A 72,089-nucleotide genomic window follows, 5' to 3' on the forward strand; every position below is an offset into this window, starting at 1 on the left:
TTCTGTTTTCTATATTCTATTCAATTCTTATCCCTCAATATTCAGACTGCTGTGGTGTCTAGCATCTCCATATTATGTTGCATGGTTTGAAAGAAGTGAACTCCATTCTAACTTTTACAAGAACTATACTTTGGGTAAATTCTACATGTTTCTAACTACTTTTTATGCCTAATTCTGCAAACTACTACTTTCCTTCCCTATTTCAACCCAAGAGGACCTTAGAACAGATAACATCATTTGAGAGAGGATTCCTAGTTCAAAAATTTTTGTCATTGGGGCAGCTAGGTGGCACAGTGAGTAAAGCGCCAGCCCCAGAATCAGGAGGACCTGAGTTTGGTTCTGGCTTCAGACACTTAACTTTCCCCCCCACTCCCCCACACAAAACTAGCCATGTAACCTTGGGCAAGTTACTTAACCCCAATTGCCCTCCAAATAGCAAAAATTAAAAAAAAAATGTGATTGCAAGCATTTATTTGACAAAAAAGGTTCTTGTCTTTTCTTACTGTTAAGAATAAATAATTGGAAATTAAGAGGGTGCCCATTAATTGGGGAATGGCTTAACAAGTTGTGGCATATGCATGTTATGGAATACTATTGTGCTATAAGAAATGACTAGCAGATGGACTTCATATTTACCTGGACAGGCTTATACGAACTGATGCTGAGTGAGAAGAGTAGAGCCAGGAGAAATTTGTACACAATTACAGACACAATATATTTGTGATGACCAACTTCGATAGACTGGACTCTTCTCAGCAATGCAGGGTTATAAGTCAACCCCAAAAGACTCATGATGGAGAGAGTTGTCTACATCCAGAGAAAGAACAGAGTTTGAACCCAGCCTGAAGCAAACTACCTGCTCTCTTTCTTCTTCTTGCTTGGTTTTGTTTCCTCTTTCCCATTATTCATTCCATCTCATACAATCCTTCTTTATAACCTAGCTAATGCCTAATGTGAAAGTACTAACAGATACTATACTTGATTGTATGCCACCATGGGGGAAGGGAAGAGGGGAGGGAGAGAAAATTTGAAACTCAAGGAATTGTGGAAATGAATCTTGTAAACTAAAAGTAAACAAATTAATAAAGATCAAAAAAAAAAAAGAATTCATGAACCAATGAGCTAAGAAGATAGCTTCTTTATAGCATTTTCACAACCCACATCATGTTTAACTCTACCAGACAATCAGTGTGTGCACAAAATCATTAAATCCCCAGTTTTATTTTTAATGTAAAAATTATTTCAATCACTATTTAGATGGCTAAACAAAGACTCTCAGACCACCATTCTAAACTTAACTTCGTATTCAATTGAGTTAAATTGTGGTAAGCCAATAAAAACATTGCCAAGTAAAGACAAACAGTATAGCCAGATTGAAGGAGGGCTGAATAATTCTGTAAAAAAGTACATTAGCTATGCAAATGTAGATAAAAGAAAATGAATTACCCCATAGGACAACTGATTGTTTTCAGGGACTTGGCAGATAACTTCCAAATTTCTTAGAAATATTGTTTGAGGGGCGGCCAGGTAGCACAGCGAGTAAGAGCACCGGCTCCAGTGTTGAGAAGACCTGGAGATCGAATCCCGGGTTCAGACACTTAGCACCCACCCAGAAACACCTGGCCATGCAACCTTGAGCAAGTTACTTAACCCCAATTGCTTAGGGGTGGCCAGGTGGCTCAGTGAGTAAGAGCACTTGCTCCAGTGTCGGGATAACCTGGATCGAATCCTGGGCTCAGATACTCAGCACCACACCCAGAAATAACTGGCCATGTAACCTTGAGCAAGTTACTTAACCCTGATTGCTTAAAAAAAAAAAAGAAATATTGTTTGAAGTGTAATTTAATTATCTAGAGATATCCTGTTGCAGTGTATAGAAAGCTAATCTCTGAATCAGAAGACCAAGACTCAAGCACTACCTTTGACACATACTAGTTTTGTAACTCTAGGCAAGTCACAATTTCTACTAGTCCAAATTAATTCTCTCAAACTAAGTTTAGAGACCAAGAGCCAATATGCAGCTAGGTGCCACAATGGGCAGAGTGCCAGGCCAGGAATCAGGAAGACTCATATTTATTAGTTCAAATCCAGCCTCACACTCTGACTAGCTATGACCATTGGAAAGTCACTTAACCTGTTTGCCTCCATTTCTTCATCTATAAAATAAGCCAGTAAAGGAAATGGCAAGCCACTCCAGCATCTTTGCTGAGAAAACCCCAAAATGAGTACAAAGAGTTAGACATAACTAAAAATTGACTAAACAACAATCCACATGCACTTGTAAAATTACTCATTGTGAGTTCCTTGTAGCAAAAACTCATAGTTCTTACATCCAAAAAGAAAAAAATTAGAGGAGAGGATACAGTTATGATTAACTGGAGCTTACTGTAGAACATGGGCGGGGAACCTGTGCTAGAAAACTCAAACTGAGACAATTTTCCCATAGCTTAACTGTTGTTAACTAATCAGTGTGTCAGGTGGGGAAAAAGTTCTGATAACCAGATACAAATAATAAGTCTTCAGCTCTTATGGATACATTTAGTTCATAAAATCCCTAGTATTTAGTTTGTATGACCAAGCTAAAAATGTGATAGTCTCCAGTCTCCAAGAACCTTATATTACCAATTAGATAAGGGGATTTAAAAATGAAATGTTTTTGATGCCATCTGCTTTAAATATGACCATCATTTCTTGTTACTGTCCCTACCCCCATCCCCAAAAGGTTTCTCCACTACAGTTAAGAAAAATTTAAGCAAAAGTATCTGACAAATGGATGCTATATTTGTCAACATTCTGTTTCCAAAGTTTTCCATCATGATGGCTCTCAAAAATATGTACTAGAGATACAAACATAGGCACCTAAAATAGTCTAAGTGACTCTCATTTCTTAATTAATTTCAGTCACAAAATCAGGATTTCCTATTTCTAATGAAGGGGTAAAATCTTCAGTTTATTCATGTAGATTGATTTCAACTACTCAAATAGAGGGATAAGTAGGACCATTATGTAGAGAATAAATCCTGCCCTTTCTTTTCCTCCCCACTACCTACCCCCCAATTAGTTATTCCATATTAATTATCTAAAGTGTGGAGGGGAGAACGATTGATATGTGTGTATATGTACCTACATGCACATATATGTATATGTATATGTGTGTATGCTAGCTATAATCAAGATAATCAAGGCTCTACCAAACACTAATCAATTTTATTAGGTCCTTAGGTACTTAGGGGCATAGCTATTTGTGGACATATAAGAATAATAGAATTAAAGGGGGAAAGGAGAATTTGGAGGACATGTAGTCCTTACCTAATTTTATCAATAAGAAAACTGGGACCTAGAGAGAAATGATTTGTCCAAGGTCAGACAGGTAGTAAGTGGCAAAGCCAGAATTTGAACCCGGGGCACCTGACTGTGAAATTATCACTCTTTCCACTGAGCTGGTACTGTTCTGAAAACTACTTTAAATGTCACAAATCTTGGTCTCTTATTCTTCTCAGATTTTAAATTCCATGGGCTACAGATGCTCCAATATGTTCTATTCTAATGAATAGTACTTTGGTAGAGGTTACCTGGGGTTTTGAAAGCTTTTTAAGGGGAATATGATCTTTAAAAGATCCTTTTTAGTTGGAATGGTTTCAAATATGAGCTTAGTGATGGATTGTGAGATAGTCATTTTAGCACTTAACCTAACTGAATTTAAGAAACTAATCAGTTTAGCTGCAGGGTGATGAAATCTTTGGCCACAGCAACTCTACTACTTATCTACTAAAGTGAAACAAGGAGATGGGTGTATTCTGTTTTTGTTGGGTATTTGAGGGAAACAAGTAAAAGCATTGGGGTAGATGAAAGCACAGAATTTAAGAAATATTAAATCCTTACCACAATTAAAAATTAACTTCCCTTGAGGAGTTTGCTACTGTAGGAAAACAAGGTTATGCTGATAAGTAAATACAAAATAAACCTTTTTTTTTTCTTGGTGGGGGGAAAAAATAAAGTGGAATGATGGAACATGGAATGCTATGTATAAAAAATGTTTGGATCTTTTTCTAGCCAATTCCTACTGGCCAATATTTTACTTAAAAAAAACCCCACCCCACACTCCTTGTACATGAAATACTAAATACAAGAGCCTAAGTAGATTGGTTAGTCTGTTCATTGTACCATATATAACAAGTTTTAGAGATTGTCCTGGTCTATGCTTAATAAATGATGACTAAATGGGGTTGTGTTAGGGATTGACTGAATATAGGAAGTGAGGGAATAGGGAAAATCAAAAAGAAGATGAATGAGTGTGTGGGAGGGAAGAATTGTAGTCTGAAAAGATATCAACTTGTTAAAAGCATGTAGTCCTAGGAACTGTGTGAGAATCCTGTCTTTGCTATTTAGTGACCGACCAAATCACTTTATCTTTGGGAGCCAGTTTCCTCACTTATAAAGGGGTCTGGACTGGATAATCCCCAGAGTCTTTTCTGTCTCTAAACTTTCAAAGAATCTTGGAATCAAAAAATTTTGGAAAGTTTCATTACGGAAGAAGGATTGATTGTTAGTGTCACTGACTAAAATATTGAAGACAGAAGGAAGAGTAGCTTTAAGGGGAAAGACACAAATACAAATTAGGTCAATCATGTTGGTGAAGATGCTGGTGAGAAATCCTGGGGTGAATATGTCCTGTAGGTAGTTGGATATTCTGTTGGGTAGTGAATATAGAAATGTGTGAGTCTTTGGAAGCCATGGGAGTGAATAAGATCATTAAGAGAAAGAATAAAGAAAAAAAAATGAAGAGGATGAGGGATTAGTATTAGGGACATACACCCCTAAAGGGTTTGAGAAGAGGACAAAAACAGATTGAGACAAGAGAGGGGTGCTTAGAGAGGTCAAAGGGGAACTAGTAAAGTGCCTTTAAAGACAAGGGAAAACATACTGTACTGTACAGAGTGACCTGGTCAATAGCAAAGGAATGGAAAGTAAAAAAGAAAAAAAATACTACTGGATCTGATGAGTGGAAGGTCATCATTGACCCCTGAGAGACTAATTTTGGTAGTGTGAAAGCCAGATTGTAAAGGACTAAGGATAGAATGTGGGTGGTGAGGGAGTGGCAACATCAAGTGCAAACAACTTTTTCCCAAAAACTTTGGCAGAAAAGAAAGATGAAGGCAGTAGTTAGATGGGTCAAGAGAGCCAAAGGAATACTTTTTTATATTCATAAATGCTGAAATTCTTTGGGAAGAAGTTAGTGAAGGGTGAGATATTTTCAATAAGTTTCAAATAAGTGAAAGTGGACTAACTTTCATGCACTGTTTCTGGTTCTGCCTTCTAGGCACCAAGGAAGACAAATTGAATTTCACTTCTGTATGACCCAGTTCAATAAACTTTTTGAATATCTCAAGGCAAAGGTCATCCTTCCCTAGGATGAGAAAGAACGAAAGAAACAAGTATTTATTAAGTACCTACTTTGTGCCAGGGGAAGTCCTAAGCACTTTAAAAATAGTGCTTCATTTGATTCTCACAACTCTGGGATGTAGTTGCTATTATTATCCTCATTTTATAGTTGAACAAATAAGCAGACAGTGGTGAAGTGACTTGCCCAGTGTCAAACAGCTTGTTTTCTATATTAAATTGTAAGCACTTAATTAAATTTGAAGTGCACTAATACTGCCAGATTTTATTCATATCATCTGTTGCTTAGCTAAATCTCTCCAATCTTTGACTTGTATATTTCTTTTTATTGCAGTTAGGTGGCGTGATGGGTTTGGAATCAGAAAGACTCATCTTCATGATTTCAAATCTGTCCTCACACACTTACTAGCTGTGTGACCTTGGGCAAGTCACTTAATCCTTTTTGCCCCAATTCCTGATCTATAAAATGAGCTGGAAAAGGAAATGGCAAACCACTCCAATATCTTTGCCATGAAAACCCCAAATGGGTTCAGGAAGAATCAGACATTACTGAAATGGTTCAACAAGAGTAGAAATTTACTCTTATTCCCATAAAATTCCATCTTCCTCGATTAGATCCTTGTTGTATATTGTGAAGATCTTTAGTGACCTCAATTCTGCCATCTCACACCATTTCTTGACTTTGTGCAACATGGAAATTTGATGCCATCTGAAAGAAAACATTAAAGGAAGGGGTAATGAGGAGGATTTTAGAGAAAATGCACAATATAATTCACTCCAGGCTTCATGTCCATTAAGAAAGGACTCATCTACTATTCTTATGTAGAAATATCCTACCTTATTCTTTTCCAGAAGCTGAATGATGGATTGAGGTTCATGCACATTATATACTAAATTCTACAGTTTGTTGAAGTCATAAATCTCTTGTTTTCATCATCAATGAGTCCAATAGAAGAGTTTTAAAAGTACAAGATGTGATTTAACTGATCTATTGCATTCTGGCACTTAGTGAATTTTCCTGTTCTTTAAAATCATAGAATTGCAGAGCTGGAAGGGACCTTAGAGGTCAGACCCCCTGCTCAACCCACCCACCCACCCCAACACACCAGGTGCAGAAATCCCTGCAACAATAGTCCTGTCAGAAGCTCATCTGGCCTCTGCTTGAGAATAACCAATACAAGGAAATTTCTTTTAGAATAAGAAAAAATATAGAAAAGAAGAAAAACTCTCTTCTCTTAGATCTTTCAGCACAGTACAAAATTTCAGGAGTACATCATGGCACAGTGGAAAGATTATTGAATATGGAATCATAGAACCCAAGTTTGAATCTCATTTCTTCCATTTACTATATGCCACTTGACCTCCTGGGTCTCTGTTTTCTGCTCTGTAAATGGATTGGCTGAACTAAATTACTTCCAACGTCTCTACTAACTTTTATGATTTTATGACCTACAAAGTGAAGTAGTTGGATGAGATGCCCTATAAGGTCTCTTACCTCTCTAAATCTATATAGCTAACAGAATTACACAATCTAATATTAGTAAGGAGGTAATTAGTAAGCCCATAACTGTCCTTTATATGTTCAAGTCACCTACCCAGATGAACTACATCCTCAGGTTGCTGAAAGAATTATTTGTCAGATATAATTATTGAGACTCTGTCAGTGTTCTTTAAAAGTTCATGGATCATGAACTTTTGGCTGATAAAGGACCAACAATGACTGAAACTGTGATCTGGTGAACTCAGGTTTAATTCCTAGGACAATGAGGAAAAGTATCATTAAAGTGATGGTTTGTGAATGCTAAAAAGGAAGTAGTTAATGTCAGGAAGTAATATGTCTTCATTAAGAAAAAAATCTAATTCATTCACACGGTAACTAGACTGGCAATCTAGGAAATGCTGTGGACCTCATTTGACTTCAACAAACCACTCAATAAACTTTCAAATGCAATCCTTGTGGGTGAACCACACCTAGGTGGATTTGAAACTGATTAAATGGGCCAGAAGAACTGTCACTAATCATTCAGCATCAGTTTGGAAGGAAGTTTCTTGTGAAGTACCACAAGGATCTGTTTGTGATATTATAAAATTCAACACAGGTTGGAGGGACAGCTTATAATGAAATATAAATTTAGAATAAAGAATAGCTTCAAAGATCTGAATGATGAACTGAATCTAATAAGATTGGATTTAAGGGCAGCTACGTGGTGCAGTGAATAAAGCACCGGCCCTGGAGTCAGGAGGACCTGAGTTCAAATCCAGCCTCAGACACTTAACACAAAACTAGCCATGTGACCTTGGGCAAGTCACTTAATTCCAATTGCCCTACCTTCCCCCCTCCAAAAAAATCTAAACAAAAACAGAGATAATACTTAAGGGTGGCCAGGTAGCACAGCAAGTAAGAGCACCGGCTCCAGTGTTGGGATTACCTGGAGATCGAATCCTGGGCTCAGACACTTGGCACCCACCCAGAAACACCTGGCTGTGTAACCTTGAGCAAGTTACTTAACCCCAATTGCTTAGGGGCGGCCAGGTGGCTCAGCGAGTAAGAGCACCGGCTCCAGTGTCGGGATGACCTGGATCAAATCCAGGCTCAGATACTCAGCACCACACCCAGAAATAACTGGCCGTGTACCCTTGAGCTTTAAAAAAAAAAAAAGATTGTATTTAATAGAAATAAATATAAAACACTACACTTAGACTAAAACAATCTATTTCACATAGATGAGATGGTAGAAGTATAATGAGGCAATATTTCATGTAAAAAAAGACTGAGATTTCAATGGGCTACAAGCTTATTAATATACAACAACCCATAAACTCAATGTAATCTTAAATTGTATTAGAAAAGTTGTCATGAACAGGAAAGCTGATCATCCTGCTGGTCTCCTCTTTGCTCCAACTATTTATTGCACAGTATGTTCAGTTCTAGATAACACATTTCAAAAACATTCCAATGCAAACTGGAAAGCAACCAGAGGAGAGGAACCAAGAAAGCCAAAGGACCACTTGAGACTCCAATTTGGCCTGAATGGAAGTTGATAGTTTTCTTGTTCTTTCGTGTCCCAGAGAAGAGAACTAGACCACAAAGCAGGTTGTTGTTTTTGTTGTTGTTGTTATGACACTGGGATGTTTTGTCTAGTTCAGCATTCTGATTAAGTACAATATTCTCTAGGAATCCACTGTGGAGGCTGCCCATATTCCATAACTTTCCTAATAGTGGAACCACTTCATTAAAGAAATCCATAAGGATGGCTAGGTGGCACAGTGAATAGATCACTGGCCCTGGAATCAGGAGGACCTGAGTTCAAATCCAGCCTCAGACACTTAACACTTACTAGCCGTGTGACTTTTGGGCAATTTCCAATTGCCCTGCCTTCCCCCTCCAAAAAAAAGAAAAGAAGAAATCCAGAGAAATAGGGACACAACATTTCTGAGTTGAAGAGTTGTCAGAGACCTTCAAGACCAGAAGTGTCAAACTCATTGCTTACAACACTCCCAAGTGGATCTGATTATTAAAATATATTTGTGAAATATTTAACAAAAATAAGTTAAATAATACAATATTAATAGGTGACTTTCTAAAAGTGAAATTAGGGACTTCATTTCACCCCTACAAAGTTCTAGCTCTGCGGAGAAAATCTATTTCTCTCTTCATAAAAATCATCTGTTAATGATGAAATGTTGCGTGAGAGGACCATGGAGTTTGTACTGGAAGAGACATCAGATACCATCTAGCTTAGCTCAACTATCATTTTTTTTATGTAAGTATCCTGAGACCCAGAGAGGTTATATGACTTGCCCAAAACCACACAGTTCTTGAGTAAAAGAGTTTGAATTTGAACCCACATCTTCTAACTGAGTATTCAATCCTATTTCCACTGAACTTTCCTAACCTAATCAAGAAACCAAAAGTAAAAAAAAAAAATGAAGCTTCACAAGGTAAAACGAATGCCATATTTTGCTGTATTATTGTTATTTTAAAGGATACTAAAAAGTACTGAAACCCCTAGTGAGAAATAGCACATTCCTGAGTAATTCTCATGGTTGAGGGGTGTCTTAAGTAGACAGACTTATCAATCAAACTACAAAGACATATGTTTCACAAGGGCAAAGAAGTAAGGTAATTGAGACAAAAGGCATATTTTCCAATTCATGAATCACTCTGTGCATTTTATTTCCATGATCCAATAAGAAGAATTTCCAACTTGCTTAAATGGAACTTTCATTAGCCAACAAGAAGTCAACAAGCACAGTGAGAGTCCTTTCAGACACGTCAATCTATTCTTGTTTCTATAGAAAAAAAGCACTGCAGAGTCACTGATGATGTCTAAAGAAGAAGGCCCACTGAGAGGATGTCAAGGAGCCAAACCCTTGTAACTAAGTGCCTTTGAAATCTCCTGTTAGCATTGAACTATCAAGGATGGGGTATCTCAGTATGACTGGGCAGTCTGTTCTACTAGCTCTGAGTGTCCATATGACACTCAGCTGGAGATCAAGAACAGGAGAATATTTTTGCTTGCTCCTGAATTGGTTTTGACAACTACTTGGATCAGAGTGAAGGTAAGGAGTTACAGTGAGATTGCCCAAAGTTCCAAATCTCGTGGACATACATCATGCAAAGAGGAAATAATTCTGTGGATGATGTCTTAAGAAGGGAGGAGGGGCACTTATGAGGAAAAGTTGACTTTTTCCCCCAGCATTTTTGCTTCTTGATGAAAATATGATTATTTCCTGTTGAAAGGTAATGTCCCCTTTTAACTTCAGCATCTGAGGTACATTGTATATTGGACAAGTGGGAGAAAAATAATACCCTAATTTCATTTTAAGCTTTTGAATATGTTTATATAGTAAGATTTTAATATAACTTCTAACCCAATTTCTTTTTTGTTGTTTTTTTTTGGAGGGCATTTGGGGTTAAGTGACTTGCCCAAGGTCACATGGCTAGTTTCCATGTTAAGTGTCTGAGGCTGGATTTGAATTCGGGTCCTCCTGACTCCAGGGCCAGTGCTCTATTCACTGTGCCACCTAGCTGTTCCTTCAAACCCAATTTCAATGCCAATGGCACCCATTTGTTACTTGTCTTCCACTAAAGGCAATAATTAGAATCACAAAGTAGAGCCTGGAGATACTATAATTAAAACCTTCATAGGAAAACAGCAAAGTATAAGTGAGGATAAGGAACTAGCCTTGGAGTCAGGTAGACCTCAATTCAAAAACCTCTCTCTGAGACATGTTAATTCTATCACAATGAGCAAATCATTTAATTGGACTTTTGTAATAGTAATGGGGATTTGAAGATCTTCCTTGACCCTGGTAATGGCAAGCAAACAAGTACTTAGCCCCTTGTTTCAGTTGAGACTTGACCTTGATTATATGAAGTCTTGGTCAAGAAACAGAACTTGTGCATCCCACAGTGGGAGGAACTTGCTGATGCAACAGGAAGGGACATAACAGGGAGGAGCTAATGACCAGAATAAAAAGCTGAACACAAGCTGAGAGAGAGCCAGAACTGCTGGGAAAATCAACCTGGAGCCTGAACAGCTAGCATGATTGAGAGAAGGGTATTCTTGCTTAAGGGAGCCTGTTTTGTTTTGAAGGCCTGACAGAAGGAAGGCTGGGAATGTTGGTGTTCACTGCATAGGTTATGTGTACCAACTTTGTGGTTACTATGATGAATTTGGCTTTCTGGTTTGGGGATTTGGTTTTCTGGTATTTGGATAAATGCTTTGGTTCTGTTCTCCATGTGGAGAGTCTGTTACATTTTGTGATTCACAGCTACACCAGAATATTCACAGCTGCCATGGGCACTGTGAATATCACATTGGTGTTATAACATTTCATCAGAATAATACATATGGTGTCTACCTCATAAGATTGTTTTGAGGTTCAAATGATACATTGTAAATTGTAAAGCCCTATGGAAATGTCAGTTGTTATTTAAAGAACAAACTGATGGGGCAGCTAGGTGGCACAGTGGATAGAGCACCAGCTCTGGAGTCAGGAGGACCTGAGTTCAAATCTGGCCTCAGACACTTAACACTTACTAGCTGTGTGACCTTGGGCAAGTCACTTAACCCCAATTACCCTACCTTCCCCCCTCCAAAAACAAGAAAGAAAAAGAAAAGAATAAACAGAGGCTCACATAGCTTATGTGACTTGCTCAAAATTATTCAACTAGGTAGGTTTTCAGTTATTACCCACATCTTTCCAGATTGTTGATCACAAATTGTCCCCAAAGAGCACCTTAACTACCCATGTGTTAGGCAGAATTCTATCCATGCCAAATTATGACCAAAGTGTTAATTTTTCAAGATGACTGGGATGGGCCAGGACACTGGTAAACCTAGGACAGTTTGAATCATACTCACAACACTCATACCACCAACCAAGCTATAATGAGCCAGTATGCTATGGAGTAGACTCATGGCAATGAATGATCTTTTCACCCTAATTTGAATTGATCCAATTCCTAGCGTTGGTCCCTTTGAGCAAGGAGTATATAAGGATCACTGTATAGTTCCATCACAGAGCTTCTGAGACTTCCATGGAACTTCTTTGCAAGCTGCTTTGACCTTCTCATTGATTGCTTTTATCTGAGGGTCATGTGTGTATTTCTAAAAGTAATTTTCTCTGAATCCTCAAGCTACAAGCAGTCCATTGCATCAGATACAAGAACCACTCTTAGGGCAATGCAACAGGATTCTTACTTCCTAATGGTGAAGAAAAGGGAGATTGTAACTGTTTAAGGCAACCTCAGCTTTCAAACAAGATCAACAGTATTACAGTTTCAAATGGAAAACATTAGATAGAAAAAGAAATGTAAGTAGTTCTGGATGTGGAGTTAATCTGAGCAAAGAAAGGTGTATATGTGCATGGTATGTTCTGGAAATGCTGGAATTAGTCTGACTGGCTTAAAAACCTATGTGGGGGAATAGTAGAAAATATCCTTGGAAAAAATAGGTTATGCTTAGATCATGGAGAACTTTGAATCAGTCACCTGTTAAATATAAATATTAGGTTGAACTGTCTGACCATCCATCTCAGAAATACAGCTAGGTCTGTCCAATCAAAATATTCAAAGTTGTCTCATTCCCAAGCTGTCTTTGTAAATCATCAGCATATTCTGCACTCATCCACAATACACATTCCCTTTGCTTTAAACAATTTTATAGGTGTTAAATATCTAATTCATTCTTAACATGTGTTGAATTTGGCTCCCTTTTCCCCAGCACATCACTTCACAAGTCACATGTTGATTGTGGTTGATTACTTAATTATATCTAACAATTTGGCATACAACAGATCTGTCTTGAGTGCTGTCCAAGGTGTTTTAGATAGCCAAGTATCAGAAATAGTGTATAATAACACTTTCTTAGTATGAACTCCTGGGTTCCAATACATACTAGTTCTTTAAAGATTTTGATTCTACCTATATAAATACATTAAAAGAAATAATTAAAACAATTATCTGTATTATTCAAGGTCTAGAAATATTATAACATCAGTTAACCAGACATTTCAGGCCATCATGACAAATCATCCAAATAATTCTTTCTGTTCTCCACTTTATTTTTGCTTTTACATACATAATCAAAACATTCTTTTCAAACACTTTGCATCATCCTAAAACACAATCTCCCAGGCAACACTGTTGTTAGTACCACTTGTCACAATAAATGAGGCAAAGAAGTTGATCTGTGAGGCAAAAAGAAAATAGCTGTTGTCATTAACTCTATAATGTCTTGTCTGTAAAATGAGGTTGCCAACATCTTTACCCCTTTGAGGAAGTCTGTAAACAAGATACAAAATTACGGGAAATTTGAACATCTGACATAGCCTACTATGATTTGAAGGCGCTTTGGAACAAGAGAATTTGGGGGATGTAGGTACCTGACTGGTTTTCTGTGTGTGCTTTTTTAAATGCAATACTTATTTGTGTGCATGTGCGTGCACACGTGTGTGTGTGATGAAAGCCATCTGCATTAGTTTGTTCTTTAAATTGCTTGAGTTTTTAGGCACATATCATACCAAAAGACTGGGCACATAGGGTGTATGTGCATATGTGTCAGTGTCTGTGTGTATTAAAGGTCATTAACAAGTGGATCCTCAACCACTCATTCTGAGTCCTTATTTTCTTTGGTGTGTTTCATTCAGAATGCAGGGGTCCAACATAGTACTTAGAATTTCCTTTTCATCTCATGACCATACCACACACTATCATAATATTTTCTAAATAGTATTATTTAATTCCATTATAAGAGATCTCATCTTTGGACACAATAATACTAGTTTACATAGACATTATACATTTTGTTCATGTAAGTCAAATTAAGATATTAGACCACTGTTGGAGCTCATCTTTCCAGTCACACATCTTTTTTCCCCTTCCTTCTTTATCTACCCTATATTTCCAAAGCAAATTTAACTCAAAATATATTTATTCATTCAGTTTCAAATGTTTTTCCCCCCAAGGTACACTGTGGACCTGGAATTCCTTCCAATTTCTCATTTTGTCAAGATCAAGTACTGAATTTGGAGTCAAGATGATGTGAGTTCAGATCTTGCCTCAGACACTCACTAGCTGTATGACTCTAATCAAGTCACTTATCTCCTCTCAGCCGCAGTTTTCTCATCCATAAAATGTTCATATTAATAGTACCTATTTCTCAGAGGTGTAAGGTTTAAATGACAAAAGAGAACATATGGCACAGAGCAGACTTTTTTTTTTTTGCTTTTTGGAAAGGGAAGGCAAGGCAATTGGGGTTAAGTGACTTGCCCAAGGTCACATGGCTAGTTTTGTGTTAAGTGTCTGAGACTGGATTTGAACTCAATTCCTCCTGCCTCTAGGGCCACTGCTCTATTCACTGCACCACCTAGCCACCCCAACAGTACAGACTTTTTAAAAGTTTGCTAAATATTTAAGAGAAACATTCACACACTAAGGTACTTCAAAAGCTCTGTAAAGCTAAAAAAATCATACAAATAAAAAATGGGATGAATTGTGACCAAATGACAGTTCATCTGAAAAATATCTAAAAGCTTCAGCAAAATTTAAGTTTATCACAAGTCATCAGGATGTTATGGCAACCATCAAAAACTAATTAAATTGCAAGCTGTATTAAGAGATAAATGGTTTTCAAAAATTAAGAGGTAATAGTCATTTTTTATTCTAGCTTAGGATGATAACACCTGGAATATTGAGTTCATTTCTAGGTACCATATTTAGGAAGGATATCAAAAAGCTGGAGAACCTTCAAATAAGCTGAGAAGACAACATTTGCCCAACAATCAGACTAGTGTATGGTCTCAGGTTCATAGAACATGGGAGGAGATAGTATTTCTTTACTAACTAGGAGTCTTCAAGTAAACTTGAAGCAAACTTGACAGCTGTATTTAGAGGTAATTCATGTTCTGCTATAGATTGAACAAAAAGCCATAAACTCCCTTTTCAAGTATACAACAGTGATTCTTGTAGGTAATGATGCTGAGGGGTCTGTCATAAACAAAACTGTTGAAGAAACTGGTAGAGGGTTAGCATGATAGAAAAAATGAGAAACATGATACTATCTTCAAGATTAGTAATAAGAAAAATAAGATTATTCATAATTGCACTTAATGTAATTTTTTTGGAGGGGGGAAGGCAGGGCAATTGGGGTTAAGTGACTTGCCCAAGGTTACATGACTAGTAAATATTAAGTGTCTGAGGCTGGATTTGAACTCAGGTCCTCCTGACTCCAAGGCTGGTGCTGTATTTACTGAACCACCTAGCTGCCCCTATAATTTTTTTTTAAGATTTGCAAAACTCTTTATGTACATTAACTCATTTCATTCATATAAGAAACCTGTGAGATCAGTACTATAGGTATTTTTAAAATTAGTTATTATTTTTAACATTCTTTTCTTTTTAAATTTTGAGTTCCAAATTCTTTCCTTTCCTCCCACTGCCTTCCCCATTTACTGAGAAGGCAAAATATGATATCAATTATACAAGTGAAACCATGCCAAACATATTTTTATATCAGCCATATTTTTTAAAAAGCAATAAAATAAAGTGAGAAAATTATACTTCAATTTTCACTCATAGTTTATCTGTTCTGTCTCTGGAGGTGGATAGCATTTTTTAATCATGAGTCCTTTGGAATTGTCTTAGATTGTTCTATTGATCAGAATAGCCAAGTCTTTCACAGTTAATTACCATTACAACATTGCTATTATTGTGGGCAATGGTCTCCCAGTTCTCACTTCACTTTGCATCATTTCATATAGGCCTTGTCATGTTTTTATGAACCCCCCCCATCATTTCTTATAGAACAATAGTACTCCATCACAATCATATGCCACAACTTGTTCAGTCGTTCCTCTTTTAATGAGTATTTCCTCAATTTCCAATTCTTTGACACCCCAAAAAGAGATACTATAAATATTATAGTACATATAGATCCTTTTCCTTTTCCTTTGATCTCTTTGGGATATAGACCTAGTGGTCATATTGCTGGTTCAAAGGGTAAACAGAGTTTGATAGCCCTCGAAACATAGTTCCAAATTGATTTCCAGAATGGTTGGACAAGTTTAGAACTCCATCAACAGTGTATTAATATCCCTGTTTTCCCCTCATTCACTTCAGCATTTGTAATTTCTGATAGGTGTGAGGATGTGGCTCAGGGTTGTTTTAATTTACATTTCCCTAATCATAGGGATTCAGAGCATTTTTTCATATTACTATAATAGCTTTGATTTTTTCTGGAAACTTCCTGTTCATATGCTTTGACCATTTATCAATTAGAGAAATGCCTCTAATATTTGTAAAGTTGTCTCCGTTCTATATTCAGTTTATATGTGAGAAATAAGGTCTTTATCAGAGAAATTCCCCATAATTTTTTTTGTATTACTTCATTGTCTATAGTAATTTCTAGTACCTGATCATCTCCTTTAATTAGATCTATTTTTGCTTTGTCTGAGATCATGATTGTTATCCCTGTTGTTTTTTTTTTTTAACTTCAGTCATTCAGACTCTGTTACAATCCTTAATTTTAACATTGGGTATGTGTGTGTGTCTTTCTGTTTCAAGTGTTTTTCATACAAATAACATAATGATAAATTCTGGTATCCAATCCATTCAGTTACTTCTGTTTTATGGGTAAGCTCATCCCATTCACGTTCAGATTTATGATTACTGTGTGTTTCCCTCCATCCCATTCTTTTGTTTCTTCCCTCTTTTTTTTATCCTGTCCCTCATCAAAAGTCTATTTTACTACTAAACACTTCCTTTCTTCATTTACCCTCCCTCCCCTTTATTATATTTACTTTCTCTTATCCCTCTCCCCTCCTATTTTTATTGGGTAAGTTACATTTCCATGCACAACCAAGTGTGTATATATTTTCTTCCTTCTTTGAACCAATTCCAGTGAGAGTGAGGCTCAAGCATTACTTGCCACTTACTTCCATTTTCCACTCAATTGTAAAAGCTCTTCATTGCACATTTCTTTTATGTGAGGATAATTTCCCATTATGCCTCTCCTTTCCCTTCTCTCCCAGTGCATCCCACTTTCTCACTTCTTTTTTTAAAAAATCATTCCAACATAATTGACTCACACTGATGCCCTCTGTCTATGTAAAATCCTTATAACTATCCTAGTAAGGATAAAGATTTTGGGAGGGACAGGTGTCATCTTCCCATATAGGAATACAAACTGTTTAAATGTATTGAATATCTTATGATTATTTTTCATATTTTACTTTTTTATGCATCTCTTAAGTCTTGTATTTGAATGTCAAATTTTCCATTCAACTCTGGTCTATTTATTAGAAATGCAAGAAAGTCCTCTGTTCCATTAAATATCCAATTTTCTCCTGAATTATTAACTAAGTTTTACTGGGTAAGTGATTCTTGGTTGCAATTTTAGCTCCTTTGCCTTTTAGAGAATATCATATTTCAAGCCCTCTTCTCTTTAAATGTTGAAGCTGCTAAATTTTGTGTGGTCTTTGGTATGGCTCCAATGATATTTGATTTTTTTTCTTTCTGTTTGTTTGAAGTATTCTCTCTTTGACCTGGGAGCTCTGGAATTTAGCTATAATATTCTTGGGAGTTTTAATCTTAGGATCCCTTTCAGGAGGTAATTGGTAGCTTCTGTCAATTTTTATTTGATTCTCTGGATCTTTGAACTCAGGGAAGTTTTTCTTTTTTTTTTTTTTTGAAAGTAACATGTGGAATTTATTATCTACTTTCAAAATAAAAAAGTAAGTGGTATGAAATAAAGATTCATGGTTTTGTATGCAGTCTTTTTTAAAATTAATTTGTTTGTTTACTTTTAGTTTACAAGATTCAATTCCACAATTCCTTGAGTTTCACATTCTGTCCCCCTCCCTTTCCTTCCCCCCACCCCATGGCAGCATAAGTCAAGTATAGGATCTGTAAATATTTTCACATTAGACATTAGTCAGGTTATAAAGATGGATTGTATCAGATGGAATGAAAAAGGATAAAAAGGAAATAAAACCAATAAACAGATTATCTGATAATAAGCACATTTTTTCATATACTTATAAATATCTTTAATTTCTTCCTCTGTAAACTGATTTTTCATATCCTTTGACCATTTATCAATTGAGGAATGACTTGTATTCTTATAGATTTGACTCAATTCTCTGCATATTTTAGAAATGAGTCCTTTATCAGAGACATAGGTTGTAAAAATTCTTTCCCAATTTCCCACCTCCCCCTTAATCTTGGTTACATTGGCTTTGTTTCTACAGCTTTTTAATTTAATGTAATCAAAATTACCCATTTTGCATTTTATAATGATCTCTAATTCTTGTATAGTCATAAAGTCTTTCCCTCTCCACAAATCTGACAGGTAAACTATTTCTTGTTTTCTGAGATTGCTTACAGTATCAACCTTTACACCTAGATCATGCACCCATTTAGACTTGATTTTGCTATATGGTGTTAGAAAATGATCTATGCCCAATTTCTACCATACTAAATTCCAGTTTTCCCAACAGTTTTTGTCAAATAGTGAGTTCTTATCCCCAAAACTGGGGTCTTTGGGTTTATCAAACAATAGATTACTATAGTCATTGACTGCTGAATCTTGTGTGCCTAAACTATTCCATTGATCCACTTCTCTATTCCTTATCCAGTACCAAGTAGTTTTGATGACTGTTGCTTTATAATACAGATTGAAATCTGGTATAGCTAGGCCACCTTCCCTAGCATTTCTTTCCATTATTTCCCTTGATATTTTGGACCATTTATTCTTCCAAATGAATTTTGTTACTATTTTTTCTAGCTCTATAAAGTAGTTTTTTGGTAAATTGATTGAATAAGAGGGGTGATAGTGGACACCCTTGTTTCACCCCTGATATTATTGGAAATGCTTCTAGCTTATCCCCTTTAACATAATATTTGCTGGTGGTTTTAAATAGATGCTACCTATTACTTTAAGGAAGGCTCCATTTATTCCTATACTTTCTAATGCTTTTAATAGGAATGGATGTTGTATTTTGTCAAAAGCCTTTTCTGTATCTATTGAGATGATCATGTGGTTTCTGCCAGTTTTATTGTTGATGTGATCAATTATACTGATGGTTTTCCTAATATTAAACCATCTTTGCATTCCTGGAATAAATCCTACCTGATCAAAGTGTATTATTCTTGTGACAAGATGCTGTAGTCTTTTTGCTAATGTTTTATTTAGAATTTTTGCATCTATATTCATGAGGGAGATTGGTCTATAATTTTCTTTCTGTGTTTTATCTTTTCCTGATTTAGGTATCAGTACCATATTTGTATCATAAAAAGAATTTGGTAGGACTCCTTCTTCACTAATTTTCCCTAATAGTTTGTAGAGTACTGGAATCAATTGTTCTTTAAATGTTTGATAGAAATCACTAGTAAATCCATCTCACCCTGGAGATTTTTTCCTAGGGAGTTGACTGATGGCTTGTTCAATTTCTTTTTCTGAGATGGGGTTATTTAAGTAATTTACTTCCTCTTCAGTTAATCTGGGCAACTTGTATTTTTGTAAATATTCATCCATTTCCCTAAGATTGTCAAATTTATGTACATACAATTGGGAAAAATAATTCCTAATTATTGTTTTGATTTCTTCTTCATCAGAGGTAGATTCACCCTTTTAATTTTTGATATTGATAATTTGGTTTTCTTCTTTTTTTATCATATTGACTATCTATCATTTTTTTTCATAAAACCAGCTCTTATAGTGTTATTTATTAATTCAATAGTTTTCTTAATTTCAATTTTATTAATTTCTCCTTTTGTTTTCAATATTTCTAATTTAGTATTTAATTGGGGATTTTGAATTTGTTCTTTTTCTAGATTTTTCAATTGCATGCCCAATTCATTGGCCTCCCTTTTTGCTAATTTAATCATGTATGCACTCAGGGATATAAAAATTCCCCTAGAACTGCCTTTAATGCATCCCACAAATTTTGATATGTTGTTTCTTTATTATCATTCTCTTGAATGAAATTATTGTTTCTATAATTTCTTGTTTGACCCACTCATTCTTTAGGATTAAATTGCTTAATTTCCAATTAGTTTTTAGTCTGTCTTTCCATGGCCCTTTATTGCATATAATTTTTACTGCATCATGATCTGAGAAGGATACATTTAATATTTCTGCCTTTCTGCACTGAATTGTGAGGGTTTTATGCCCTAGTACATGGTCAATTTTTGAATATGTGCCATGAGCCGCTGCAAAGAAAGTATTTTCCTTTTTATCCCCATTCAGTTTTCTCCAGAAATCTATCATATCTAACCTCTCTAAAATTCTATTTGACTCCTTAACTTCTTTCTTGTTTATTTTGAGGTTAGATTTACCAAGTTCAGAGAGGGGGAGATTAAGGTCCCCCACTAGTATAGTTTTGCTATCTATTTCTTCTTCTAATTCCCTTAACTTCTCCTCTAGGAATTTGGATGCTATGCCACTTGGTGCATATATGTCAAGTAATGATATTGCTTCATTCTTGATGGTGCCTTTTAGCAAGATATAGTTTCCTTCCTTATCTCTTTTAATTAGATCTATTTTTGCTTTTGCTTTATCTGAGAAAAGGATTGCTACCTCTGCTTTTTTTACTTTAGCTGAGGCATAATATATTCTACTGCAGCCTTTGTTTCAAATGTGTTTCTTGTAGACAGCATATTGTAAGATTATGGTTTTAATCCATTCTGCTATCTGCCTCTGTTTTATGGGAGAGTTCATCCCATTCACATTCACAATAATGATGACTATCTGTCCCTTCCCCTCCATCCTATTCCCTCCCCTACTTATGGTTTTGTTTCTTCCTTCTCCCTTCCTCTCCTTGAGTGTTTTCCTTTTGACCACCACCTCCCTCAGTATTCTCTCCAGGTAAACCCCCCCCCTTTACCTACCTTTTCCCTTTACTACTATTTTCCTCCCTTCTAGTCCCCCCCCCTTTTATCCCTCCTTTGCCCTCCTACTGCCTATAGGACACAATAGATTTTTATACTTATTGCAGTATGTTATTCCCCCTTTGATTCAAAACCAATGAGAGTAAATTTCATATAGTGCTCCTCTCCCTCCCTCCTTTCCCTATATTTAATGAGTTTTCTTGTCTTTTCACTTTAGAATCTTAAACTTAACTTAGTATGTTGATCCCTCTTTGAACCAGAACCAGTAAAATAATGTTCAAATGATGTTCCTCTCCCTCTTTCCTTCCCCTCTATTATAGTGTGCTTTTATGCCTCTTCATATGGCATAATTTACCTTCTTCTGTCTCATCCTTTCCTTTTATCCCATTGCAGTCCCTTTGACCCCCTTTATAAGGCTTTTTTTTTATCATCAGGTTAGTTCATTTATACCCACATCCCCTATCTATTTATAACACTTTTAAGGGTCATGATAATAAAAAAAATTTCAATATTTACAGTTATCACTTCTCATATAGGGATGTAAATATTTTACTCTTATTGCACCCCAAGTTATATGCATGTGTGTGAGTGTGTGTGTATGTGTGTTTTCCTTGTTTACATTTTTATGTCTTTCTTGAGTCTTTTAATTGGAGATCAAATTTTCCATTGAGCTCTGGCTTTTTCATCAAGAACATCTAGAAGTCCCTTATTTCTTTAAATGACCATCTCCTTGCCTGAAAGATTATGCTCAGTTTTGCTGGGTAGTTAATCCTTGGTTGCAGTCCTAGCTTTTTTGCCCTGTGAAACATCAAATTCCAAACCCTCTGATCTTTTAATGTAGAAGCTGCTAGGTCCTGTGTGATCCTTACTGTAGTTCCATGATATTTGAATTATTTCTTTTTGGCTGCTTGCAGTATTTTCTCTTTAATCTCATAATTCTGGAATTTGGCTACTATATTTCTTGGAGTTTTCATTTTGGGATCTCTTTCAGGGGAAGCCCAGTGAATTCTTTCGATAAATATTTTATCTTCTGATTCCAGGACTTCAGGACAGTTTTCTTTGACAATCTCTTGGAGGATGTTGTGCAGGCTGCTTTTTTCATCATGGCTTTCCAGTAGACCAATAATTCTTAAGTTATCTCCCCTGGAGCTGTTCTCTACATCAGTTGTTTTTCCAGTGAGATATTTTCACTTTCTTCCAATTTTTCAATCTTCATGTTTTGTTTAATTGACTCTTGGAGCATCATAGAGACCTGAGCTTCAGTTTGATTGATTCTGTGTTTTAGTGAATTATTCTCTTTGGTTAGTTTTTGAAGGTCCTTTTTCAGGGAGGTATTTTCTCCAATTACTTCACTAATTTTACTTTTTAAGGATTTGTTTTCTTCAGTGAAACTTTTTTCCAATTTGGTCACTGTAGATTTAAATTTGTCTTCTGCCTCCCTAATAAGGCTTTTAAAATCTTTCTTGAGCTCCTCCAAGAGTGCTTTTTAGGCTTGAGACCAGTTCATATTTCCTTCTGTGGTCTCAAGTGTGAATAAAGAGTCCATGTTGTCCTCTGTATTTGGTTGTTCTTGCTCACTATAATAAGCTCTAATCGAATTACTTGTCTTCCCCTTCTCCTTTTCAGCTTCCTTCCTTCCCATTGTAACTTCCTATTTCCTAATTTCTCAGGCTGGGAGCTAGGTGCCTGGTTTTTGGCTTTGTGTGCTGTAGCATCTGGGTGTGTAGATTGAGGCTAAGGCAAGGGCCCTTAGAGTTTCTGTTAAATTATTCTGATGCTCACAGAGTACTCTGTGGAGGAGGGGTGGTCTGGCCACTCCAGATTTCTGCCTCTATGCCCCCGGGCTCCAACTCCAGCAGGCTTTTGCTGGTCAGGTGAGGTAGAGCTTGTTGGGACCCCTCCCCCTCTTTTCTTCAGACTCCTTGCTGCCTCATTTACACCCCTTCTCAATGACTCCCAAGCCCAAGGCTATTTCCACTGTCTCAGGATTTTACCCTGGGTAGGACACATCTCTGGGTTTTCTAGGTCAGGGAAGGGGGATTGTAGCAGCCAGAGTTCACTTTGTCATACTAGGCTCTGGAAAGTTAGACAAGCAGTTTCTAAACTTCCAGGCTGGATGCTGATAGCCCCCGAAGAAGCTGCTGTCTCTGCTGGGGGCTGAGCCCTCTCTTATCTGGCTCCTGTGGATCCTCTCCTCCCATGGTGAGATGCTGGTGAGATGCCTGTGAATTGCCCTTGGGGTGGGTGAGTCCACTGGCTGGGGCTCCTTCTCTCTCTGCTATAGTCTGCTCTCTTGTCTGAGCTGCTGAAGCCCCAACATGCTCTGCACTCCCCCTTCCCGGACCCAAGTGGGCTCTTTCCTGGGCTGGATTCTGCCACGCTCTGTCTCCCAGTGGATTTTGACACTCTAAAATCCATTCAGATTCACTTTTTAAAGTTTATTGATGGAATTCATAGAGGAGCTTAGAAAAGTTACTGCTTCTGTTCTGCCATCTTGGCTCCACCCAGGGCAGTTTTTCTTAATAATTTCTTGAAATATGATGTCTAGCCTTTTCTTTGTTCATGACTTTCAGATAGTCCAAAAATTCTTAAATTATTTCTACTCAATCTATTTTCTTGTCAATTTTCCTTCTGTTTAGATATACTACATTTTCTTCTACTTTTCATCTTTTAATTTTGTTTTATTTTTTTCTTGATGTCTCATGAAGCCATTAATTTCCACTTGACCAATTCTAATTTTTAAGGATTATTATTAAGGAATTAATTTCTTTGGGGAAATTTCATAGCTCTTTTTCTGTTTGTTCAATTCTGGTTTTTAAGGAGTTCCTTTCTTCAGTGAATTTTTTAGCCTCTCATCATTAGGCCAATTCTTTGTAATAATGTGTTATTTTCTTCAGTATTTTTGTCCCTCTTTCATCAAACTGTTCATTCTCTTTTCATAAGTTTCTTGCATTACTCTTGTTTCATTTTCCTCAAACACTCTTAGCTTTTTTAAACTCTTGCAGTAATTCTTATTGGGCTTGAGTCTGATTAACATGTTTCTCTGTGTTTTTAATAGATATTTTTAACACTGTTCTCTTCTTCTGGGATTATGTCTTGGTCTTCCCTGTCACCATAGTAGCTTTTTATAGGCAACTTCTTTTTTGTTGTTATTATAAGTTCATTTTTCCAGTTTATTTCTTGCCTTTGAATTTTATGTTAAGGTTGGGCTTTGCTCACCTGGGATGGGGAGGCACTATCCCAAGTTTCAGGCATTTTTGTGCTAGTGTTTTCAGAGTTATTTTTAGGGTTCTGTGAATTTTTGGTGCTTCTAAGGGAGTACAATCTTGGGAGTGGTATGGTGACCACTCTCCTGATCTGAACTCTGGTCTTTACCAAAGAAAGGCCTCTGGTCCCCTACAACTTGCATATGCTAGGAGTAGGCTTTGGTATTACAACCAGAGCCCCTGATCCCTAGTGACCTATCACTGGCTCTCCTCTCCTCCCTGGAACTGTGTATGGTCAAGAGAATTGCCAACCAATGCCAGCTATAGTTAGGTGTATCAAAGGCTCCCCGGTCATCTCCTTTGAGGAGTTGTGTGACCTCCCTCCCATTTCTGGATTTGAGAGCTCCCAAAGCTTCTGTTGCCCCTGTGCTGTTACTAATAGCCCCCACCCCAGCATGTGTGTGTTCCTGACAGACCTCCACCCTGGTGTTAACAGAATTCTCCTGCCTACCTCTTTAATTTTCTTAAGTCAGACAAATTTCTTATGTGACTTTTTATTGGCTCTGCCACTTCCAAAATTTTATTCAAGGAATTGTTTCAAAGTTTGGAGTGGAATGTTGGGAAAGTTCAACTGGCAGGCTGCCCCTAATCTGCCATCTAGCATAGGTATCATTAATCCCACTTTATAGATAAGAAATGTAAGACTTATGGATATTAAATGATTTGCCCAAAGCAACACAGTGAGTTGGTGTCAGAGATGAGATTTCAAACTAAGTCTTTTTCTACACTAGGTCCAGTGATCTTTACACTACAATGTTTTGCTTTTCTCAAATAAAAATCAAAGAAGTTTGTCTCTATGTTTTTGAACAAAGGCTTATAGTTAATAAATGGAAGTTTCAGTATAGATTTTGACTAAGTATAAAGAACAATAATAGCTACCCAACCAAAGTGAACTAGGAAGCCTCATGAAGCTGAGAGCTTCAATTGATGGAATCTCCTGAAAGAAGCTATCAGGATGGGACAGCTAGGGGACACAGGAGTCAGGAGGACTTGAGTTCAAATCCAGCCTCAGACACTTAACACTTAATAGCTGTGTGACCTTGGGCAAGTCATTTAACCTCAATTGCCCTGCCTTCCCCCCTCCAAAAAAAAGCTATCAGGTTATCACAAGACTGCATTAATGCATTAATAAAGGCTGAGCTAGATGAGCTCAGAAGACTTCTAAGCTCCCCTACAATTATATCACTCTAAGATTTTAAGATTCCAAAAATTCTATTTCCTTCATGAAAGCACAACTTACATGGTCTAAACATGCAATTTTCCAAAATATTTCTGCTCATTAAATATTTTGCTTCCACACAATATAAATTCCTTATTTATTAATTTTGATGCAGGTTCTCTCAGTGTCTTTTAAATTATTCATCCATATCAACAATGAACTACAGCATAAATGTTAGAACATAATCCATGTAATTTTGTGCCTAGTAGCATATGTAGGGATGCTAGGAAATTCTTTTTGATGGCAATATGTCTTACTTTAGTTCCCTTTGGCCCCTGCAAGTCTGGAAGAGAAGTGTTGTTAGGTTAGACTGACTTGGCACCTTTCTATCTATAACCTTCAGTTTCTTACCTAAGATATCATAATCTTTGGCAATACATTTTAGGTTTCCCTGTCAGTATCAGTCCTTCTCACATTAAGCCCCATAAGAAATAGTATCAAAAGTGTGGTGGATCTAGCTTGTACCAGCTCACAAGAGCCTATTGCTAACTTTTCAGTGTGAGCATCTCAGAAATCAGCAAATGAAATATTTGTTTGTTGATTGTCTAAACTTAAGAAAGTGATGGAGAAAATGTTAATAATGTAGATTAAACTTAAAAGCATGGTGTGTGCGCAATTTTTTTTTTCCAGAGAGCCAGTTCTTAAACATTTACCAGGGGACTATTGGTAGCAGACACCCATTTAGAATTATGTTGTAATGAGGTAACAAAAAAAAGTACAAATTATCTCTTAAAATGAAGAGCAGAGATTTGCACTGAATTTTGGAAGTTTGTTTTTTTAGTGCTTATTGAAAAGAGGTAACAAAGAAAGATTGGCAGAAGAAGAAAAAGAGAGAGAGGAAAGAAAAGCTAATTTGGGAGATGAAAAACCTATGAAGAAGGTAATATCTTATAATAGGCTGGAGTTTTCTGAACTATTATTTTACAATTTAGTAATGATGGTTTCAGGCAGTTAGATGATGCAGTGATTTGGAATAAGGAAGTCTCATTTTCCTGAGTTCATATCTGGCCTCAGATACTAGCTGTGTGACTCTGGGCAAGTCATTTAACCCTGCTGCCTCAATTTCTTCATTTGTAAAATGAGTGGGAGAAAAAAATGGCAAACCATTCCAGTATTTTTGTCAAGAAAACCATAAATGGGCTTACAAAGAATTGCACATTACTGAAATTACTTAACAAGAATAATGATGGTTTCCTGGCCAGGAAAGGAGAGTGCCTCTCACAGGCTGGGAAAGATAATATTTTCCTATGGTGTTGAAAATCAAATAAAAGGATCTTTCAACTTGGAGAGTGGAGAGACAAAATACATATACCTTATCAAGCTGTGATATCCATCAAACTAAACACCTCACAAAGAAAATATACTATAGGAATTTAAGAATTTCTATTGAAGACACAAAAAACTCCATAGCAGACAAAAATCTAAGAAACCAGCAGTAAAATTCTCAACCTCAAATATCTGTGCAGATGCTAAAGTTCCTAACACCAGAAGGTAAATTTAACATCACAAATATCACTGAACATCAGTGGTATAAGTTCTATAACTTGAACACACCTATAGATAATATTAACCCTTCAAGGTTCAGAACTCTCATCCTTGTACTCTCAAAGTCTTAATTGTTAAAGTGCCTTATGCATAACCCACTATATATGGCTGGCTACTCTAGCTGTGCTTCCTATTACTACATGCTATTTCTTCAATAGTTGCCTGGTTGCCACATATATACTCTCCCATTTTCTAGCTCTGAAAATCAAATCAAATCAATTCTGCACTGCTACTATACAGGGTGTGTCAATCTACTCCCCAATGGCTCCACCCAATACCTTTATAAATTTCCAAAACCAAAATACCCTTTTTTGTTTACTGCTCCCCTATATATGTTATCTTCTTTTGTTAGAATGGAAACTCACTGAAGGAAATGATTTTCTTTGCTTTTTTTAAAAAAATATTTTTCACTGCCTAGCACAATGCATAGCAAATATTAATAAATATGCCCACTTAATAAAACTTTTTTTTTATTTAAAACAGAAAAAGTAAAAAAAAAAGAGTTGTTAGGCTAACACTGTATATTAAGATGTATACTAATGGAAGCAAATTCCAGGCATTCTGAGATGGGAGCTTGTGAAACTCAAGTTCCTAAATATTTTTGACTTTTTTCCTTTTTCTGAGCAGAGGTTGCAGTATTCCTGAGAACGAATCTTCTGTCAGTTTAAGAGTTCCTAAGAGATTAGGAGTTTCTGAGTCCAAGATATCCAGGGAGATAATAATGGGCTATAGAAACACTTTATCTTTCTTCATTTTGTCATGTATTATTATGAATCCTTTAATATCTTTTGTATTTTCTGTGGTAGGTAAAATAAAAGTTACCCATGCCAATACTCATAATCTATATTTAATGTTGGTCCAAAGTCTTGAGTTCTGGTTATGCACATTTGAAGAAATCTAAATATAAGCCATATTTAAACTTTATTTTAGAGATTTGTCCAGCTTAAAACTCATTAGTAGGGACATAAGCCAAAGAGAGATAGTGATTTTATGGGATCAGTCCCCAAGTATTGATACCAGTCTCTATAAGCCCAATGTTTTGTACAAAATTCAGAAGTTAGCCATTTGATTTGCATCATAAATCACAATGGGACTGTACCAGATGTTTGTCACATGAAGTCCATCTACACAAACCATTAATTGGCTCATTGAACTCTTTTTGGCATAGCACCCTGCCAAAATAACATAATGATTTACAATAACTCACTAATTCATAGCATCAACTTTATAAAGCGGATAAAGCAAGTATAATCATTCTCATTTCAAAAAAAAAAAAGAAATCAGTAGGTTCAAAGAAATTAAAGAACATGACCAAGATCAGACTTAGATAAGTCTCAAAGAGTTGGGGTTCAAAAATCAATTCTTTCCAGACTTCAAGTTCAGCATGTTTTAGGATAAAAGCAAATTTGAATCCTAAAATTAGAGTGCACTAACATCTGCTTCTTTTGTGTAGACATACCTGTCCTTACTGTTCCCACTGAAAATTGACATGCATGCAGGGCCACAGGAAATGTACTAAACTAGTTAAAATTATACTTTTATAAAGCATAGATCTTTCATATCCAGAAAGATTACACCATGATTTCAACAGTTTCTGCATGTCACCATTTCTACTCCCTTCCTCAACTGTTGGTAAAGGTTTTGTAGGTATTTTGATTTACTATAATCCATAGACTGTTTTTAAAAAGAAAAAGAAATTTTCTATTATAGCTTATCTTTTGCAAATCATTTATAATCCTTAATTCAAATTTTAGGTTTTGGGTTTCGCCATCAAATGTTGGATAATTCCTGTAGTCTAGGTTAGATTCATGCAATCCTTTGTTTGAATGTCATAATGGGAATGTAAATTTAAAAATCTTCCCTTCCCCTAGGCTAAAGTGCACCTGGAGCCTTGGGTGGGAGGCTTGTTTTTCAGTAGATACTTCTTGATTGGCCAGTGAGTCAATAAGGTTGTTACATTCTCTGAGCCAGGAGAAGGCTATATAAGCCCTGATGTGTAGCTTTGTTTTGGGACTCACTTTGAGAAGTGTTCTGTGATTTGATCTGGATTCTGGGAAGCAGTTGTCCAGAGCCCCCCGGCTTTGAAAAACCCAGATGTGGAAACCCAGATGTTGACTGGGTATGGATGTAATGGTTGGACAGTTTGGAAATCTGTCTACTTGATCTGTTTCTGTCTTGATAATTCTGCTTGTATACTTTGAAGTTCGGGGTGCTGACCTTTTTCCCCTGAACAAGGTAAACAATATATGTCTGACTGATTAAAGTAAGCTTGTTAACCCATTTTGAGTTGCTTTCCTTTAACAAAGCAGATCCAAGAACCTGTGCTGGCAGCAAACCCTGAGGATGCTTGCTGCTACACATGTTTATACCTTTGTCAACTGGTAGAATCACTAAAAATTATGACTCTTCACCCAAATTCAATTGTATGGTGCATTGTGTGTGTGTGTGTTAATGTTAATGGTGATGAGGGTGTGGGAATGTTCTCTTAAAATTCTTGTAAATATCCAGACTTGGAGTTTGGTTAAAAAAACCACTTTCCATTTTGATTCTCAGTGCAATGCAACTTTCTTCAGTGGTTAAAAAATAAAACCAACAACAAACAACATCTGTTCTTGAAGTTGAGTATATTCTTGGAACCAAATCAAATTGCCAACTATTCTGAGTTTTGCTGAGAAAAAAAGGAAAATCAATGATACATTTACCCCAAGACCATGAGCCAAAAGTTAAAATGGAATTTTTATTTCACAGTATGCTTTGTGCCTTTGATATGTCAACTTCTACACTGTTATATCTTTGGAACATCAGTGAAAATGGGAGGAGAGTAGTATTAGAAGAAGAAATTATCTAGCTTCTCTTTTCCTCAGCCCATGTTTTTGTAATGTTATCTTTGTTCATCTAGAAGGAAAACACAAATAAAAGGCACCACCACCATCGGAGTAACCTCCAGGTATCTTTTAGTAGAAATGTTTCTTCACCAAACCCACCCTGGATGTGAGCATTTAAGATTCTTTTTTTTTTTTTTTAAAGCAATCGGGGTTAAGTACCTTGTTCACAGCCAGTTATTTTGTGTGGGTGTTAAGTATCTGAGGCTGGAATAAATCCCTGGTCTCCTGACTCCAGGACCGGTGCTCTTACTCACTGTGCCACCTGGCCACCCCTGCACATTTAAGATTCTTGTACATCTGAAAAGTTATATATCAATGCTATGGTACCATATCAGCAACAGTTAAAACTGTGGAAAATAATTCCTATAGTAGAAATGTGAATGAAAGATAAAAATTGTGTGTTTGTTAATATATGTTCCTTTCTTTATCTGATGACATATTTTGCAATGATACATCATTTTAAAAAATACGGGATGTATTTGAACTCTGGCATATCAATTTTTCCTAATCCAAAGGAAAATTATCCTTTTTTAAAAGACTACAAGTGATGCATTCACATCAGAATTTTTTCTCCAAAATAACATTTTGATGAGTTAATTGTAAATAAATCAGAAACATAAGGATTAGAACTTTCCTTTCAGTAGACGTGGAAAAGAAAGCTTTTTTAGAAGAGCATGCTTTGAGTTTAGCCGTACCAAAAAATATGAAAATTAGTTGGAGATGTTTGATAAATCTCCAAATGCAGCAAGATCTTCTCTTTTCTCATTGAAAAGGAAGAAGAAAAAGAATCTCCACTCTTCAAGTATTCTTGGAGAATCAAACTCATTTTCAACAGTGTTTAGGATTATAGTAATTACTCCTTTAGTATTCAATTATTTACTGAACTTTAGAAAATGTGTACCCATTGCCATTTGGCTTTAGTATGCTATAAAATTCCTTAAAATCTGCAGCTAAATAGTTTTACTATCATAGCTAAACTGTTTACAAATAATCTCAAATGTTAAAAGAGAGCAGAGCATTCATGTATACTAACCTAAAATGACATATCTTAAACCCTTAAGTTTGGGAATATGTCAGACCAAAGTAGGATGAGATTTATCTCAAAAGAATGTGGAAACTCAGGAGGTGGAGCCAAATGGCAGTGATAAGGCAGCAACTTGCCTGAGCTCTCCCCAAAAGTCCTCAGAACAACTTTAAATAATGCCATATAACAATTCCTGAAGTGGCAGAACCCACAATAAGGACAAAGTGAAATAATTTTCCAACCAAAGACAACATAAAAGGTTGGCAGGAAAAGTCTGTTGCACCTGGGTGAGAGTAGAGCATAGTCCAGTGCAGGTCTTGCCAGCACAGACTTAGTCCCAGTAAACTAGAAACAGGCCTTGAGAGCTCCTGAATCAGCAGTGGCAGCAACTGTTTCTGGAACTCTCATTCAACAAATGGTAAGGGGGTAGAACAACTAGTCAGAAGGGGATTATAGGGGCCTCTTTGCTAGCACTGAAACCGCATTCTGTTGTTTGTCCATGCTTGGATTCAGGTTAAGGTCCTGGGTAGCAGTTCCAGGGTGAGGAGGAGCAGTAGCATATGAGAGTCTGTAGGCTACAATGGAACAGGGACTCTCATCACAGTTTCAGGGCAGAAAAGAGTATTTGTGGTCTCTCACAGACCAAAGCACAGGCCAGAAGAATAATAAACATACCTCTCCTTATATAACACCACTTTGGAAGAACTGAAACCTTTCAGGTCCCTTGAAGTATATCTGAAAACAGCTGCACAAAACCCCTGAAACTTTGTACAATGCACCCTTGACACTGGAAGCAGAGCCCCACTTTAACAAAGAATTAAAAGTCAAAGAATAGACTGAAAAAAATGAACAAACAAGAGAAAAATATCTGACCATAGAAAGTTACTATGATGGCAAGGAAGATCAAAACACATACTCAGAAGATATCAAGTCAAGGATCCAATATGCAAAGCCTCCAAAAAAAATATGAATTGATCTCAGGCCATGGAAGAGCTCAAAAACTATTTTTGAAAGTCAAGTGAGAGAGGTAGAAGAAAAATTGTGAAGAAAAATGAGAGTGATGCAAGAAAATTATGAAATAAGGGTCAATAGCTAGGTATAGGAGACATAAAATAAGGAAGAAAATAACACCTTAAAAGAAAGAGTAGGTACAAAAAAAACCAATGAAGAGAAGAATGCCTTGAAAGATAGAAATGGACAAATGGGAAAAGGTATACAAAAAATGCACTGAAGGAAAAAATATCTCCTTAAAAAATAGAATTGGCCAAATGGAAAAGGAGGCACTAAAGCTCAATGAAGAAAATAATTCCTTAAAGATTATAACCGAGTAAACAGAGTTAATGACTTTATGAGAAATCAAGGGGGAAACAAGAATGTGAATGACAATGTGAAATAATTCATTGGAAAAACAACTGACCTGGAAAATAGATGCAGGAGAGATAATTTAAGAATTATTGAGCTACATGAAAGCCAAGATTAAAAAAAAAAACTAGTCATCATCTTTCAAGAATTTCTCAAGGAAAACTTCCCTGATATTATAGAACCAGAGGGTAAAAACAGAAATTTTTAAAATCCACCAATCACCTCCTGAAAGAGATCCTAAAATGAAAACTTCCAGGAATATTATAGTTGAATTTTAGAGCTCCCAGGTCAAGGATAGAATATTGCAACCACCAAGAAAGATACAATTCAAGTATTGTATAACCACAGTCAGGATAACACAAGATTTAGCAACTTCTACATTAAAGGTATTCACCTTCATTAAAATATCTATACATATTTGTAATGGCTTTTCTTCTTTTTTTTAAATAGTATTTTATTTTTTCTCCAGGTATATGTCAATAAAATTTTTAGCATTTATTTTTACAGGACTTTGAGTTTCAAATTTTTCTTCTTCCTTCTTTCCTTCACCTCACCTCTTCTGAAAATGGTAGGCAGTTTAAAGTCTATACATGTGCTATCATGTAAAAATATTTCCATATTAGTCACAGTTGTGAAAAAAAACAGGTATAAAGAAAAAAAAAGAAAGAATAAATTAAGTGAAAAAAATATGCTCTGATCTGCATTCAGAGTTCATCAGTTCTTTAACTGGATGTGGATAGCATTTTTCTTCATGAGTCTTTTGTACTTGTCTTAGATTATCATGTTGCTGAGAAAACTGTCATTCATAGTTGATCATCAGAAAATATTGCTATTACTGTGTGCAATGTATTCCTGGTTCTGCTCATTCTACTTTGTATCAGTTTGTAAAAGTCTTTCCAAGATTTTCTGAAATCAGACTGTTTATCATTTCATTTTGCACAATAGTATTCCATTATATTTATATGCCACAGTTTGTTCAGATGTTCCTCAATTGATGGACATCTCTTCAATATCCAATGTTTTGCCATCAAAAAAACTATAAATGTTTTTGTACATGAAGGTATTTTTCCTTTTTTTTAGGTATTTATTTTTCTTGCCTCCTCAATGGGTGAGGGGGGTGGGAAATTTGGAACTGAATAGAAAATTGAATAAAAAAAATAATTTAAGGGGAGTCTATGTGGCACAGTGAGTAGAACACTGGCCCTGGAATCAGGAAGACCTGAGTTCAAATCCAGCCTCAGACACTTAACACTTACTAGCCATGTGACCTTGAGCAAGTTACTTAACCCCAATTGCCCTGCCTTCCCCCCTCCAAAAACAAAACAAATAAATAAATTTAAGCTATTTTAAATGAGATGGTATTTACTCATTTCTCCCATCCAGCAATATTTATGATGATTCCTCAAATTTCACTGATAGAAATGGAGAAACATACCATACCCTAGTAACTTCTTCATCCTAGAAGATTACTTTCACTCTGGAATATATACCTCTGAAGTACCCTCATCCCTACCACTGATTGGATGGCTCCTCCAAGAACCTTTCTTTGAAAAGAATTCCCAAGCCACCCATCTCTAATTTTCTCACCAAGTTGTGATCTTTATGACTTCTCTATATTTGTAAAGTGCTTAGTACAGTGCCTGGGGACATGGCAGGTGCTACCTAAGTGCTGATAATCTTCTTATCCTTTCTCTTAGTATTAAATATTTAACAGAGGGAAGATATAAGAATTGAGATGGGAAAGGCTCAGAAGATGAGTTTTCATTGGGACTTAAATTCTCTTCATGTGGGACAATTAAAGAAAATTCCTAGAGCTGAAGAGTAAATTGGCTGATTATAAAACATAAAACAAAACAAAAAATCCTAATGGTGGGGACATTAGCTCAATAATCAACACACCCATATAAATATAATTGCTACAAAATTAAACCATGAAAAACTTATTGTCTTCACCAAGTTATACGCACAACTCATCAGTTATCCCCATTTTATCAATAAGGAAGGAAACAGGCTCAGTGACAGCTCAGAGAAGTCTTTCATCATTAAAAAGACAAAGTTGGGATTTGAATTCAGATCTTTCCTAAATGTAAATACAGTTTTTCCTCCACTATAACAGACATTCTCCCCATAAATAATGAGAAATATCAGTTGTATGAAGTGATAAGAGTTAAGAAAGAAAAATCAAGAGAAAGCATATTGAATGATTATAATTTACTTGAAAGCAGCACTAAAGAGTAAGGGAACCCCAGTTAATTTCAAAGAACAATCTTCTTCCCAAGAACAAAAGATGAATTCTAGATGTAGACTGCCACACATGATTTTAGAGGTGGTTGCTTTGTCCTTAGGTTTTGCTTAATTCCTTTTCATTGCTATATGACAAGGTTCAATAGAAACAGGTGTAGAGATCCAAATATAATGTTAAAAAACAAAAGGGTATCAATTTTAAAATGAGAGTAAAGTAAACTCAGCTGAAGTTTAGTCATTTTTACACAAAAATAATGATATTTACACTATCTTCTTTGTAGGACTGCTGTGGGGTAGGTCTTTTTTGCAAACCTTAAAATGTGTTATTATTGCTAATCTCTAGATGTGGGTGGTAGCAATTGGACTTTTGGATTATGAAGTACAATACAAACATTCCAAGATGTTTTCCCTATTATAATGCCTCACAATGAGAGCCCTCCCTTTGAATTCATAGAAAATATTCAAAGTTGGACTCATCATCATGTGGAGGTGATCTTGGGATCTTGAATAATATGAAAATAGATTACAAGCTCAGACAAGTTCTACTAAACTGAAAAGAGGTCTTTGAGAATGGACCTGGGGACATGTTGTATCTGCTCCCTGATTAATTTATATCATTGCATATTTGGTGTGATAACTGTTATAAACTATATCATTTATACATTATCTAATTTAATCATCTCAACAACTTTTCAAGGTAGGTGCTATTGTGACCCCCATTTTGCATATAAGGAAACTAAGGCAGACACTTTAAGTAACTTTCCAAAGGGTACACGTTTAGTAAATGTCTGAACTCAAATTTGAACTCAGGTCCTACGGAGTCCAGGCCCAGCACTCTATCCACCCTGCCACCTAAGGACAGGTCAACTCATCACCAGTTACAGAATCAGAAATGTAGATGTGTAAGTGATTTCCGTTGTCATCTGGTACAACCTATAGAGAAATATCATTCCCACTACAACATACCTTGAAAGTAGCCATCACTTTTTGCTTAAAGAACTCTAATGGGGGGGAACTACTAAAGGTTGACCATCAGGTGATGGTATCTTTGACCATGGCAGCCCATGAAATATTTGATTTAGTAATTATCCATATTACACCTTGTGACATTTCTTGTGTTTTCTTTATAAAACAATAATTTAAAAATACCTTAAAGTAATGTTGCTTTGTAGCTCAGAATGCTCTTTCTCATCCATTCTTTTACTTGATTCTCTTGATAATTCATTCTTTTATAGATCTATGTGATGTTTTCTTCATGAGGTTATACCCTCATTTGAGACACAAACTTGTGCTTCTTGATGTCTTCAGTGCCTAGCACAATGTTATGAACATATTAGGCATTTTAGAAATATTTGTTGATTAGATTTAAAAAAAAAGCATATATCTGTTCAATAATTCAAATCAGCATACAATCTACTCAAAGTAAAAGTTATGTCCTATCAATATTTTAATTACAAACAATAAATTTTTTGTCATTTGATTGTCATTGCCCTCAGAATAAACCTGAGTTCAGTCTACCTACTATGCCAGTGTTTTAATTGTTGTGAGAAAAGAGATTATATACTGCTATGCACAAAGTTCCAAGTTTCTTGAAGACAGGTCCTATTTCATTTTTATCTTTGTAACTCAGTACCCAATGAAGTTCCCAGGATATAGAATGTGTTGAACAAATGCTTGTTGCTTGATTGATAGGAGGCCAACCACCTAGTCCAATGTCCTCATTTACATTGAGGAAATTAGATCACACAAGTAAAGTGACTTGCCAAAGGTCACCCAGGTAATAAGCATCTGAGGAGACTTTTGAACCCAGATCCTCTTTATCCAAACCCATTGCACTTTCCAATAGTCTATTTTGACTTATCTATGTGCATATAGTCCAGCCTTCCTTTTTTTCATCCTCTAGCCTTAGGCCTTTTCAACCAATTACAAGGCTTCAACAATACCTTCATCAGAGTTTTGGACAAAATCAGCCTGAGATCATGAACAAACATATTAACTTTAAAGTAAAAAGTGAAGCCAGGCCTCTGTATAAATCTTAAAGGACAATTTTCCAGGATGTTCAATCCACGCTGATATGGTCATCTTTATACAGACTAAGCTATTTAAACACAATACTAATTCCAAAAAATAGATAAAAATCTAACAAAACACTAGGGGTCCTCCTTAGCAAGAAGGCATTCTCTGATACATGAAGTATGAAAACAAGACAGTCAGTTTGAAAGGCAATTTTTAGTTGTGGCTAGAAAACTCTTGGAAAATTAGGGGAGTAGGGAGAGAAATAACCCAGCTTATACAGTTTGTTGGTTAAAAAAGCAGAAAGGTATCTTTCTGTAAAGATTTCTTTTTGGCATTTTCACTTATCTTTGAGCTTCCTTAAGGAAATCTAACCTTCATTTTCTGTGTGTTCAGTGAACTTGGTGGAATGGCCTGGGTCAGCAGAAAGATGTCCCAAAGTAAATGATCTCTAACTCTTAGTGGGGGAAGGAGCCAGCAGAGAGAAGGGGTCTGCCAACAATGGAACTCTGGTACTCAATATCTAACAACCCTGAAAACATATGATTAAATAAAAAGGGTTGCAGGGTCAGAAGAAGGGAATTGCTATTGATCATACTGTGGGACACACACACACACACACACACACACACTCCTTAAGAGGAGGTTTTGTGTTACACTATGGAACAGAGAAGGGCTGAATATGTTCTGTATTATAACATGAGTAGACATAAACCAGACTCACTCGTGAGGGCTCCCTTTCACTTGCTTACAGAGACTCCTGCCCCACCCCCAACCTGGGTCCCGTAGGATATAGTGGAAAAGATGGATACATGTATGTTCTCAGTAACTCTCAACCACATAAACACTCCAGTGAAGAACAAAAGAAAGTGGGTCATGTAACCCAAACTTCAGAAAATGCCGAGGAAAGTGGTAGAGCTGGGGGAGTAGAGAAAGGTGGGATGCTGATGGTAAAAAAAAAAATTGCAAGGTCCTTTCAAATGGCCTTTTGAGTTCTCTTTTTTGTTATTAGTATCTATTTACAAATAAGCTTTTGATGGAGCTGTTTCTGAACAGTCTCTCTGGCAAGAATTTGCTCTTGAAAGCAATCCAGTATGTGGAGGAGCCATCGGAAGCTCAGAGCCCTTTATTGGAGGCTTCAGATGGACAAAATTGGCTTGGAAATACCCTTTGTTTGGCTTAACTGTCTTAGTAGCATAGGGAGCTGTGGGAACCTTGCAACTAGCTTGGGAGTCAGGTCATAGCTCCCCAGCAACAATTTCCCTGATTTCTATTCCTGCCTCTCTGGACAGAGTTCAGCCTTTTGAAACCCTAGACTATCAGGCTCCCTGTTGCAAGCTTTCCTCTCCTTCAGTTTGATTTATCATAAAGTGGCCATACCAGAATGGTCCATGGAAAAGGGCATAATACTCTTTTCCTCCCTTTATCCTTCAATATCAAGAAGGAGTCAAAAGGATAGGCAAAATAATACTGGGGAGTACATCCTAGCTCTGTCACCTCAATTATCTTTGAGAACTCAGGTAACTTAACCTCAATAGCCACATCCTTTAAAGAATATGGTTGAGGGGTGGCTAGGTGGCACAGTGGATAGAGCACCAGTCCTGGAGGCAGGAGGACCTGAGTTCAAATTCAGCCTCAGACATTTAACACTTACTAGCAGTGTGACCTTGGGCAAGTCACTTAACCCCAATTGCCCTGCCCTCCCCCTTACAAAAAGCAAATATATATATATATATATATATACTTGAATAAAAAATGTGGAAAAGGCATTCCTAATTAAAAATGTTTGGAATAAGTATTTCCTGGTATTCCATTTACATGTCTATAAAATGAAAGAGTTGGGAATAGATGTTGTATGATGTCTCTTCCATCTCTCAATCTATAATGCTAGGATGTATGATCTTTAAGGTACCCTGTAGCTTTAAGATAGGAATTTTTAACCCAGGGGATCCGTGAAGTTTGATAAAAATAATTATTTCATTATACTTGATTTTATTTCTCATCATATATATTTTATTTCATATATTTGTAAACATCTTTCTGAGAAGAGCTTCACCGGACTGCCAAAGGGATCCCATGTCACCAGTTAGGTAGAGTGCCCATATTCTAAGAAGATAAAATTCTATATCTCAGCATCACATATTCCAGGAAATATTCTCTTGCTCTTGTGGGCCTTGTACTGCCAGTATCATCTTCCTAACCCCATTCCAACATTTATTTGACTGGAGTAAAGGGATGATAAATGTGAACAAGAACTGAAATATAAATATAGAATGTCTTAGTTGAATCATGGCCTAGATCTCAGAAATCATACATTCTACTTCTTTACTATTAGGATTTCATATCAATGACAACTTTGGAATACTGGACACTTCCATATATGAAGTATATATGAACAGAAGGAGTTCAGAAAATGACCAGATAAAGAGAAAATTCCATAGTTCAAGTTACTTTGGATTTAAGTGGCTTAGGTCCCAATTGTCTCTAGTGGTCTGGATTGGAATATGGAATATGGAATAATGAGAAAGAATAATGGACTTGGAGAAGAGGAAAGGGAGAGGTATAGTGGGATAAATCATCTGGCATAAAAGAAGGCTGAAAGAGATTTTACAGTGGAGGGGAAAATGGGGAAAGTGAGCAGGGGAGCACATGAACCTTATTCTCATTGGAGTTGACTTAAAGAGGGAATAATAAACACATTCAATCGGGTATAGTAATCTATCTTGCCATACAAGAAAGTGAAAAGAGAAGGGAATAAAGCTGATAGAAGGGAGGGTAATTTGGGGAGGTAAAAATCATAAGCAAAACACTTTTGAGAATGACAAGGTAAAAGGAGAGAGTAGGCTAAACAGGGGGAAAATAAGGTGGAAGGAAATGCATAGTTGGTAATGATTACTGTGAAAAAAATTTCAGTGAGTTTCTCTAATAAAGACTTCATGTCCCAAATATATAGAAAACTGAGTCAGATTTATAGAAATAAGACCCATTCCTCAACTGATAAATGATCAAAGGATATGGACTGGTAGCTTTCAGACAAAATAATCAAAGCTATCTATAATCATATAAAAATGCTCTAAATCACTAGTGATGACAAAAATGCAAATTAAAACAATTCTGAATTATTACATCAGACCTATCAGATTGGTTAATATGACAGAAATAGAGAGTGGCAAATGTTGGAGGGGGTGTGAGAAAATTCAAACACTAATGTACCATTGGTAAAATTATATACTGATTCTGGAGGGCAATTTGGAACTATGCCCAAAGGGCTATAAACCCATGCATACCCTTTGACCATGCAATACCACTAGTAGATCTGTATGCTAAAGAGATATTTTTTAAAGGAAAAGAACCTACATGTACAAAAATATTTATAGCAGCTCTTTTAGTGATGGCAAAAAATTAAAAATTGAAATGATGTTAATCAACTGAGAAATAACGGAACAAATTGTATATAATTGTGATAGAATATTATTGTGTTCTAAGAAATGATGGGTAATAGTTAGACTCTCACCTTCTTTATTCAAGCACCACCATTGACATGAGCCCTTTCCTATCCCATCAACTGCTTTTGCTGTCACTAAATGATTTACTGTTTCTTGTGCATTGTGTGTGTGTATGTGTACACACACATGTTTTCATAGAATGCAAATTCCTTAAGAGTGAGGTTTATCTCTTTGTTCTCCCTGACTAGTTGACATATATTTTGTATTTACTTAATTATGTGTGTTCTATCTCCCTTATAAGAATGTGAGCTACCTCATGGTCAGTATTGGAACTTGTTGTTTGACTATGTATATTTATTATAAGAGGTTTGTTTTGGGGGGATTTGAGAGGAAGAGAAAATAAATGCTTGGCAATTGAAATTATAACAAAATAAAACTAAAAATTGATCTCCTTCAGGGGAAAAAAGAAATGATGAGCAGGATACTCTCATAAAAACATGGAAAGACTTATATGAACTGATGAAAAGTGAAATGAGCAGAACCAGAAGAACACTGTATACAGTAACAGCAATATTGTATGAAGATCTACTATGTATAAGCAAGCTATTCTCAGTAGTAGAATGATCCAAGACAATTCTGTAGGACTTATGATAAAAGGTGCTGTCTATCTGCAGAAAAGGAACTGGTAGAACCTGACTGCAGATCAAAGACACTCTTTCTTTACTTTCTTTATTTTTCTTTTTTTTTTGTCTGTGTTTTCTTTCACAGAATGACTTACATGGAAATGTGTTTGCCTGACTATACATGTATAACCTGTTTACTTTCTTAATGGGGAGTGAGGAGAAGAGAAAAAGAGAGAATTTGAAACTTAAAATTTGGAGTAAAAGAATGATAAAATTGCTTTACATGTAATTGATGAAAATAAAAAATTAAGATTTTTAAAATAATATCATATAAAGGTAACAAGAAGTAGACCACTTGAGTTAGAATATGGAGTATTAGATGGATTACTACATTATGTAGGATATGTTTGGTGCTCAGGGAGGTTATCTAAATATATTGTCTAAATTGGTTGTCTAAATATGACTTGTGAAGAGGCATGGATAGATATTTCTGTAAACTTCAACTCTCTTCTCCCAGAGAAACTTTGATTCCTGCCTACAAGGGGTCAACAGAAGAAGCAATGAGGCTGGGTACACTGCTTTCCTCTGAGAGAGAGAGAGTCACACCATACTAGAATTATGGTAATATGCTCCTCTCAAAGAGCATTAGTTTAGGGAAATGATGGTTTAAGACTTATGTTGGAAGATGGTGGAGTAGAAACAGAACTTTAGTGGAGCTTCCACCTTCCACCTCCTCCAATTCATGGTAAAAAATGACTCTAAACAAACTCTGGAGATACAGAACCCCCAAAATAACAGGGAGAAGCTAACTCTCCACTGAAGACAGCCTGGAAAGCCAGCAGGAAGGGGCAGTGCAGCACTCTGAGAGCCAATCCCCAACCCCATGTGAGCCAGAGATTTTAGCCTCAGGGGGGCCACAACCAGCCATTGGTTGGAGGGACTTCAGATCACCAGAAGCTGAGGTGATTTCCAGAATTATCAACCCATAGATGCTAAGGACAAAGTGAGAGGTCAGTGCAGTGTGGACTTTCAGACCTGGAGTACAGGAGTGCAGTCCAGCCTTTGCCCCCAGGGTGAGAAGCAGCTGAGGTGTGGCAGATGTGCAGCCACCACCACATGGCTGCTTCAGAGTTCCTGGCCTGCAGACTGTAGGGGGACCAAGTGACCAGTCAGAAGGGTATAACTCTTGCTTTAACCTGCTTGGATCTGGATTGTGGTCTAGGGTGGCAGTCCTGAGGTGCATGGCCAGTTTACCAGAGCATGTAGAGGCTTCAGATAGGGCACCCAACTAATAAGTCCAGCAGCTGCAAAAACCCCAGCAATTTGGGACAAAGTTCCCCTCTCTGCTAGCAGCATTCTACTGTGGCAAACAGCTCAAAAGTAAAGTAAGTGAGTGGCAACATGAGGAAGCAAAGCAAGCAGATCAATCTGATATTAGACTCATATTTGAGGGACACAAAGGATCAAAGCATGGAACAGGAGGAAGACAACAAATTCAGGACTCCAGCACCAAAAGCTTCCAAGAAAATTATGAGCTGCTTAGAGGCCATAGAGGAGCTTAAAAAAGATTTTGTAAACCAAATAAGGGAAGTGGAGGGAAAATTGGGAAGAGAAATGAGAATTATGCAAGAAAATTATGAGAGTCAACAACCTGACTGAAGAAAATAACACCTTAGACTAACTCAAATGGCAAAGGAGGCTCAAAAAGCTAATGAGGAGAAGAATGCCTTAAAAAGCCAAATTTGCCAGATGGAAAAAGAATCTCACAAGCTCACTGAAGAGAATCATTCCTTTAGAATTAGATTGGAGCAAATGAAAGCTAGTGACTTTATGAGAAATCAAGATACTATTAAACAGATCCAAACATATGAAAAAATAGAAGGCAATGTGAAATATCTCATTGGAAAGACCACTAACCTGAAAAATTGATACAGGAGAGCGAATTTAAAAATTATTGGACTACCTGAAAGCCATGATCAAAAAACAAAAGAACCTAGAAATCATTCTCCAAGAAATTCTCAAGGAAAATTGCCCTGATGTTTTAGAGCCAGAGGGCAAAATAGAGGTTGAAAGAATCCACCAATCACCTCCTGAAAAAGATACCAAAAAGAAAACTCCTAGGAATATTATAGCCAGGTTCTGGAATTCCCAGATCAAGGAGAAAATATTACAAGCAGCCAGGAAGAAACAATTTGCATATTGTGGAAACATAATCAGGATAACACAGGATCTGGCAGCTTCTTCATTGAAGGATCGAAGGGATTGGGATATCATATTCTGGAGGTCAAAGGAGCTGGGATTAAAAGCAAGAATCACCTACTCAGCAAAACTGAGTATCATGTTTCAGGGGAAAATATGGTCATTCAATGGAATAGAGGACTTTCAAGCATTCTTTTTTTCTGGAAAACTTTTTATTGTAGGTGTAATAGGACACAGCTGGGTACAGTAAGTTAGATGATTCCAATTTTGTTGGCAACATATAAAGCAGTGTAGTCTGGAGCAAGACTGACATAGTCCTTCTTCTCTCCATCAGGCCAGATCAGTATGTTGACCTTGGCCACATCTATGTCATATAGCTTCTTTGCAGCCTGCTTGTTGGTCTTGATGTCCACAATGAAGACTAGGGTGTTGTTGTCCTCAATCTTCTTCATAGCAGACTCAGTGGTCAAAGGAAACTTAATGATGGCATAGTGATAGAGTTTGTTTCTCCAAGGGGCAATTTTCCAAGGGTATTTGGGCTGCCTTTGAAGTCTCTGTCTTGGGTTGCCAGAAGGGGGGGATGTTTGGATATTCTTTTTGTGTATATGGACACCCTTCAGCACTTCCTTCTTGGCCTTCAAAGCCTTGGACTTGGCTTCTGTCTTGGGGGGGGGGGGGGGGGAGGGGCCATGGCTTCCTTCTTCAACTTCAGTGCCATCTTGGGGGAAAGGGACTTTCAAGCATTCTTGATGAAAAAAACAGAGTTGAATAGAAAATTTGACACTCAGATACAAGAAGCAAGATAAGTATGAGAAGGTAAACAGAGAAAAGGAATCATAATGAACTTATCAAAGTTGAACTACGTACATTCCTACATAGAGAAATAATTGTAACTTATGAAACTTTTCTCAGTATGAGAATAAATGAAGGGAATAGAAATGTGTGTGTGTGTGTATATATATATATATATATATATATGTGTGTGTGTGTGCATGTGTGTGTGTTTGTGTACATATATATATATATATATATGTCTATATAGGAGGGTATATGGGCATATGAATACAAATGTGAGTGTGTGTATATATGTGTAGAGGTATACATAGAGGGCATAGAAAAATTTAATAGGAAGGGATGATACTTAAAAGGTGAAATTAAGAGGTGAGAGAGGAATATAATGAGAGTAGATGGGGAAAGACATAATGGGGTAAACTATCTCATATAAAAGAGGCAAGGGAAAACTGTTACAATTGAAGGGAAGAAGAGGAAGGCAAAAGGGAATAAGTCAACCTTGTTCTCATTGAATTTGGCTTAGGGAGGGAATGGCATACACACTAAATAGGGTATCTCATCCTACAGGAGAGTGGGGGGGAGGGAATAAGAGGGGGAATGATTGAAGTGAGGTCAGTCTGAGGGTGAGGAAAGTTGGAAGCACACACTTTTGAAAAGGGACAGGATCAAAGTAGAGAATAGAACAAGAAGGGGGTGGGATATGGAGGGAAATATAGTAAGTTTTTCGCAATATATCCACTATGGTAAATGTTTTGCATTGCTCCTCATGTACAACTTATATTGCTTATCTTCCCAGTAAGGGTGGGTGAGGAGGGAGAAAGGGAAAGAATCTGGAATTCAAAGTATTAAAATCAAATTTTTAATATATATACTATTATTATTTAATATTTAACTAGGAAGTAAGATATGCAGGCACATAGAGATCCACTGTGCCCTACTGGAAAGTCAGAGGGGGCATGGGTGAAGATATGGGAGATAGAAGATTAGGGGAGGGGATATTCAGTGGGATAGATGTTTTGGGGTGGTGGGTAGGGGGAAAATGGAGAGAAAATTTGTAGCTCAAAATCTTGTGGATGTAAACTAAAACATAAAAAAAGAAGAAGAAATAAAAAATATATAAACACAAGAAAATATATTTATGTTGTTTTTCTGGTCACTATCCCATAAAGGGAAAGGGATATCTCAAGTTTATATTAGCAGACTTGTCTCTTTCCTATCACTTACCATTCAAAAAACCATGATAAACCGTGAATAAAGTAAAACCCATTTAAGCAAAAACATAGCAAACAGAAATGAGAATTCTACAGATTAGAATATATTATGAAATACCCAGAGTGAATGACCTCTTCTACTGGAAGCAAGATTTCTTGGTTTAATTTTAACAGAGGCCCTTGTCTCACCCAAGGGGAAATAATTCCCTGAATTCTTTAGGGAAGCAAGCTGGAAGACTTGTATACCTCCCAAAGTTCTCTGTCTCTCTGTCTCTCTCTGTCTGTCTCTGTCTCTGTCTTTTTTTCTGTCTCTCTCTCTGTGTCTCTCTGTCTGTGTGTCTCTCTCTCTGTCTCTGCCTCTCTCTGTCTCTCTGTCTCTGTCTCTGTCTCTGTCTCTCTCTGTCTCTCTCTCTCTCTGTCTCTCTCTCTCTCTCTCTCCCTCCCTCCCTCCCTCCCTCCTTCCCTCCTCCTGTCATCCCTCTTCATCTCTCTCCTTGTTACTCTCCCTCTGATTCAGTATTTTATCAAAGCCCGTCTGGAATCACATGTCCTCTCTTGCTGCAGATATGACAAAGAATGTCTTTCCTTTCCAGATTTCTCAAGTCAGCTCTGTCCCTCATGTAGACATAGCATTAAAATCATTCTCTCCTTCAATGAGGAGTTTCCTACACTAATTCTCCAGGACTGAAATTTGAGTAACAATATTAAGTTTACAAAGCCAATATCAGGTAATAACCAGTAACTGATAAAATCCCTTGCCCATTAAATCATCCTCCCAAAGGAACTATTAAAAGATGAATTCTGAGTAAACATTATGCTTCTATCAACTTTCATGGCATTTGCCTAAAATTGTTCTGCAATTTTTTTTTCCTTGAGAGAATGCTGTTTATGTCACCCAGATCACAAAAGAGTTACCAAGTAACCCTAAATGCTTTTCAGCTGACCAGTACATAATTTACTTGTATTAAGTGAGAATGTTGACTAGTGTTAGGCTCTGGGGAGTACTGCTGAAGGCCCTCTGTGTAATTCACAATGACACTCCACCAAGAAAGAACAATTGGAGTCATGGTCTCTTAAATTGGAGATGGTCAAAGGCTGCTTAGGTCATCCAGCTCAGCTCTCTGCCAGGACAGGCTCTATATTGAAGCTCAGTCCAACTGCCAAAAGGTTGAAACAGATGCAAGTTGTTCATGACAGGCAGAACATCCTCTCTGAAGGTTTCTGGACCTCCTTCAGTTGACCTCATTAGTGATTTGTGCTAGGACATTATAGTGTCATAGGACACCAAGGTCACATTCAGTCATTAAGAAGGCATAATAATTTGTTTGAACCAAAAACTTGCCACAAAAGAACAGAATAAATAAGTTGAAAAATTGAAAAGATAATGAGAAGACAAATATGACTCAATCAGAAATTAAAATTCATATGGCAAAAACAATCTGTCCCTATTTCTGTCTGATCAAAATTCAATATTTTTATCCCTCTCTTTCTTTGACAGTCAGACTTTACCTTTGAAACACTATAAAGTCCTATATCCCATCTACATCAGATCCATATTGTTTCTGTTCCACAGAGATTCTCTCTTTTCTGACAACCCACAAAATTTCCTGAATTTATCTGCATATATATCAGGCCACCCAAATACATACTACTCATCTAATGTTAACTCAGGAGTCTTGTGGGGTTTTTTTGGGGGGGTAGTCATTATTCTTCCCTTTCTTGCACCCTTACATGATTATAAAAATTATTGTAATTGTTATCACCAGGGTAGCATAATTGAAAATTGGACTTGAAGTTAGGAGCACCAGAGGTCAAGTCATTACTAGTTGTGTGCCCATGAACCATATCACAACTTCCCTTGACCCTAATTCATAAAATGAGCATTTTAGCATCTGTCTCACAGGGTCACTTACAGCTACAAATTAGATGATAGATAGATAGATAGATAGATAGATAGATAGATAGATAGATAGATAGATAGATAGATAGATAGATAGTAGATAGATAGATAGATAGATAGATAGATAGATAGATAGATAGATAGATAGATAGATAGCACTTGAGGAGATGAAACTTTAGTACTCCAATCGATCTGTGATCTTTTTTTAAATTTTTCAAATGCTTTATTAACTTCTGATTTACATCATTCATTTCCGCCAGATTTTGAGTTACAAATTTTCTCCCCGTTTTTTCTCCTACCCACTGACCCAAAATAGCAGTTCCACAGGATATCCCCTCCTCCAATCTGCTCTCTCCCATATTTTCTCCCATACCAATTTCGACTTTTCCAGTGGATCTCTATTCCCCAGTGCCTGTATATCTTATTTCACAATTACATGTAAAATAGTATTAATAATAGTATGTAGATATATGTTTGATTTTAAAACTGAATTCCAGATTTATTCCCTTCCTCCCTTGTCACCCATCCTTACTGGGAAGATAAGCAGTTCAGTATAGGTTGTACATGTGTGGCTAATGCAAAACAATAACATAGTAGATATATTGTAAAAGACTGACTATATTTCCCTCCCTCCTATCCCACCTCCCACTTGTTCTATTCTCTACTTTGATCCCATCCCTTTTCAAAAGTGGGTGCTTCCAACTTTCCTCCCCCCCAGCCTGCCCTCCCTTCCATCATCCCCCCTCTCATCCCCTTCCCCCCCTATTCTCCTGGAGGGTGATATCCCCTATTCAGTGTATATTTCATTCCCTCCTCAAGCCAAATTCAATGGGAATAAGGTTGACCCATTCCCTTTTGCCTTCCTATTCTTCCCCTCCTTTGTAATCATTTTCCCTTGTCTCTTCTATACGAGATAGTTTACCCCATTCTGTCTCTCCCATCTCCCCTCATTAAATTCCTCTCTCACCTCTTAATTTTACCTTGTATCATCCCTTCCTGTTAAATTGGTCCTGTGCTCTCTATGTATTCCTGTAAACATATACACACACATTCACATATGTATTCAAATTATGCCCACATACCCTCAAATATAGACATATATATATATATATGTATGTTCATAGTTCAACTTTGATAAGTTCCTTATGATTTCTTTTCCCTGTTTACCTTCTCATTCTTCTCTTGCTTCTTGTATCTGGATGTCAAATTTTCTATTCAACTCTGATTTTTTCCGCAAGAATGCTTGAAAGTTCTCTATTCCACTGAATGACCATATTTTCCCCTGAAACATGATACTCAGTTTTGCTGGGTAGGTGACTCTTGGTTTTAATCCCAGCTCCTTTGCCCTTTGGAATATCATATTCTAAGCCTTTCAATCCCTCAGTGTAAAGCTGCCAGATCTTGGGTTATCCTGATTGTGTTTCCACAATATTCAAATTGTTTCTTCCTGGCTGCTTGTAATATTCTCTCCTTGATCTGGGAATTCCAGAACCTGGCTATAATATTCCTAGGAATTTTCTTTTTGAGATCTTTTTCAGAAGGTGATCGGTGGATTCTTTCAACCTCTATTTTGGCCTTTGGTTCTAAAACATCAGGGAAGTTTTCTTTCAGAACTTCTTGGAGGATGATTTCTAGGTTCTTACTTTGATCATGGCTTTCAGGTAGTCTAATAATTTTTAAATTATCTCTCCTGTATCTATTTTCCAGGTCAGTGGTTTTTCCCATGAGATATTTCACATTGCCTTCTATTCTTTCATTTGTTTGGATCTGTTTAATAGTATCTTGATTTCTCATAAAGTCATTAGCTTCCATTTGCTCCAATCTAATTCTGAAGCAATGATTCTCCTCATTGAACTTTTGAGATTCTTTTTCCATCTGGCAAATTTGGCTTTTTAAGGCATTCTTCTCCTTATTGCCTTTTTGGGCCTCTTTTGCCATTTGAGTTAGTCTATGTTTTAAGGTAGTATTTTCCTCAGTCAAGCTGTTGACTCTCATTTTGTAATTTTCTTGCACTGTTCTCATTTTTCTTCCCAATTTTTCCTCCATTTCTCTTATCTGCTTCTTAAGGTCCTCTATGGCCTGTAACCAGCTTGCATTTTTCTTTGAAGCTTTTGGTTCAGGAGTTCTGACTTCACTGTCTTCCTCCTGTTCCATGCTTTGCTCCTTTTTGTCCCCAAAATAGGAGTCTAATATTGGAATCTTCTGTCTGCTTTGTTTCTTTTGCCTGGTCATGTCACCCCCAACCAGAGAGGGGAGCTTTCGCCCAAACGTTGGGTTTTCTCAGCTGCCAGAGGTATTATATGGGTGCCCTCTCTGAGGTCTCCACATGCTATGGCAAGCTGGACACACACCCCAAGACCTCCACCCTAGACTGCAATCCAGATCCAAGCAGGTTAAAGCAAGAGCAATTACCCCTCAGACTGGTGCTTGGTCCCCCTACACTCTGTAGGCCAGGAGCTGAAGCTGCCACATGATGCTGGCTGGCTGTGCCAGCATCTCAGCGGCTTCTCACCCCGGGGGCAAAAGCCATGCACTCCCATTCATTTGGTCCCAGAGTCCAGATTGCAGGGACCTCTCACTTTTTCCTTCGCATCTATGTGTTGATAAATCTGGAAATGGCCACAGCTGCTGCTGATTGGGAGTCCCTCTGGCCGGCTGGGCTTGGCTCCTAGAGCGCTGTGCTGGCTGCTTCCTGCTGGCCTGCCAGGCTGTCCTCAGTAGGAGGTTAGCTTCTCTGTGTCATTTTGTGGGTTCTGCAGCTCCAAAGTTTGTTTAGAGTTGCCTTTTTACATGGATTGAGGAAGGTCAGAAGCCAGAGCTGTGGGGAGGTCCTGCTTCTAGTCTGCCATCTTGACTCCACCACCATATCTGTGATCTTTTCAACATGTATGTTCCCTTCCAGTAGTTCAGGTCACCATTCACCCATGCCCAACCATTCTATGACTTTTATTCATTTTTTCCAATAAGTTTTTCACAGAAAACTTACCCAGTGTATCAACTTCAAGTACTTAATCTTGCCAGAAGCTTCAGAATTTGACAAAAAAATCTTCCTAAGAAAGTTTGGATGAAGTCATTTCATTTTCCTGGCATGGTGCTGGTATACTGCACAAGTTTCACAGGCATACAACAATGAGGTGAGCGCAATGGCACCATAGACCAGTTTTGTAGGCAGTCTAATACCTCTTCTCTCACACACTTTCCTTTTGAGCCTCCAAACACTGAGCTAGCCCTGGCAATGTGTGTGTTAACCTCATCATCCCTGGAAAGTACACTACAAAGATAAGTGAACTTCTCTACAGAATTCAGAATTTCTCTATTTGCTGTAAGCAATGGTTCCACAAATGAATGGTGAGGTGCTGACTGGTAGAGAATCTCTATTTTGTTACTGTTAACTGTCAGGTCAGAATTAGCACAAGTGGAAGATAATCAATACCTACTCTGTTGCAATGCAACATCAGAGGCTACGTTGAATGTACAATCATCTGAAAACAAAAAGTTGTGCACCAACTTTCCCTCCACTTTAGTCTTGGCCTGTAGCCTTTTCAAGTTAAATGATTTACCATCAGTGAAGTAGCTGACCTTAATATTGTTTTGTCCTTGTTGAAGGCATCCAACATTACTAATAACATCATGTTTAAAAGCATGGGAGAAAGCACACAGCAGTGCTTCTCTCCATTGGTGGCTAGGAAAGTATGAGAGCACCATTCATTATCCAGAAACTGTCCAAGCATGCTGTCATGGAACTGATATACAATACTGATGAACTTTTCAATGACCAAGACATGTACACACACACACATCAGTGGTTGCCACAGGACAATCAAGTTCTCTTTTCTTTATAGATATGGACAATGGAGGCTTCCTTGAACTCCTAGGGGATAATCTCTTGCCATATGATCCAGACAATTTTTTCAGCTTTAGTACAGGCAGTAGATTCCTTGTCTTTTATATTTCAGCTGAAATAGAATCAGCAACATGTTCTTTGCCAGATGAGAGGAACCTTATGGCATTCAAAACCTATTCTTCAGTTGAAAGTTCAGCTAGAGAGGGATTAAATTCAACCTGAAATATATGGTCAATGGCTTAAGCATTGGCCAGTTCTGGAAGTGTTCAGCCCATCTTTCCAGGATCATGTCCTTATCACTAATCTAAATAGCTTTATCAGCACTGAGTAGTTGACATGCACCATAGGTCTTTGGCCCATAAATAGCCTTCATGTCATCATAAAAGCTCTTTGGATAGTTACTATCAGCATAAAACTGAATTATATCTGTGTTTTTACTGAGTCAAGAATCCCTCATCTCTCTAAGCTTCACATAACATGCTTGGATATGTGTATATATAAACATGTATAATATGCATACAGAAGTGAGTTGCTTTTGGTTTCTATCTACATGTATGTCATAGAATATTGACAAAACAAGGTCTAGATTTTTCCTATGCTGGTGGATAATCCAAGTTGTTTTGATTAATTATGAATCTCCTCCAGAAGTTTCTGCAATGTTACAGGACTTTATGCAACTAGCTCAATGTCATCAGTGAACAGTGACATCTGGAGACTATGACAGCATGCATAGGGAATCCATCTTGAACTCTACAATATCTCCTCCATGATAGTAGAAAACATCTTTTGTAAGTAAATAAACATATGTCTCTTTTCTATGCTTCATCTCTTTTTAGTGATCAGAGATTCACAAGGTTATCTCTGCAGCTATTTCACTGAAAGAATATTGTATAATTTTAATTTAGTCATGGGAACTTCTTTTTTGGAGGTGAAGGTTCATAGCACTTTTTTTTTTGGTCTGTCCAGTAAATGATTTTTACAGTGAATTTTAAAAAAAGCAGAATGTGATATTGTGTTCTTTACTTTTCAGTGAATTGTAGGATGGTAAATATATGATGTATCTCGTGTTGCCTGTAATATTTATCTGTTCCTTTCTAGGATTTTCTTCAATAATACCTTCAAGGCATAAGTAGATTATTCTCATAAAAATTATAGAGATATAAAAGTAGGCTTATAGAATAGTATTTCTTAATGTTTACTGTTTCTTTCTCTTTTCTTGTCAGAAGGGAGATTGATAAGATTAAAGATTTTTACCAAATCTTTAATATCTTTCCCTCCATTCAGATACCTTGTGACTCTTTTTCTCAATATCTTCACAATTATATTGCAATTATAATCTATTTTACATGCCCTTGGTCCAAATGTTGTCCTATCTTTGTTCTTTTAAGTGCCATTTCTATATCTTCTATAATACATATCTTGGACTTTCTCATAAGAGTTGAAGTGTTGTGATTCCACTATGTTTGATAGTAAAAAGAATTTCTTATAAAACCCTTTGCATATATTTTGTATCTTTTACCTGTTTGTTTTCCTCTATCCACCGCCCTTTAAAGAACTTTGCTTATTTGAATCTCTCCCAAAGTTTTTTTTAATTTTTTTTTATTTACTATCAACTATTTTTCTTTGAGAAGCTAACAATGATCTTAATCTTTCTTCATTATTCCATGTAAGATTTTATAAATAAGTGTATGTTCTTGTTTGCAAACAAGTGTCTTTTTGTACACCTATGTCGTCTTTGGCTGCAATTTCTCCTTCTGTCTCTGTCTGCCTGTCTTTTTATATATAACATATTCACACACATATAGCTATATATTTATCTATCTATCTCTACTTATCTATCTCTACTTATCTATCTATATGCACACTATATATGTATATATATATAAATTAAAAAGTAGAGAAATTCTATGAATAGCTTTACAAGTCCCTCAAAAATAAATCAATATATCATTTGAGAATCATTGCCTTTTTTGCAAACTTAAGGACAGGTGAGATTGGAAATCAATTTTACTATCTATCTATTTATCTTTCTATCTAGGTAAGTAGATAGATTATATGTGTGTGTTTAAGTGTCTATATCATCATATATCATAAACAACTATAATATAAATATATGAATTCTTTAATATATATTATAGATAGTACTATCTATAATGTATCATTATATTCATTGACCTTTCATCATCTGCAACAGATGTTTATGTGTAAGCTTCAATTATTTCATAGTGGCCTTTTTGGATATATTTATTAGCAAGACTGAAATTTGACATGAACAAGCACCCTTATGAAATTATGCTTCTTGTTACCTTTCGATGCATGGTAAAACCAACTCCAGCAGATACTTTATCTGCCTCTGGAAGAAGAATCTCAAGCTAAATCATCCCTCCATTTTGCTACAACCATTTTCTATCTTCAGCTTCATTTGTATGAAGAACATAGAGGTCAATACAATTAAGTAACTGCACTAATATGTTCACTATTCATTGGATAAGGATGTGACATGTAGAATACAAACAAGTTAAAGTAAAGATGATCTAAAAACCATAGGATTCTTAAGACCTCATGCTCCCTTTTTTACCTCATTTCCAACGTCACTAAAGGTTGGACAGAGGATTATTTTTGTATTTTTCTTCCTGAAACGATTTTTTCTTTTTTTCATTTCTTTTCTTTTTTTTTAGTTTTCACCATTCATTTCCACAAAATTTTGAGTTACAAATTTTCTCCCTGTCTCTCCCCTACCCCCCACCCCAAGATAGCAAGCCTACTGATTATTGCTTCCCCCAATCTGTTCTCTCTTATACCTTTTTAAGGTGGATTTCTATAACCCAGTGTCTGTATATCTTATTTCCCAGTTGCATGCTAAAAACTTTTTTTAACATTTGTTTTTAAAACTTTGATTTCCAGATTCTTTCCCTTCTTCACTCCTCAAGCACCCCCACTGAAAGGACAAGAGATTCAATATAAGTTGTACATGTGTAGTTATGCAAAACATTTCCATAGTAGTTATATTGTGAAAGACTAACTATATTTCCCTCCATCCTATCCCACTCCCACTTATTCTATATTCTACTTTGACCCTGTCCCTTTACAAAAGTGTTTGCTTCTAACTACCCTCTCTCCCAATCTGCCCTCCCTTCTATCATCCCCCTTCATCCCGTTTTCCCCTACTTTCCTGTAGGGAAAGATACCCAATTTAGTGTGTATGTTATTCCCTCCTTAAGCCAAATTCAATAAGAGTAAGGTTGACCCATTCCCTTTCACCTTCCTGCTCTTCCCTTCCATTGTTACAGTTTTCCCTTGCCTCGTTTACATGGGATAATTTACCCTATTCTATCTCTCCCTTTCTCCTTCTCTCACCTCTTAATTTTATTTTTTAGATATCATCCATTCATATTCAATTCATCCTGTGCCCTCTGTCTATGTATACATGTACACACATATACATGCACTCACATATATATTTATGCACACATATACCCTCCCATACATACTTATACATGTATATATATATATATGTATGCATATATATACATACATATTCCCTTCTGAAGCTATTTTTAAAAGATATACCTACTTTGCTTCATGGTGATCTGCAGAAATGTTTCACAAATGGTGCACCAAAATAGTTAGGGGTTATACAAAAATATATGCAGAAGAGATCATGCCCTCTTCCCCATTGCCCTGATGCTACTTGATAGTTTAAGGTATTAGTCATCATTAGGTTAGCCATTTATATATGTCACCATTGCTAAGGCCATCAGTGATTATACTATTGCTTGCTAAGAGCTCAACCAGTCAATGACAAGAAACAAAGGAAGCTGCTAACTGTTACTCCAACATAAGAAGAAGGTCCCAGGCAGCAGTTGGAGTTTTGACTCATTTTTAACTGCTTTAAAAGTGCTAGAGTAACATAAGATGCTAACAGATCCATATGCCAATGATTAGCAACTATATCTAATGTTTGGCAAGAGGAAAGGTTTTGGAGAAAAGGAAATTCTTTTTTTATTTTATTTTATTTTATTGCTTTTTGGAGGGCAATTGGAGTTAAGTGACTTGCCCAAGGTCACTTGGCTAGTTTTTTGTGTGTAAAAGTGTCTGAGGCCAGATTTGAACTCAGGTCCTCCTGACTCCAGGGCCAGTGCTCTATTCACTGTGCCATCTAGCTGCCCTTTCATTTTATTTTATTTTGCTTTTTGGAGTACAATTGGGGTTGAGTGACTTGCCCAAAGGAAAGGATATTCTATTCAGTGCTTCTGTGTCCCTAAAAAGGGCAATGTTCTCCAAATGATCCAATGTAGCTATAGAATAGCCTTGGTTCATGAATCAGAAAAAAAATTGCTGTATTCTTCTTAAACATGAATTAGATATGTCTATTTGAGTTAAATTTTCATATAACAGTTGTGCCTTCATGTTACCTTCTTCTTTTCTGCCCTTGACACTGCAGGGGGACAGAATGAGGTCATGATCATTGCATAAGCTATCAATGGTTGTCCTAATGTTTATGGACAACTCAGGGTTTTTTCCCTTCTCACCGAATTAAGACAAAAAATAAAGTTATCTGGGGATGTAATTTTATATGCATTCCCAGAGATCTTTTAATTCAAGTCTTCTAGCAGCAAAGGTCAAATTTATTCTCCTCTTCACTAATTTTGTTATGCAACATTAAATTAAAATTTCAGTCTTCCTGAACTCAGATCCCCTTATAGCAATAACTTACATACATTGAATTGTTAACTACATCTCTGAAATAAAGAGGATTAAAAGGGATGACTATTAGTGATGGAGTGGGGGTGACATACTAGAAAAAAAAACTAATGATAAAGTGCTCATGTGAATGGATTATTTTTCGGGACAGTTTAAATTGTACTTTAGGAAGAAGCAAGAAAAATATGTCAGGGACTTTTAACCTTCACTGGCAGAGTAGATTGATTTTATTTTTTTTAAAGCAATCAGGGTTAAGTAACTTGCTCAAGGTTACACAGCCAGTTATTTCTGGGTATGGGGCTGAGTATCTGAGCCCAGATTTGATCCCCAGGTCATCCTGACACTGAAGCCAGTGCTCTTACTCACTGAGCCACCTAGCCGCCCCTAAGCAATTGGGGTTAAGTTACTTGCTCAAGGTTACATGGCCAGGTGTTTCTGGGTGGGTGCTAAGTGTCTGAGCCTGGGATTTGATCTCCAGGTCTTCTCAACACTGGAGCCGATGCTCTTACTCGCTGTGCTACCTGGCCGCCCCATAGATTGATTTTCTAATTGAACTTTTCCCTTTATCATTTATACTTCAATATGATTTTTAATCCTAAAAGAGAAAAAAAGATGAATAAAATAAAATTGTAATCAAGTTCTCTGGAACTACAGATAGAAACTTTACATATGCTCAAAGAAAAACCTTTCAGAGCTAAAAGCAACCCATAACTTGAATATTCTTCTCTAAGATCTTTTTCACCATTTCTCTTATACTATGAGCTCTGAATAAGGAACTGAGAAACTTCATCCAATATGGAAAGAAGCTGCTGTCTTGAGATAAGTCAGAAATAATTTATTTTAGTCTCACTGTAAAAATGATTACTTATTTCAGCCCCAGAGTTCATTTTCAGACAGGCTAGCATCCCAGAAAAATTCCTACTGTAATTTTTGTGCCCATTTTTAGTATATCGCATCACTGATAATTATCCAACTTCAACCATAAAACATACTGTTACAAGGTCTCTTTAGCTCTATTAGCCACTATTCTTTGCAAAGTTATGGTTTATTAGGCAGGTTGTCAATTATTGTTAACAAGCTTTGAATGCTTGAATGAAGGTTAATGTAGTAAAAGAGCCTACCTCTCCACCACCAAGTTCCTACCTTTACTGGAATATTCCCCACTGGGGCTGAGGATTGAGGGACTGTCTTCTTATTATTGACATAAGGCAAGACCTTGTTGATTCAAACTGTGCAGCCTAAGTAGAGAGCTCTATTTTTGCTATTTTAATGGGGTCCAGGCTTTCTTCCAAACTGATTTCAGCTCACAAGGCTTTCAAAGCAGACAGACCGTATGTTCAGTATGGAAAAAAGTATTGCATCATCTCTAGTGAGATGAAGCTGAGAAGGACCACGTGTACAAGGATATGATCTTATCTGACTGGAAGTTAGTAGTCAAGGCTTATGGAACTTTGGTTCTTGACGTTCCCTATCTTACTTCGCAACTATGAAGGACCAGGAGCCTAGTAGCTCAGCTGCCAATCTTTTCAATTGCTTGGGCACTTTTAAGGAATTAGTTGTTAGTTCTTCTCCTACATTTGCTTTGTGGACTACGGGCTACTAAGGGAGAGGGGACCAAGTGTCATTCCTCTTACTTTTCTCCACTCTCCTCCTGGTGAATCAAGAGAACTTTAATCCTCCTTTCTGGTCTTAATCACTGACTTATTACTAAATTATGTAAGAAGCCTACTTCTTCCTTCTTTTCATATAAGATCTCCTCTATCTCTATCTCTTTATCTACGTCTGTCTTGATACATCTCTCTCTGTCTCTCTCTGTCTGTCTCTCTGTCTCTGTCTTTGTCTCTGTCTCTATCTCTGTCTGTCTCTCTCTGTCTCTGTCTCTCTCTCTCTGTCTCTGTCTCTCTTTCTCCCTCTCCCTTTCCTCTTCATCTTTCTCCTTATCCCTTTCTCTCTTCCTCTCCCCAACCCCCGCCAAGTAGATGTAGTCCAAAAATGCCCAATTGGACCTAGGGGAGGTGATACAATTCTATCCTCTTTATAAGAATCATTGTGTGCCCTCTATTTTTAGGACTATTGTTAAGGGCTGTATTATTTTGTGTAAAAGTCATTTATGTGTGGGAGATAATGGCTCTAAAAAATTTCTAGATATATCTAAAGCAGGCACAATAACAAATCCAATGGATTTTCACTCGAGGCAAAATGCAAAACATATAATGAATGCAATGTGTTTTTAAAATACACTCACTGCTGTCACCAGAAACAGATCACTTCTTCAGTGTCTGTAGTGGAAACTAATATGTAAACAAGAGTTTGGATTTATTTATTTATTTTAAGCAAAGAGCCAGAGGGTTGTTTCATGTCCTAGAAGCACCAGGGTCATCTATTTTGTCAAAGACCCAACAGAAGGTTTTTCCTCTTTCACAAATGGAATAACAAAGACATATTATTCTCCATAGCTAGAGTAAACTGTCTTTTCTCATTTCCTATCGACCTCTTCATGGATTCATATGGTTACAATAGACCCTTGTGTCCTTTTGGGAGGAGTCAGTGCACTCATGGTAAAATTCATTGAATTTTTCTCTGTGGGCATGATTTTGACAAAGCGAAGGATTTTTGACTTAGAGAAAGGAAGTAGGTGGGGTCAAGTTCAAATTTAGCAAATATTTATAAATTTTCTACTGTACACAAAACACTCTGCTAAGCCCTGAGGGAGATACAACCATAATTAAGCTGTGCCCCTTGCCCTCTGGCAGCTTAAATTCTAAATCTTCATTTGAAGCCTTTGCTCTGAATGAAAATATCCCTGACGGTAAAGAGACTGCACTTCTCTACATGAAATATACTTATAGTCTTGCTGTAGTTTGTGACTGGCTGTTGCTGAAGCTGCTTCTGAGTAGCACAAAACTCTACTGTCCTACTTAGTCTACTTAATAAAATATCCAAGTCAGGTAGATAGAGGGTTGGGTCTAGAGTTGAGAAGATTCATTTTCCTGAGTTCAAATCTGACCTCAGAAAAGTCACTAGCTACGTGACTGAGGAAGTCACTACATCCTGTTGGCCTCAGTTTCCTCATCTATAAAATGAACTGGACAAGGAAGTGGTAAATCATTCCATTATCTTTGCTAAGAAAACCCCAAATGGGGTCATGAAGAGTCAGACATGACTGAAATGACTGAAAAACAAAAAAATACAATGTTCAACGGGATCACCGTCTTACTAGTCCTCCAAGATTCTAACCAAGAATTCATTCTTTTTTTTAATATCTCTCTTCTGAAAATCTTCTAGATATATTCTAATCAATCTGGTCTACTTTCTCTTCCCCTTAAATAATACTTCATTTCCCATTTATGTGTCTTTGTACAGGCTCTTTAATCTCTGTCTGTCTGTCTATCTATCTATGATTTTCCTCAGATAGTCCATAAGCTCCTTTTTGTCTTTAAAGGAAAGTTTTTATTTTTTCTTTGTGTGCAGTTCCTAGCACATAGTAGGCACTCAGTGAATGCTCATTGAAGAATTTATGAAAAGACATGAAAAGACAAGAAAAAATATTAGGAGAGGTGGTAACCTACATTGTTGGAGGCAGTTTCCTGCATTGATGACATCATGGATCTATTGAAGCATATGTTTGTATAAAGACATGCTTTTCTAAAAATATATAGGAATATACCTTTCTACCAAAATGGCTAGTAATATTTTTTCTGTAACTTCTAAGTTTAGTATGTTTTTCTACTTTAAAAAAAATCATATGAAATCATCTACTCTAAATTTTCCTCCTGCCCTATATAATGGCATAAGTTGCCAAGGTTACATTGGAAATGCTATCATGGCAATTTAGCCATTTTTGAAATAGCTGCATTTTCTCTGGATCAGGGGGGTAATTTCACCTCTGTGGGATGCTTTGTAAGAAAACAGGCTTTGTCGGTTTGGATGTTTGCCTAATGTAATAACCCATGGCAATTCTATCTGCATTACTAATGGAAGGCATGCTTCCAACCCTTCTAATTGGGAGATCATGTTTTCTGAACCCTGGAAACATTTCTGTATTAAACTAAGTTCTCCCCAAACCATTGTTTTTAATGTAAAGGGATGTTATAGCACAATGTTTCCAAAGTGAGCACAAAGGTGCTAAGCTGTGCACTAACCATCTGCTAGCAAAACCATTCCTATGTTTTCCCCAATCCCCTAATGTACACATAGGTCAGTATCATGTAAAGTTAATAACCAAGAGTCCACTGAGTTTATGGTGATGTTTCCAATCATAAGAATAAAGTCACTCCAGGACCTTGTGTATGTTCTATATGTTCTCTGTATATTCTGTGCATGCTCTGTATTGGGGGAAATGATACAATGTGAAATCACACAATGTGAAATTAGTGAAGAAGAAAAGTGATTTAGGTCAGAGAATGAAGGGTCAGAGGAACTGAATTCCAGCTTAGTTAGCACCTCATGTGAACTTAAGGAAGATACTTCACTATTTAGAGACTTAATTTCTTCATCTGCAAAATAGGAATAATTCATTTCAATTCAATAAACATTTATTCAATGTTTACACTATGCGACATCTTCTAAGAATTAGAAATATAAAGATTAAAATGAAATAGTCATTGCCCTTACATTCTTTTTTAAAAAACTTTTTTTCATTCTGAACTTAAATACCAAAAATAGCATTCCCATACATAAAGTAGACCAGAGAAGAGAATTGTATATGAAACTATAAATCTCTATTTAAAAGACAATCCCCACCATCATGGTTCTCAGAACTGAATGGAGAAGACAACAAGGAAACAAATATATATGAACAAGCTATACATGGGATAAACAGGAAATAATTAACAGCAGAGGCACTAGAATTAAGAGAAATTGGGGAAGGCTTGCTTTGGATGAAAGTTTAATTGGAACTTGAAGAAAGATAGGAGGTGGAAAGCATTCCAGGCATGGGGGAAAGAAAAAAGTGCCCAAAGACAAAAGATGGAGTGTCTTATACATAAATAGCAAGGAGGTCATTTTCACTGGATTGAAGACCATATGGTAGAGAGTAAAGTGAAAAAAGACCAAAAAGATGCAGAGGGTGGAGTAGATTATAAAAGACTTTGAATGTTAAAAAGAGCATTTTGTATTTTATCTGGAGATGATAAGGAGGCAGTGGAGTTTAATGAATAGATGGATGACATGATGAGACCCATGCTTTAGGGAAATAGGTGAAGTAGTAATATAGAGATAAGAGTATAGAGAGAGATAGGGCCCAGGACAGAGCCCTATTAAACATGTTTAGAGGACATGACCTGGATGAAGACCTAACAAGGACAACTGAGACAAAGTAGTCTGATAGGTAGGAGAACTTGAGAGAAAAGTTTCTGAAAATCCACCCAAAAAAGAATATCAGGGAGTAGATGGTGATCAACAGTATCAATGGCTACAGAGAGATCAAGGAGAAAGAAGACTGAGAAAAGACCATTGGAGTTAGCAATTAGAAGATCATTGATAACTTTAGAGACAGCAGCTTTGGTGAGATCAAAAGCTGCATTGAAGGGGTTAAGAAAAGAATGAAGGGAGAGAAAATGAAGGTATCTTTTATAGACAGCCTTCTTTGTCTTTTTGGGTTAGCTGCAAAATGCAGAAAAGATAGAGGACAAGAATTAGTGTGGATGGAAGAATCAAGTGAAGATTTTTTGAGGGTAAGGGAGATAGGGACATGTGTGTAGGTGATAGGTAAGGATGTAGTATGTAGGGAGAGACTGAAGAAAAGTGACAGAGTGAGGATTGCAGGGGGCAAAATTTGTTGAGGGAGATGGGAAGGAATTGAATCTCCTGTGCAGGTAGAGGGGTTTGCCTTGACAAGAAGTTAAGTTTACCTCTTCATGTGAGATAGGAATTAAGGAAGAGATAACTGCAGAAGACGTCAGAGTGATATGAAAAGAGGAAGAGTAGAGAAGAAGAAGCTCACAGAAAATGGCCTCATCTTTTTTTCTGTAAAATGAGACAAGATTCTCAGCTGAGAGAGTGGACAGAAGAAGGGCCATGGGAGGTTTGAGGAGGGATGAAAAGGTTTGGAAAAGCTGCTGTGGAAAGTGATTTGATAAGGAAGATACAGAATGATTATCTAGCTGCAGTGAAAGCCCAGCAGAGATTGCAAAACATAAATTTGTAGTTGAGCCTGTCAGAGTGGTTGCATGATTTTCTCCACCTTTATTCAGCAGCATATGTGGAGAAAAGAAGGCAACAAATACTAGAAACGATCCAGGGGCAGCCAGGTAGCACAGCGAGTAAGAGCACCAGCTTGTGTCGGGATGACCTGGGGATTGAATCCCAGCTCAGACACTTAGCACCACACCCAGAAATAACTGGCCGTGTAACCTTGAGCAAGTTACTTAACCCTGATTGCTTAAAAAAAAAAAAAAGAAACTATCCAACACTGTAAGTAATCAGCAATACAATGGGGTGCTAGATACAGAAGAGGACTATCTATCTATCTATCTATCTATCTATCTATCTATCTATCTATCTATCTCATATGCATAGATGCACACACACACGCACATATATATAATAAGTGTACATTGCATACCACTTGCTTTTAAAATATATAAATAGTAAATTCTATACATCATTTTCAGAGCTGTGTAGCTTGTTTCTACTTCCTTCCAAACTTCTTTTTATTCTCTTCTGTGTATTAAAAACATCTCAATGGTTCTCTTCTTTTTGACATCACTATTGCTAACATGCCTCTCCTTCCTTTCATTCCGCTAACCTATAAACTTAGAAAAAGAGGGGAAAAAAATCATTGCAAAAAATGTGCATAGTCAAGCAAACCAGATCTATAGAATTACCATATTCAAAGATATATGCCTCCATACCTTCTGTCTATCACCTCCTTGTTATAAGGTAGATTGTATGTTTCATCATAAATCCTACAGTGATGCATTTGGTGGTCACACTGATCAGAGTTGTCCTTTAAAGTTGTTTTTCTTTACCTTATTGCTGTTTTCCTTACATAAATTGTTATGATTCTGCTCATTATGTCAATTCATACCATTCAAGATTTTCTGGAATCATGATTTTTTTGTCATGTCTAGGTTCTCTGGTCTCATGTTTGTATTTAAATTTTTATTCTCAGCTCTTGTCTTGTCATCAGAAATGGTTGAAAGACCTTTCTTTTCATTAAAGATCCATTTCTCAAACCCAATTCCCATATGCTTATGCTCAACTTTGCACGGTATTCTTGTTTATAAGTCTATGACTTTGACTTTTGAGAGTATTGTATTCCAAGATTTCTCATTTTTGGCAGAAGGTCTTGGTGTGATCCTTTTGGCAGTTCCTTGGTATTTGAACTGTTTCCTTCTGGATGCTTGTAGCATTTTTCCTTTGATATGGGAGCTCTGGATTTTGATTCCTATTCCTGTGACTTTTCCTATTGAGTATCCTTTTGAGAGATAATTGGTGGAGTCTTTCTATCTTTATTTTGCCCTCTGGTTCTAATAATGTAATTTCTTAAAATTCAGTTATCCAGGCTGTTTTCTTAAACTGTGGATTTCATGGAGCCCAGTGATTCTTGAATTGTCTGTCTTGCCACATGTCTGTTGTTTCTCATATCCTATACCATACATTTTCTTCTAATTTTTCAGTCTTTTGTTCTGTTTTTTACATTTTTTGCAGTCTCATGAAACATTGATTTCTACTTCATCTAGTCCACTTTTCAGGGCTTCTATTTCCCAAGTAAGGTTTGTCACTTCTTTTAAGCTATTGTTTTACCTTTCAAATTCTTTCCTCAAGTTTTCTTATTTCATTTTTATCTCTTGCTTTATTTTGCCTAACTGTGTATGTAGTTCTTATGGAAAATCCATGTCTTTTTTTAATTTTGAACCTCTGCTTGTAGGTGTTATTGAGTTGGTCTATTTTTAATTTTTTTTATTTATTTTCTTTGGTTTATTCATCTCAGCTTTCCTTTTTGCATTGGAGTTTTATGCCGGGACCATGATCTGCAGAGGGAATTAAACATGATCAAAGTAAATATAAATAGAATTTAACCTGCACAGTAAAAGATCTAGCAACTTAGGGCATATAAAATGACTTCATGGAAAAATAGCACCTGAACTGAATCTTGAAAGAAGATAAGGATTCAGAAAATTAGTTATAAGAAGAGTATATTACAGCACATACAATGGTTTGTGCCAATGCAGGGAGCCAAGGTTCATAATGTACAGTTTGGTAAAAAGCTAGTAGCCCTTTTCACTGAAACAAATTGCATAAGGGGGAGCATTGTAATATAAAATTAGAAACATAGGTGAGGTTATAACCAGACTGCAGAGAACCTTGAATGCCAGGTGTTGGTTTTTTTTTTTTGTAGGGGAAAGGCTGGGCAGTTCAGGTTAAGTGACTTGACCAAGGTCACACAGCTAGTAAGTGTTAAGTGTCTGAGGCCAAATTTGAACTCATGTCCTCCTGACTCCAGGACCAGTGCTCTATTCACTGCACCACCTAGCTGCCTCTGGGTCTCCTCCTAGAAACAGTAGATAGTCACAGAAGAATTTAAGCACAATTGTGACATGCTCAGTTCTGTGTTCAAAGACTATTTTAGCAGCAGTACAAAGGATAGATTGGGAAGGAGAGACTGAAGACAGATTGGATCATAATATCATAAGACCATAGACTTTGAGTTGGAAAGGATGTCAGAGATCATTTCATATAGTACAACCCTCTCATTTTACTGATAAAAAAAAATACTGGGGAGCAGAGAGATTAAGTAAAGTCACTTAAGTAATATGTATCAAAGTCAAGATTTCACTTCTCTTTACTTCCTCCTCCACCCAATAGAATGTAACTTCTAGATCAGCAACAAAACCCAGATCCTTCCTTATAGATCCACCTCTCTTTACTTCCAAGGTTTTTGTGAAGCTCCAATGAGAAAATGTATATGAAGACTCTTTAGGACTCCAGAACATTGTGAAATCATTATTTCTGGAATTCCTTTTCAATTAGTGATAAATTTGTATTGTTGATTCATCATTATGGGCCCTGGAATTAGTTTGTGTAATTACTGGAGAAGACAAGGGTGCAGTCTGTACCTGGGATCAGCCCAAACCAACTGGCCCATGTGAAGACCTCAGCTTCTTCAACCCTATATTCCAGCCAGATGAGCTAACCATCATACAGTTTACAGCCAGGGTAGTTAGGTAACCATAAAGAGTTCAAAAGTCTTCCCAAAAGTACTTCTTGTTTCAGTACTTAATCCATAGGGCATTTACCCAAGGGTTTAAACAAATCTTTGACAGTCTTTGACGATGTTGCAGCAGAATGAGTGCAGAACTCACTAAAGTCATTTCTTGTGTTATTCCCCCATGCAGGACCATAACTAGGGCAGTACAATGAGAGCTTTGCCCAAGGGTGTCAAGAGTACCATCCCTGTATGCACTTCCTTCTCCCATCAGCTATATCCCAGATAATCTTCTCTCTTCCTGAGACCTTCTCCCCCTTGATACAGGCATAGGAATGCCTAGTTATACATTTTCCTCAATTTAGTTACATATGAGGTATATATTTTCCCACCAGCTTATAAGGGAGACATATAGATGCTTTCCCTTTACTCATCTAAGAAAAATGCTTTTCAAATACCAGGTAACCTGGGAGCTTTCCTCTGAAAGAGAGCATTCAGAGATTTACCAGATTTAGATCTTATATCTTTTACTACAAAATGAAATACCAAATTTCAAGTAACTTCTACTGTGAAATGTATAGCACAGCAGAAAAGAAAGTAATGAGGTCTTCATTATCTTGATTGAGTTTCTGAACACTACATCTTTCACAACACCTTCTTGTCTCCTCCTTATCTACTTTTCCCTTTCCTGCACCATCTGCCTCCATTAAAGCATTTCTAGCCAACATAAATGAATCCTTCCCAATCTCTTTTCCTTTAGAATCTCCAAATTAGTCTGTTCTATAGCATTCCTCATGCAAAGTTTTCCATGTATGGATAAAAAGAAAGAAGAAAGTCAAGATCAATAATGAGAGATTGCAAAGCCTTTAAGTCTCTCTACTATTGAAAGAAGAATGAATAATTCTAGGAAGGGGCCAGGTTGCTGCTGGCCTTCTTATCCTGGCACTGCCCTTTGTGGCTTTATTCTTCATAAAGGAAGAACTATTAAGTTGATAATCCATATCTGTAGTAACCAATGGAGAAGAAAATATTTGTTTAGTCTTACTATGTGGAATGTGACAGCATGTAATTTATATAATCTGATTTCTTCTGTTTTGATTTAAAAGAGAAGAGGGAAATAAAACACAGCTCTCAAACTGTAATTCCTGGAAATCATTTCAGTCAGAGATTTTTGTCTATGCAAAAGAAAAAAAAATCAGAGACTTCCTGTAGCTCTGGGCTCCATGCCAGTAGTCAGGGGATTCAAGTCTCTGCTTACAAAGCTATGTAGTGCGTGGCAGCAGCAAGAGACCCAGCCACTAGAGTTCAGGACCATGATGGATTTTTTTTTTGCTGAGATAGGAGAATTATAATTAACTGTCATGCAGAAATCATTCCACTTTCTTCTTTTTGAGAAAGCAAATTAAATAGAAAAGAGAGGGGCAGGTGATTTTAACATTAAGGAGATTGCCTGAAGACAAAAATTACACAAATCATAGACTTTGATCTAGTAGGAACCTCAGAGTTCATCAACACCACCCCTTCATTTCATAGCTGAAGAACTAAAGATCAGGAAAGCTAAATGACCTTTCCAAGGCTATCCAAGTACTAAATGAGGGAGAAGTGATTCAAACTCAGGATCTCTAACTCCAAAAGCAGTCCTCTTTCTTAATCAATGATATTGACTCTGCTTCCCCAAACTAATTCAAAGAATGCCTTAATATAAGGGGCAGAGATTTCTGTGTAAACCTTCAAAGACAAATCTATTCGAAATCTTCACTATTCTCTGTTTACACATTGCTAAACACTAGTATGATAGTTATACCTGCCATCTTAATATTCAACCAAACTGGTAAGGGATAGAATTTTCAGCTTTGAATCACTTGTTCTTCGAAATTTATTAGAGAAAACTGGGAAACAGTCTTTTTTTTTTTTTTTGCCTTTTGGAGGGTGGTTGGGTTTAAGTAACTTGCCCAAGGTTACACAACTAGTTTTTTGGGTGTTTTTTTGTGAGGGTGTTAAGTGTCTGAGGCCAGAACTAACTTGAGTCCTCCTGATTCTGGGGCCGGCACTTTACTCACTGTGCCACCTAGCCACCCCCTGGGAAACAATCTTTACAATCAGTGTCTCCAATAAAGAACTCATTTCTCAAAAATATATGGAGAACTGAGTCAAATTTATAAGAATATAAGTCATTCACCATTTGATAAATGATTAAAGTCTATGAACAGGCAGTTTTCAGATGAAGAAATCAAAACCATCTATTGTCATGTAAAAAAAACTGCTCTAAATCACTGTTGATTAGAGAAATGCAAATTAAAACAACTCTGAGATAGCACTTCACATCTACCAGAATGGCTAATATGACAGAAAAGGAAAATGATAAATGTTGGAGAAGGAAGTCAAGATGGTGGAGTAGAAGCAGGACCTCTGAGCCACTCCGGCTTCCAACTTCCCCAATCAATGTAAAAAGGGGACTCTGAACAAACTTTAGAGCTGCAGAACTCACCAAATGACACAGAGAAGCTAAACTCCTTCTGATGACAGCCCGGCAGGCCGGCAGGAATTGGCCAGTGCAGCACTCTGGGAGCCAAGCCCAGGCCCCAGTGAGCTGGAGGTTTTAGCCCCAGGGCAGGTTTGACCAGCCACCAGCCAGAGGGACTCCAGATCTGCAGCACCTGTGGCCGTTTCCAGAATTATTAACACATAGATGCAAAGGACAAAGTGAGAGGTCAGTACAGTCTGGACTTTGGGTCCCAGTAAGTAGGAGAGCGTGGCCTTTGCCCCTGGGGTGAGAAGTCGCTGAGACACCCAGCACAGCCAACCAGTGCCACTGGCAGCTTCAGCTCCTGGACTGCAGAGTGTAGGGGGACTAAGCAAACAGTCTGAGGGGTAATCACTCTTGCTTTAACCTTCTTGGATCTGGATTGCAGTCTAGGGTGGAAGTCCTGGGGTGTGTGTCCAGCTTGCCAGAATGTGTGGAGGCCTCAGAGATGGCACCCATCTAATGCCTCCAGCAGTTGAGAAAACCCCAGCGTTTGGGATGAAAGCTCCCCTGTCTGGTGGCAGAGTCCTACCGTGGCAAAAAGCCCAGGGGTCAAGTGACTGAGGGGCGACATGACCAGGCAAAGGAAACAAAGCAGACAGAAGTTTCCAACATTAGACTCCTATTTTGGGGACACAAAAGAGCAAAGCATGGACCAGGAGGAAGACAGTGAAGTCAGAACTCCTGCACCAAAAGCTTCAAAGGAAAATGCAAGCTGGTTACAGGCCATAGAGGAACTTAAGAAGCAGATAAAAGAAGTAGAGGAAAAATTGGGAAGAAAAATGAGAACAATGCAAGAAAATTACAAAATGAGAGTCAACAGCCTGACTGAGGAAAATCACACCTTAAAAACTAGATTAACTCAATTGGCAAAAGAGGCTCAAAAAGGCAATGAGAAGAAGAATGCCTTAAAAAGTTGAATTTGCCATATGGAAAATGAATCTCAAAAGCTCAATATGGAGAATCATTGCTTTAGAATTAGATTGGAGCAAATGGAAGCTAATGACTTTATGAGAAATCAAGATGCTGTTAAACGGATCCAAACAAATGAAAGAATAGAAGGCAATGTGAAATATCTCATGGGAAAAACCACTGACCTGGTAAATAGATACAGGAGAGATAATTTAAAAATTATTAGACTACCTGAAAGCCATGATCAAAGTAAGAAACTAGAAATCATCCTCCAGGAAGTTCTCAAAGAAAACTGCCCTGATGTTTTAGAACCAAAGGGCAAAATAGAGGTTGAAAGAATCCACTGATCACCTTCTGAAAAAGATCCCAAAAAGAAAACTCCTAGGAATATTATAGCCAGGTTCCATAATTCCCAGATTAAGGAGAGATTATTACAAGCAGCCAGGAAGAAACAATTTGAATATTGTGGAAACACAATCAGGATAACCCAGGATCTGGCAGCTTCTACACTGAAGGATCGAAGGGTTTAGAATATGATATTCTGGAGGGCAAAGGAGCTGGGATTAAAACCAAGAATCACCTATGCAGCAAAACTAAGTATTATGTTTCAGGGGAAAATATGGTCATTCAGAAGAATAGAGGACTTTCAAGCATTCTTGATGAAAAAACCAGAGTTGAATAGAAATTTTGACATTCAGATACAAGAAGCAAGAGAAGCATGAGAAGGTAAACAGGGAAAAGAAATCATAAGGAACTTATCAAAGTTAAACTATTAACATTCCTATATGGAAAAACAATAATTGTAACTGATGAAACTTTTCTCAGTATGAAAATCATTGAAGGGAATATATATATATATATGAGGGTGTATGGGTATATGAATACATATGTGAATGTGTGTATATATATGTTCACAGGTAGTCATAGATAGAGGGCACAGGACCAATTAATAGGAAGGGATGATACTTAAATGGTGAAATTAGGAGGTGACAGAGGAATATAATGAGAGGAGATGGGGAGCGACAGAATGGGGTAAACTATCTCATATAGAAGAGGCAAGGGAAAATGGTTACAATGGAGGGGAAGAATAGGAAGGCAAAAGAGAATGGGCCAATCTTATTCTCATTGAATTTAGCTTGGGGAGGGATTGAAATACACACTAAATAGGGTATTCCACCCTACAAGGAGAGTAGGGGGGAAGGGGTTGAGAAGGGGGATGATGAAAGGGAGGGCAGGCTGGGGGGGAGGGAAGTTGGAAGCACCCACTTTTGAAAAGGGATGGGATCAAAGTAGAGAATAGAACAAGTGGGAGGTGGGATAGGAGGGAGGAATATATAGTCAGTCTTTTACAATATATCTACTACGTTATTGTTTTGCATTAGCTACAGATGTACAACCTATACTGAACTGCTTATCTTCCCAGTAAGGGTGGGTGACAAGGGAGGAAGGGAATGAATATGGAATTTAAAGTTTTAAAATGAAATATTTAAATATACATATACATATATGTATATTATTAATAATACTATTTTACATGTAATTGAGAAATAACATATACAGGCACTAGGGCATAGAGATCCACCATGCCCTACTGGAAAAGTCAAAAGGGGTATGGGAGAAAATATGGGGGAGAGCAGATTGGTGGAGGGGATATCCTGTGGGACTGCTATTTTGGGACAGTGGGTAGGGGAAAAACAGGGAGAAAATTTGTAACTCAAAATCTGGCAGAAATTAATTATTTAAATCAGAAGTTAATAAAGCATTTGAAAAAAATAAATGTTGGAGAAGATGTGGGAAAATCAGGACAATGATGCATTTTTGGTGGAGTTGTGACCTGATTCAACCATTCTGGACAGAAATTTGTAACTATGCCCAAAGGGCAATCAAACAATGCATAACACTTGATCCAGCAATACCACTATGAAATCTGCATCCCAAAGAGATCATTGTAAAGGGGGAAAGGTCCTACATACATAAAAATATTTAAAACAACCCTATTCGTGGTGGCAAAACATTGGAAATTGAGGGGAAGCCCATCAATTGGGGAAGGGCTGAAGAAATCGTGGTATATGAATTTAATTGTACATAAAAAATGATTAGTAGGTAGATTTCAGAAACATGGAAAGACTTAAATGAACTAATGCAAAGTGAAGTGAGCAGAACCAGGAGAATATTTTATGCAGACAAAGCAACATTGTGCAATTATCAATTGTGATTGACTTAGCTCTTCTCAGCAGTACAATGATACAAGACAGTTCTAAAAAACTCATGATGGAAAATAATACCTACATCCAGAGAAAGAATTGATGAAGTTTTAATGCAGATCAGAGCATGCTGTTTTCTCTTTCATATTTCATGTTTTTCCCCTTTCATTCTGTTTTTTCTTTCACAACATGACTAATGTGAAAATATAGTTTACATGACTGCACATGTATAATCTATATCAAATTGCTTGCCATTTTGTGTAGGGGAAAGTGGAAAGAGGTAAGGAGAAAAAATTGGAACTCAAAATCTTATAAAAATTAATGTTGAAAATTGTCTTTAAATGTAATTGAAAAAATACTGCTTTTTAAAAAAACAAACTTATTAGAAATTGTTTTATGAAATTCTTAGTTGTTTTGAAGACATTTTTTGTTTTGAAGATTTGTGTATGTGTCTATGTATACTTAATTTGCATAACATATTCCAGTGCCTCAAGAACATAAAGAAGGAACAACTTAGATAGTCTGGCAGCCCCTGGAAAGCTAGGTGGGCATTAAGCAAGAAAGCTCCACCTTCAGCAAAAGGAGAGGGTGACAATAAGACAAGGGGTGAGTTATGTTATGCCAATTAAGTCCAAGTACAGAAAGAGCAGAACTGGGGGAAGTTAATGAGGAGTGTGTCACTCTATCAGACACTACAACGCTTTTATCTCTGTTGTTCTGTGCTAGGCAATTATAAAATATGATAAACAAAGGAGAAAATATGGGCAGTTACTCAATGTTTCTGATGCATTGCATTGATGTTGGCAGTAAGTCCTACATGACTTAGGGCACAAGAGTTCAACTTTTCTAAAACAATTTATGCTAAGGACAATTAAAAGTCCTATGATACTCTAAAATGTTCAAGGTACTTTTATACAGTCTATTCCATTTGAATCTCATAATAACTTAATCATGTACTAGCTATTATCAACCTCACTTTCCCCAGGGAAAAAAAATGAATCTGAGAGACATAAAGTGACTTTCCCAATGTCACATAGCTTAGCAAGTCTCTGAAATGGGATTTAAGCCCTTAGGAACAGCTAAGTGGAACAGTGGATAAAGTGTTGGGTCTACAGTCTGGAAGACTAATCTTCCTGATTTCAAATCTGGCCTCAGACAATTTACTAGCTGTGTGACCCTGGGCAAGTCCCTTCACCCTGTTTGCCTCAGTTTCTTCATCTGCAAAATGAGCTAGAGAAGAAAATGGTAAATCTCTCCAATATCTTTGCCAAGAAATGCCCAAATGGGGTCACAAAGAGTCAGACACAACAACTAGTATGTTATACTGCTTTTCTATACCTGACCCATCCATCAATTGGGAAACATCTTAACAGATTAGAGTTCATGAAGATGATGGAGTATTATTGTACCATAAGAAAAAATGTGCCACCCAGCTAGGTGGCACAGTGAATAAATAAGAGTACCAGCTCTGGAATCAGGAGCACCTGAATTCAAATCCAGCCTCAGTCACTTGATACTTACTAGCTGTGTGATTTTGGGCAAGTCACTTAACCCCAACTGCCATGCCTTCACCTCTTCAAAACAAAAATGAATATGAGTAATTAAGGGAAACAGGGGAAGATTGCAATAATTCAATGCAAAGTAAAATAAAGTAGAACCAAGAGAACAACATACTCAATAATGATAAGAAAAAAAGCAACACTAATAAGCAGTGCAACTAAAATCAATTTGTATTTATCTATATCCCCAGCTGCTTAGCATAGGGACTGACATATAATAGGTGCTCTATGCATCACATCTACTTCCTCTTGAGATTAAAGTGGGAAGCCATGGATATGGAGTGTTGAATACACTGTGAGATGGGTGGCTATGTCTGTTGGTATTTATTTACATGCTTTTCTGGGCTACAAGTGAGAGTTCCAAGGTCCTGGTTGAAGAAAAAAAGAAGATATGATTGTAACATAAAATGAAATGCATCAATAAAACATTTTATTTAAAAAAGAGATCCAATAACTTTCTCGAAAGACCCAGGGCATCTGAAACATCTCAGACCCTATAGGAGCAGCCCAATGCACCAAAGGAAGTACAAGAAGAGTGATGCACTGGGATGGAGAGTAATTACAAATGGCAGCCAATGGTACCACCAAGGCAGTGATTCACAAAAGATAATGAATATCCAGAGGGCAATGAAGTCATAAGCAATGGCTCCTAATCAAAATTATAA

The 72,089-nt window shown here is 36.9% G+C and overlaps 1 long non-coding RNA gene across 1 annotated transcript; it reads right to left on the minus strand.

The window, feature by feature from the left end:
• Positions 1 to 4,791: 4,791 nt before the first annotated feature.
• LOC138147933 (uncharacterized) lies at positions 4,792 to 56,354 on the minus strand. The gene is made up of 3 exons (XR_011164932.1): positions 56,218 to 56,354; positions 35,492 to 35,653; positions 4,792 to 6,109 (listed from the first exon to the last, which is right to left on the minus strand). It is a non-coding gene; the product is annotated as an uncharacterized lncRNA (long non-coding RNA).
• Positions 56,355 to 72,089: the final 15,735 nt, after the last annotated feature.

The sequence above is a fragment of the Petaurus breviceps genome, unplaced genomic scaffold (genome assembly GCF_028583685.1).
Source record: "Petaurus breviceps papuanus isolate PSGF00001 unplaced genomic scaffold, PetGlider_PUasm1.0 90808, whole genome shotgun sequence".
NCBI lineage: Eukaryota > Metazoa > Chordata > Mammalia > Diprotodontia > Petauridae > Petaurus > Petaurus breviceps.